A 72089-nucleotide genomic window follows, 5' to 3' on the forward strand; every position below is an offset into this window, starting at 1 on the left:
AATGGATGATTAAGAGGTGCACCGGCATGAGAAAACATTTGAAACAATGAAAGGAATATGATCAACACCGAAAACTTGAATTGAATCCACCGGAGAAGAAAAAGAATGGAGAATATTGAACTTGTAGCTTACTTAGCATCTTCATGAGAATCACCGGATAAGAACATTGACGGAAAAGAGTGGAGAGACTTCACAAGAATAAAATGGATATTTGATTAAGAAATCTGAGTCCTTGACGAAACAAGGGTGGAAGGGTGGGAAAACAAAGGCAACTTGGGGACAGATGAAACGAACAACATTGAGAAAAATCGAGAGGTGATCTTGTGGATGTTGAAAAGACCGGGTCCACTTGAAGAGAAACACGCCAGTTGAAAAGGATTGACATGACAATCTCGATTGTCATGAAGGATGAGTATTGACATAGTAGTATGAGAACACCTCTTAGGAAAGGTATGGAATCAACACTTGACTTCGAAGCAACTCGAATACCACAACTAAAAACAAAAACAAAGGATTGGTTTGCAGAATAAGCCGGAACAGACATATGATAGAGATTTCGTCCGAAGTTTTCGTGGTGGGGCCCACACGGGCTCGATCATACAGCACCATCATGTACAAGGCAGTGCACATGACATATGAAGCGTCCCCGAGTCAGCATAGCCAAGGACTCTTTAAGACACAACGAGACCACTGTAAAACCAACCGTGGATGGGCGGACCACTAGACGTCGAACCCCAATCTCATATCATGCATCTGCCGGAAAGATATCCTAGGAGCTACTTGAATTCCCACTTATAAACTCCTGAAACTTTCTGGTTATGCAATCAGGTGTTGGGGATACAGGGGAAGCATAATATCTCACCCAAAACTAGCAAATCCTACATCCAGTTGTATCCATCCTTCAACACATAACCAAGAAACCTTCGGAAATCGTGTACCTCAACCTTCAAAAAGCATCCATTATACGAGTTATGGCAATACTCTCGAACTCCCACCCCAGTACTGGGTGGCGTCGAGGTTATCTCACCAACAACTGCATAAAAGAGATTTTCAATGTAGGCGAACTCAGGTATTCCAGAACTGCAACGATAAAATTGTGACGACAACACCTCGGAGCTCAACTCCCCGGGACACTGCCACAACCCCTAAATGTCAGGAGGCACCAAGAACAATGTTCTCGTCACAAAACCATCGAAACGATTCCAAGATACCCGCGTGATCCTAAAAAAAATTAGTGAAATTTGAGAAGAGAAGAGTCAAAACTCTACGTCAGGAGACCTCACCAGAGCGACGAAGGGACTGAGGAGTAAAAAGAATCCTACTCTCCGATGTATATAATCCTATAAGACTCAAAACATTTTTCTAGACTCAACAACGCCAGCGATTCGATCAAGCAGGGGGCTCCTAAGTCGGGGAAGGCTCTGCTTACCAACTTGTAACACCCATGATGCGGCTATATCTCCCACGTGTCGGAGCACGACTTAGAGGGATAATCGCATAGTAGGCATGTCGCAAGAGGGGTAATCTTTACACATCCCATGTACTTAATAAGAAGGGATAAAGAGTTGGCTTACAATTGCCACTTCACACAATACCTAAATATAGCATTACATCATCCAGAATACAAACAAAGTCCGACTACGAACAAAAATAAAGAAAGACCACCCCTATTCCTAGGTCCCCGATCGCCCCAACTGGGCTCCACTACTGATCAAAAGGAAACGAAACAACCCAACGAACACAATCTTCATCGAGCTCCCACTTGAGCTCAGCTGCGTCATCTGCACTGGTATCAACGGCACCTACAACTGGTTTTGGAAGTAATTTATGAGTCACGGGGACTCAGCAATCTCACACCCTCGCGATCAAGATTGTTTAAGCTTAATGGGTAGGAAAAGGTAGTGAGGTGGAGCTGCAGCAAGCACTAGCATATATGGTGGCTAACTTACGGAAATGAGAGCAAGAAGAGAAGCCAAGCACGGTCGATAAGCTATCATGATCAAGAAGTGATCCTGAAACTACTTACGTTCAAGCATAACACAAGACCGTGTTCTCTTCCCGGACTCCGCCGAAAAGAGACCATCACGGCTACACACGCGGTTGATTCATTTTAATTAAGTTAAGTGTCAAGTTCTCTACAACCGGATATTAAAAAATTCCCATCTGCCCATAACCGCGGGCACGGCTTTGGAAAGTTCAAAACCCTACAGGGGTGTCCCGACTTAGCCCATCACAAGCTCTCACGGTCAACGAAGGATATTCCTTCTCCCAGGAAGACCCGATCAGACTCGGAATCCCGGTTACAAGACATTTCGACAATGGTAAAACAAGACCAGCAAAGCCGCCCGAATGTGCCGACAAATCCCGATAGGAGCTGCACATATCTCGTTCTCAGGGCACACCGAATGAGACATCCTACGAGTAAAAACCAAACCTCAAGTTTCCCCGAGGTGGCCCCGCAGTCTACTCGGTTCGGACCAACAATTAGAGAAGCACTGGCTCGGGGGGTTAAAATAAGATGACCCTCGGGTTAATTACTCCCAAGGGAAAAGTTTAGGTTGTTAGGAAAATGTAAAACCAAGGTTGGGCCTTGCTGGAGGAGTTTTATTCAAGGCGAACTGTCAAGGGGTCCCCATAACACCCAACCGTGCAAGGGACACAAAATCAAGGAACATAACACCGGTATGACGGAAACTAGGGCGGCAAGAGTGGAACAAAACACCACCATAAGGCCGAGCCTTCCACCCTTTACCAAGTATATAGATGCATTAATTAAATAAAATATATTGTGATATCCCAAACATATCCATGTTCCAACATGGAACAAACTTCAGCTTCACCTACAACTAGCAACACTGTAAGAGGGGCTGAGCAAAGCAGTAACATAGCCAAACAACGGTTTGTTAGGAAAGGTGGGTTAGAGGCTTGACATGGCAATATGGGAGGCATGATATAACAAGTGGTAGGTATCGCTGCATAGCCATAGAGCGAGCAACTAGCAAGCAAAGATAGAAGTGATTTCGAGGGTATGGTCATCTTGCCTGAGATCCCGCAAGGAAGAAGAACGAGTCCATGAAGAAGACAAACGGTCGTAGTCGAACGGATCCTCACAAACGCGACGTTAACGGAACCAACTCGAAGAAGCACACCGGAAAGAAGCAAGCAACATGGTAAACAACCACCACATAAACATGGCATGATGCACAACCTAGTATGATGCATGTCCGGTTTAAAAGAGGGCATGGCATGGCAAAGTGCACAAGCAATTCTACAAATTAAGTGGAGCTCAATATGCAACGAGTTGCATATTGACGAAACACCACAACAAGTTATTTAGTTCGATCTTGTTTATGTACTCAACAATATTAAACATTGTTTAGCATGGCAAGGGGTGAAGCAAAGTAAAACTACCTATCTAGGCAAGTTTAAATGCGGCCGAAACAACAAACAACAAGTTCGGAAAAATCCTCATGTGCATATTTTAGGTTTAGTATTGTTCTGCCCTAAACCATATTTTAGAGTTGTTAAACATGCAAGGTGAGTGCACCATGATAAACTAGGCATTTTTCTACCCCATTTACATATAAAGTTTATTAAGTTTGGAGCTACGGTTATTAAGTTATGAAATAAATCATTTTACATGGCATAGGAGCAAATTAATGCAAATAGCAGTTTAAGCAATTTAAACATAGATGAAAGTTGCAAATTATGAAACTAGACGAAATTCTAGTCATGTTATACATATAACTTATTTTAACCCAGTGCACGGATGATGAGTTATTAAACGCATGAAGCTAGGGGGTTTTCTGTAAATCTGCCATTCTCTGGATAAAAAGGAAAATCGCTGAAAGGAAAAAAACAGAAGCGGGCCAAAACTGCTGGGCCCAAGGTGCACAGGAGAGGGGGGGCTCACCCATGGGTCGTGGCCTGGCTCGAAGGAGAGGCTGGGCTGCAGCTGGGAGGGCCCACGCGGTCGCTGGAGCTAGGCCAGGGTGAGGGCGCGGTCAACGAACGGCTGGACCGGGCGAGCTCCTCTCGCTTGATCTGGAACAACGGGGAGGCACTGAAACGGTGGCGTTCATCTGCTCGTCGGAAGCAGAGCAGCTGCGGCACTGGACGGGAAGGCAGCAACGGGGTCCGGCGAGGCAGGGGACCCCGGCGGGACGCAGGGATGGAGCGGACGCACGTGGGTCAACGCAGACGGGCCGAGCGGGCGCTGCTCCTGGCGGCGCGCCATGGCTCCTGTCTTGTGAAGGTTCAAAGGGAGATAACTACGTAAGGGGAAGAAAACAGAGGGGGGGAGGAGAAATAAGGGGGGGCGGCGAGGATGGCCGGGAACGAGGCAAAGCTCCGGCGCGGTCGTGACGTCTCCGACGGCACAAGGCTGAAGATGGCGGGGCGCGGCGGCGAGGTTGCAACGAGGCTGCTCAGGCACGAAGGAGCAGAGAGCGTGAAGGGGTCCTCCGTTGGCTAGCGGGCAGAGCTTTGGTGGCCGGCGACGAGGGACTCCGCGGTGGGGAGCTGCAACTTCGGAGGCTCCATGGAGGTTGGAGTCCGGCCTGAGCAGGACTCCCGCGAGCAGGCGCGAGAGACGGAAAGCTCGGGAAGGAGAGCGCTCGTCTCCTTGCGCGGGCACACGAGGCAGGGTCTCTGGCGGATCCAACGCTCCGCGTGGGGGGGGGGCTCGGTTGTCGGCGCGGGAAGGCACTGGAGGGTGGCTGGAGCCGGGATCGGAGATGACGGCGCCATGGGCGGAGAAGCTCGGGCAAGAGCAGGGAATCGAGCCCTTGGCTCTCTCCTGCGGGAGCATAGGCGCTCGTGCGGGCATGGAGCTCGGGGTGAGCTGCGGGAGGAGGAGGCCGGGAACGAGAGGAGTGGTGGCCGTTGCAATCTGATTAGGTGGAGAAGGATCGGGAGGGATCCCGAGGGGAAGATTTGGTTGGCGATGGGACAAGCTCCCGAGGAACATGGGTGGCGGCGGCGAGAGGATTAGATGGATCGATGGGACAGGGCTAGGGTTAGACTGCTACTTATAGTATTGGATTTTTGGTTAAGGCTATTTGGAACCTCCAATTAAAATCAAACAGTCGAGAACAAATAGGCTAGGAAAGACTAAATAAGAAACGAAGATATTAGGGGGATGTTTGGGGATGATCCGGACTCATCGGTCACGACAGCCCGGTACAGGTTCGGAGCAGCTTTCGGACGCGCGAGGGGGTCTGAGAACTGTGCGGAGGAGGTATGACAAAAGACCACGGAGGCAAGGGGGGGGGTTGATGGGCTCAGAAAAAAAAGAGAAGAGGGGGAGAGGCCCGGCAGCAGTTTCGAAGACCGAAACGTCCGACGATAGACCGGCTATAGTGTCGCTATAGATATCCGTTGGAGCATCAAACGAACTCCGAATGTGATGAAACTTGGCAGGCTGCCTACTGACAACAAAACGACACCGCACGCCAACTTTCATCCCATTCCGAGAATATTTTCCGGACACTTATAATATTTCGGAGGTGTCGCGGGCGTGTGCAAGTGTGTCTGGGCTCAGAACGAACAATGGAAAGAACAAGGAGACCGGGACGGATGCAAGTTTTGAAAACATGATGATGCAATGCACATGATGACATGGCAAGAAGCGACACGCAAGCAAATGACAAGGCAAACAACAACGAATAACTGGAAGACACCTGGCGCAACGGTCTCGGGGCGTCACACATAGTTTAGCATCTATCGCATTTGATGTTGTTAAATCCTATGTGCGTATCTTCTCATCTTGGAAATATTATACTGAAGATGAAGGAAAATGCCAGTTGCAGGTGTTTGTCCAGGAGTTATGTGTAAGTAATGTTATTCATGGCATTTACTTTGCTTTGTCCCATACATTCTACCTCCATGATGGTTATAATACAACAAATTTCCCATTTTTCTCTATAGAGAAGGACCAAGGAAACTCAGGATGAGGTAACCTGTGCTAATACCTCTGCTATCTTCAAGAATGCTTAGTGACAGTAGCGGAATTACCTGAAGAAAACGTACTTCACTGGCAAAGAAACTCATCAAATTCCCTTATGTTCTCCTGAGACACATTTACTGGACGATGACTGGGAACGCCTTGTTCTGTACTGGCCCCGAACCAAGAATGTGGTAAGGATTATGAGCTCATTTTCTATTTTAAGTACTATATTCTTGCGTCTTACTGTAGTCTCTTCTTGTAGAACAAGTGCTTAAACCTGAAGAACAATTGTTCTAATTTAAGATTCCATTGCTATCATGCACACTACTTTGCTCTTGTATCACTGTATTTACTCATACAAACTTATTTTTAAATTGAAGGATCCAATTGAAACTCCAATGGCACAACAGGTATGTTCAGCATGTTTCTTTGACAGGTTTGCTCTTATTAGTAACTCTGTTGATTTCAATTGTGTATACAGTTGACTTCTCATATCATGCACATTACTATCATCACAACAAAGCCAATAGTGTTGTTGTACATGTAGACCTGTGGTACCCATCTGAAATCTTGTTGTGTCGTGTAGTTTCCCACGCTTTGTATTCTTTCACTGCTGCTTTGTCTTGAACTGATATGATTTGAACCGTGTCTCTATTTTGATTTGGCAAGACAATGCAGTGACCATAGGGCATAGATATATGTTTGGTTGATGCTTTTATTATGTACTACTTGGTAATAGAAGACTTGGTAGTTTAATCCTGTCCACCTTACTAATGAACTGGTTCACCGAAATGAGTTTCATATACTAGTACATGCTAAACATGTTATGTGTCTGCTTGTTTCTTCTTTTAGAATGCTGACAGAATATTGGAGAAGAGTGCCTTATTAAGCAATGGTAAAGGAAGTAATGCAGATAAGGTTCAGGATAGTGAGACATCCTTGTTGGTCTCCAACAAAGCTGATAAAATAGCTAAGGAAGACTATCCTGAAGACAGTGAGACAACCCCAAAGTCCTGTCTTGGTTTAGTGTTCGAGTTACTGGCCACTACCGCTTGCACAAGCTATACAAACTCACTGTCTGAATCAGTTCGGTTTCTTGAGTCTTAACTACAAGCTGAAAGACAACGATCAACTGTGCTGCGACAAGAAGCGGAAGGACTGTGGAAGTCCCTGGAGCATTCAGATGCATACTTTCTGGTGCAACAACAAGCGTTGGAAGATTTGAGCGCCAAACAGGACAAAGCTAATAAGATTGCTAAGCTTATCGCCAGCATGGTGGATACCCAGGATAATGTTTCTTGAGCTCTTTTGAAGTTGTTTCAGTTATGGACTTGTTTTGCTGCCGTGTTTATTTGCACTGGTGGCCAATTTAGATGGCCAGTGTATGTAATATGCTGCTTTGTTCCCTATATTTTCACTAGTGGCGAACTTTGATGCCCAGTAGATGTAATATGTGTAATAGCCATAATAGCCTAGCGTTAGTTCCTTGCTTATTTATTTCCTTATTGTCTTGTTTAGTTGTTTGCTTGTAATCACTATAGTTCTTTTTCCGCATTTTCTAGTGGCCACAATAAACTAGGCCACAATAACCACGGCAACACACGGACTGTTGTGACCATGGTCCTACTACCTGCGTAGTGACCATGGCCCTCCACGGGCTGTACGGTCCATGGGCCTTCCATGGGCCATAGGATCCATGGGCCTTCTATGGACCGTAGGATCCATGGTCCTTCTACGGGCCGTATAATCGTTTCCCCGAACATGAGCCGTACCATTCATGGACCAATGACGGACCGCAAAATGGGCCGTAAACGGGCTAGAGTGGAAATCGCCTGTTTTATGGCCCGACCATAACGGGCTGTTAATAGGCCGTAATTGATGATGCTACGGAAACAACCCAACATGTTAACGGGCCACAAGCAGGACGACTATAACCACAGGCAGAATTTGGCCCACAAGCTGAACAGGCCAGTAACGGACCGTAAGTAATCGAATTCTGGAAATGAGCCCAAGAATAAATGGGCCCTTAGAAGGCCGAAAGCTAACATGGGCTGGAAACGGCAGACGGACTAATGGGCCGTTAGTGGGTATAAAGCGATAGACTGTTCATTACGGCCAGTTTCACCACGGACCATTAATGGGCCAAGATTTACAAAGGGCCTCATATGGGCAAAAAGACGTCATGGGCCAGACATGGGCCGGAAGTTACAACGGGCTGGAATCATACTGGATGGCCTAGATGACGCTACTGGGCCTAATTCGGGTAAGCCGTAGCGGGTCGTGACCTAGCGGGCTGTATATGGGCTATATGCTAACATGCCGTTAACAGGCTTTCCGTGGGCCTGCCCGCTACCTCTTTGACCAAGTCAAACGGACCAGCCTTTTCACCGGAATGTGCCTCTATTGGGCCGTGCCATGTGTCGACGTATCATAGGCGCCTCCTGTCCAGTGAGTGGATGACATCTGTCCTAGCGGTGAGCCAACGCGTGTTTCCTCCGGCCAATGAGAATTTTACACGTGGAAAATCCCCATTGGTCTGAGCTGTTAACGGGTTATCGGATCCAAAACCGGACCCGATAGCTTAACGGCGACCCTTTACGGTGGATGCCACGTGTCGGATCATCATGGAAGTGGACACATCCATGATGATAATTTTGGTAATGTCACGGAACACTTCTACGACAGCACATGTATGACTATCTTGATTCTGTCATAAAATCGTCATGGATGTACATGCATGACAGAAAACGTGACCTACTGTGACAAACACGTATCATCATGGAAGTGTATTTTTTGTAGTGGCTGGATCTTTTCTACCATGAATTACAATGTTTAGTCGCTGCTTGAACTTTGGAGGTGCTCTGCATTTATGTTTTGCGATCTCAGAAAGGGCTAGCGATATACCACTGTTATCATATTATATCATGGTTGTTTTGACAAAGTGTTGGCATTTGAGGCACCTTATTATTGCTAGCTAGTTGATTATGCCATTGATATGAGTTAATATAATTTTTAAGAGTTATTGCTGATATGGTTAGTCATGATATTTGCCGAAAACCTAGGTGCTACTTAAGCTTATTTATGTAAACAAGAACAAAAGAGTTCGTAAAAGTTTTTCTTTTTCACTTTCAGTTTGTCAACTGAATTGCTTGAGGACAAGCAAAGGTTTAAGCTTGGGGGAGTTGATACGTCTCCGTCATATCTACTTTTCCTAATGCTTTTGCTCTTGTTTTGGACTCTAATTTGCATGATTTGAATGAAACTAACCCGGACTGACGTTGTTTTCAGCAGAACTACCATGGTCTTGTTTTTGTGCAGAAATAAAAATTCTCGGAAAGGAACAAAACTTTTTGGAGAATTATTTTATAATAAAATAAAAATATTGGAGCCAGGAACCACTAGAGGGGGCCCCTGGCTGGGCACACGACACCAGGGCGCCCCCCTCTGGCGCCTTGGTGGGTTGTGCCCACCTGGTGGCCCCGCAGACCCTAATTCCGACGCTATAAAATCCTATTTTTGGAGAAAAAATCAAGGAGGAAGTTTTATCATGTTTCACGGTCGGAGTAGCCGCCACCTCTTGTTCTTCATCGGGACGCCAGATCTAGAGTCCGTTCGGGGCTCCGGAGAGGGGGATCTTCGACCTTCGTCATCACCAACCCTCCTTCATCACCAATCCCATGATGCTCCCCACCGGGAGTGAGTAATTCCTTCGTAGGCTCGCTGGTCGGTGAGGAGTTGGATGAGATTCATCATGTAATCGAGTTAGTTTTGTTAGGGCTTGATCCCTAGTATCCACTATGTTCTCAGATTGATGTTGTTATGACTTTGCCATGCTTAATGCTTGTCACTTTGGGCCTGGGTGCCATGATTTCAGATCTGAACCGTTTATGCTTTCACCATTATATCTATGTTCTAGATCCGATCTTGCAAGTCATATTCACCTATTACGTGTTATGATCCATAAACCCCAATGTGACAATAATTTGGATACTTTTTGATGATGACCGTAGTTTGAGAAGTTCAGGTATTCACTATGTGTTAATGCTTTGTCATGGTTCTCTACTAAAAGGAGGCCTTAATATCTCGCAGTTTCCTTATGGACCCCACTGCCATGGGAGGGTTGGACAAAAGATGTCATACAAGTTCTTTCCATAAGCACGTATGACTATTTACAGAATACATGCCTACATTATATTTATGAACTGGAGCTAGTTTTGTATCGCCCTAGGTTATTACTGTTATATGATGAATATCATCCAACGAATCTACCGATCTAATGCCTACGAATTTTCCACATATTGTTCTTGCTAAGTTCCTACTGCTACTGTTACTGTTACACTTGCTACAAAACTATTGCTACCACTGTTACCATTACTACTGTCATTACCACTGCTATCAAAACTATCAGGTTACTGTGCTACTGATCACTTTGCTGCAGATATTTAAATCTTCGGGTGTGGTTGAATTGACAACTCAGCTGCTAATACCTACAAATATTCTTTGGCTCCCCTTGTGTCTAATCTATAAATTTGGGTTGAATACTCTACCCTCAAAAACTGTTGCGATCCCCTATACTTGTGGGTTATCAGTTAGATAACTGGTGGGGGCGGCTGGGCTGCCTCGGCCCATTGTGGCCTAAGGCCTGGGGGAGGCAGGTTTTTTTGGTTTGTTATTCTTTTTAAAACTTTCTTTTTTTCTTTTTTTCTCCTCCTTTTGACTTTAGTTAAGTAGCAAATGAATCTCGATGAACATGAAACTTGGTACATAAATATTCGGTCATATAATTGAGCTGCACACAATGTTTCAAGTCATTTTGAAAAGGATAAATATTCGTTTACTTTTAAATGGTTAATTTAAATGTTGTATGTTCCTGTTTTAATTATCTTAGAGGCATATAAACGTTCCCAAAATGTTATTTGATGTTTGTTAGTTAGTTAGTGAATATTTACAACCTTTTTAACATTTTTAATTCACTATTCTATGAAATTATAATTTGACTTGTTATGTGAATTTGAATTTGAACTCAGTTTGAAACAAGTGAGGTTTAGCAAAATTTTAATTATGATGACCTGGCATCATTAGTAAGGGTTTACTTTAGCTTAACTATTGGGGTGTCACATCCCTGCATGTGTACATCTCTTGTGAAAAGAAATGTTTTTCATGGCTAGCTAGCATGCATGCCAGTGGTTGCACGCCTAAAATTAATAGCTATGAATGGTACCAGGGTTAAAGCTAGCTATGCACATCTCACTCCAACATAGTCAAGTACTATGGCATGACTTGTTACATCCAAATAGTATTGCATATAGCTATTCATTTCTCTGTTTAATATTGTTGTCATCTGCAAGATGCATGAAATAATAGGCTGATGTGATTTTGCAACATGCTTAGGTTGGGGCACAGATTTAACCAAGGAGGAACAACATCAAGGCAAGACTTTGTATGGCATTCTTCTTTCTAAACTAAAATCTTGAGATACTTTAGTCAATATTATTGAACGATATCTCTAGTATTTATGCCACATGATAATAATAGGTGATTAATTATCAATTGGTACTACCACGATAACTGTCGATGTTGTTTATCAATGAGATCATTCGTAGATGATTATTGGGAATAGCATGCGTGGAGATCATCGAGGTGGGTTAGCACACGACAAGATTTAGATAGCTTTGGGCCCTGGGAAACATCATCTGGTAATAGCCCTATGTGTTGTTTGTGGCTAGGTCTTATTCTGTATGCTCATGAGGGAGTCGCCGTTGTTGAGTCGACTCTCCTCTAGATGTGTCTAGCCATAGAGATTTTAGAGCTTCTTCTCTCTGTCGTCTTGCAGCACCTTGCCCCTCCTTATATAAGTTGAAGGGGCTGGCTTACATGTAGAGTCCTATTAGGGTGCAAACTAGTCTCACCTTTATTACAAGCCGGATATTAATCCGGGTCTTTATTCGAATGGTCCAAAGCCATCCTGCTGGGCCACCCCCATGTTTGGGCCATGTTCGACCCCCGTGAGGCCACCCGTGTCCCATATCCATGACAATAAAAGTTGATGAATTTGATAGATTGATGAATTGGTACAATCAAGAAGTACCTCAGGCATTTTTCTGGAGAAAATATGGGATGGAAGATAGAAGAACTGCACTTATTGGTTGTGACAAAGTCTGTCAGCCAAAAAATAAAGGGGGATTAGGAGTGCTTGATATTGCTACACACAACAAATGCCTTCTCATGAAGCACTTGCATAAATTCTTCAACCAACAGGATATCCCTTGGGTAAAACTCATCTAGGAGACATATTATCCAAATAAAGTGGCCACAAATGCTCCTCGTGGTAGTTCTTTCTGGTGGAAGAATATTGCTACGCTGATTCCTAAATTCAAACAATTGGCACTGTTAGAAATGGTATCTGATGATATAATCTTACTCTCGCAAGATAATTGGGCTACTGGGGTTCTCAAGGACAAATCCCCTGAGTTATTTTCGTTCAGTTGGAATGAGCAACTAACTCTCAAGGATCTTGTTGCAAATGTGGATGTGTCTGAACATTTGCACACCCCACTATCAGTCCAAGCTTATCAGCAATCCAACTTCTAGTGGACTATGTGCAAAATGTAATGGTGACCAATACTGTGGACAAATGGTACTATCCTTGGCAAGAAACAGGATTATATTCCATTAAACTATATCAACATCTTCAAAATCAACTGCCTGCATTACCATTATATGGGAAGATTAGGAAAAGTGCAACAATGCTCAGATATAAGATATTTGTTTGGTTGATGACCTATGACAGAGTAGATGCCATTAATTTGCTTCTACGGATAATTTTTTTACCCAGCTACCAATGTGTTCTCTGTAACACAAACTATGAGGAAACAATCATGCATCTGTTCTGGGACTGCCATTTTGCTTTGGAATGCCATGATTCAATCTGTACTCGAAGAAGAAGAGACATCAATGTCACTGACGAAATGCTACTCATGGCTGACCTCCTCCCACATCATTTTGCCATGAATATTATCATCATGGGGTGCTGGCACATCTGGATGCAAAGAAATTCTTGGATATTCAAAGGAATCACTCCATCTATTATTTCTTGGTGAGCCATGCTAAGGAATGACCTCCAGCTAGTGCTTTTCAGAGCTAAAATCCAAGCACGGGGAAGTCTTCGAGCTCTCGATTCAGACACATCTGTTTGATTTAGATTTATTGTTTGTTATGAATTTCCCTAGAACTGGTGTTGGTTGAGTGCCTTTTTCTTTGTACTTTATTTGTAAATATTGATTCATAAATGAAAATACCGTAGAGCAATTGTTCTACGGTCTTCGGTTCAAAAAATTTGATGGATTGATCAAAAGTTAACGTTGAATAATTAAAAAACATACACCGTCGTGATCATGGTATGTATGGTATATCAAGCCCAGAGTGGTCAATACCTAAAAGAATGGTACACGACTAGTTTTGTCGATATTAACGTGAGATGGAAAATGCCTTAGACAAGTAGGGACTCAACATCATGATTCTCAAAGATAGGTATTACCATTGGTGGAGATTACGATGGTTGATAATATACCTCCACGGAGATTATTTGATAGGCTTGCATTAGATGGTTAATTTCTTTTGCTCCTGTGAGGTAACAGAGGCTACATTGTCTCTACCTTATTGTGATTAATTTGTAACCTATTATATTCTTCTGAGTATGTACCAACATAGTCACTATTATTTTCTCTCCTCTTTGAGATGCGTAGTGTGTGTGGGAAGTGGGCATTGTGAGGAGTCAAAGGAACATGAAGAATAAATCAACACCTAGGCCATGGTGTTAGATGAAGAGTCTTTGTTTAACCCTTGAATGAAGTAAGATAATAATTTGAAGGAGTGCCTTCTGTGCATGTAGCAGGCCTCACTAGTCGAATGGTTTGTCCCTGGTTATTTGATGGTGTAAGCTACTCTGTAAGAAATATCATGGAACTAAAAGTATCCTTTGTACACTTGCATTTCCCGAACTTTCGGGTCATGACACATACAATCAGGCACATACACACCCACGTTCGCATGCCTTGGTTAATTAGTCATATATAGCATTTGTACCTGGACTAGCTTTGGCCTACTATTTTTAAGTGGGATGCTCTAGTATCTAAGGCTATACGCGGATTGTTCTAGTCATAGAAACAATAATTGCCTGAAACTAAATAAATTTTCAGGTGCCTAAAGGATAGCAAAAGCATTATTTTTTTTGTTCTTCCTGTGCCTTGTCCATCCTCCTCCTCCTTCGCCCCACCCCATTTTTCCCCTTCAAACCCTCTCTTACTTTAGAGTGGTTGGATCAACCCTGCAAAAAAGGTTTGTTGGATCAACCCTACAAAAAATGGGTGGTTGGATCAAGTTAAGTGCCACCTTCACCTCACTTTGGCCTTCTTCGTCCTCTTGTGCCTAAACTTCCAAATTGATTAATGAATTTGGCATCGATCTAGGTTTAGATTCTTCTTCGAATTCTCCTAGTCCGCATCCATTCTCTTTGCCCGCATCTAATAGGACAACACAACTTTTCAAATTCCTCTCTTGGCCTCCATCCTCCAAGCTTATGTTTTGGGTGAGGCCAGCCTCGCTTAGACTCATCAACCATCCTTTAAGATGTGGCAAATGCACACGCCATTATTCGTGAGACATTCTAGGTCAACATTTGATAGTTCCCTTGAAGCTCTTCTATAGTCGGTTGTCTCATCTGGTGGCCTGGGAGTGCGCATGCTCCCCCACCCGCCATCTTTTTCTACTTGCCTAGGTTGTTCCACTACCAAAAATCTTACCTTCGAGCACTCCTTTTACAAATTGTCTGGGTTGTGGCTTAATTTTACTCATGCTTACTACCATCCTTCCGCCTCCAAGGCGAATGCATTATCGGCTTGTGGATCATACGCTCCTTTAGCCTCTCCAACTAACTCTCAGGCCTAAACCACTGGGTCCTCAACTTTAACCATGACGATCCCTAGCATCACATTTCCCTTGATGGCAAGGAAGCTACTACTCTCACCAACCATGTATGTGTCTCGGCTTTGCAATGCTCGAGCCAAGATCATAATAGTTGCGTCGTAGTGACCTCTTCTTCGCCAAAGCAACTTAGGATAGCCACCAATAATCAAGTAATTTCCCATGAGAAGTTAGTGCCCAATGCACAGGAAGAAATTTTGGATTTTATCTCAATAGGTACTCAGGAATGAGTTGAAATCTTGATCCTACTCATGTTTACACAGAATGTGAGAGAAGATGGTTGTTGTTAGTGTCACATGTTATTACTTGGTAACTCCTTTTTTGTGGGGAATTTGGTAGTCTTGAACTCTAAGATATTCGTCGAAAGATTCGCAAGTGAGATCTAGCCCTTGAAGCCCTTGTGGAGATAAATTTGACAAAAATATATTGTTGATTGGCTATACCACAGAGGGCCTATGAGATAAAATTTTCAAATATTGGATGCATGGGGACCTTTTGTAAGCATAAATTAAAATGACTTGATGTTCATACAAGCGATAATAGACGCATCATTTGCTTGCTTGAACTTAGAGGCGCAAATATTGACAACAATTTTTCACACGTCATTAGGCGTTCTGACAAGTGCTAGGCGGATATTAAGCAGACCTTGGAGGGGTTGTTTTGAAGGTATAAATTAGCAAAAATCACTCGAGTCATGCATGGCAACAATATATGGTATGTTCGGACGGCATCCTAGACCTGCCCTGCTAAAATTTTGGCGTTGATCAATAAGCTTGACGTGTGCTTGGAGCGCAACCAAACATTTGGTTGCCCGCATGGAAAAAGTTCATGACAGTGAATTCTTTTGCCCACAAATTGGCATGCTCAATTTTAGTCCGACTACAGTGCCCAACATCCAAACAACTTCATAGTTAGAATATCGTGGAGACACCATTTGTCCATTTTCCAAGGTCGATGTTACATGAATGTGCACGCACAATTCTCTTTTTTTACGCATGTACATGCACAAATCACATTACTCACAAGAATTAGGTGATAGTTTTCTATACTTTTATTTTGTGCCTAGGATAAAACAACATTTTCCCTAACAAAAATGTAAAACCAAAATAATAATCATGGACCTGCGGCGAGTGTGGATCCATTTGAATTACTTAAACATGATGTTCAGCTTTTTGTTTGAATTTCCAAGACGAGTGCCCCCGCTGTAACATTATTGACCCCTCTCAACAATTTTTATGGGCCCACCCGTCATAACACACACAAGTGAGTTTCCTGTTGAAGCTTTCAAGCAAGGAACTTTCAACGGGGTAAATGGACCTTATTGTATAGATTAATGGTTTGATCTGTACATATTTTGTAACTGGCAATTTCTCGATGATACCACATTTTTATACTTATTGTATCTACATGCACTAGAAACTAGCCAATGGGCTTCAAAGTAGTTTTTGTAGTATAGAGTAAGCTATATCCTCTTTTTATACGTCCATATTTATACTCGTCCTTGTATGTTCTTCTTATGTCTTACTTCCTCACATCAAAAATCAACTTTGATCATAAATTAGAGCAATCAAATATGAATTATATGTGATAAATATTATACCATTGAATTTGTATTCGAAAGAATTTTTTAATGGTATACTTTTTAATTTACAAATAAAATATTATTGGCCTAATTTATGGGCAAAGCTGCATTTGGGGATGCGTGCACGCCTTATCTAAGGAGTAGCAATGATGATGTAGACTTTGACCAATAGTAATGCCAATCTTAATCCTCATTATTTTAACAACTGTTAATACACATATGATTAGACCAACTACTATATAGGTAACACTTTTTTGCATTAAGAGGGTGTCATGGCATTTGGGGATGCGTGCACGCCTTATCTAAGGAGTAGCAATGACGATGTAGACTTTGACCAATAGTAATGCCAATCTTAATCCTCATTATTTTAACAACTATCAATATACATATGATTAGACCAACTACTATATAGGTAACACTTTTTTTCGCATTAAGAGGGTGTCATGGCATCCATGAGACATGACATAACGTCGATGCATAAGGTCATCGGAAAAAACAAATCCTTGACCGATCATCTTAACTTTGCTTTTTTTAGGGAATTCTTAACTTTGCTTTTTTTTCAATGTTTGGGATATCGCTTATCGGGAACTTATCGGTCGACCCATGGTAAGGGGTAAATCAGTCAGTTTATCGGCATATCGGCCGATTTATTGGCATATCGGATAATTTATCGGCCGATTTATCTTATCGGTCAGACAACGGTAAGCGATAAATCGATCGATTTATCGGAATATCGGAAGATATCTTGAACAATACTTTTTTTAGAAGAATTCTTAACTTTGCTGGAAGAGGCATTTTTTTTAGTAACAACTGGAAGAGGCAAATAATAATAATCTTTGAGGCAAATCCTAAACGGCGCCCGCTGCGCCCGTTTCTTCAGGTTTCGCAAACGGGCGCACACCCCTCCGCCTCGCTGGGCCGGCCCGTTCTACTTTTTTTTTGTTAAAACGTAAAAACTGAGCGTTGGTGTGAGTCAAACCATGGTCGCCAGGTTTGGCCAACCAACTGGCCACACCGACCATATGTGTTTGCTAACTGTTTTTTTTCCTTCATTTGTTCTTTCGTTTTCCTTTTTTCTAGCAACAGTTCTCCACGCTTTCTTCTTCTCCTTTTTAATTTTTCTCGAAACAGTTTTTGTTTGGTTCTTTTTTCTTTTAACTAAATGCGTGAATATTTTTTAAAATTCATGAAGTATTTTTCAAAAGAAATAAACTTTTTATGTTTTTTGTTTTCAAAAATGCATGAACGTATTTTATAATATTTGATGAACTTTTTCAAATTTGATAAACATTTTTCAAATTTGATGAACTTTTTTCGAAGTTGATGAACTATTTTTCAAATTTGATGAACTTTTTTCAAACTCGATGAACTGTTTTTATAATTTGATGAACTTTTTTCAAAATCGATGAACTTTTTGGTAACTTGATGAACTTTTTCATTTTTATGAACTTTTTTCATGATTTTCTTTCAAATTCGACCACCGATATTTTTTTCCGAAAAAGTTCGTGAACATTTTAAAAAAACGATGAACTCCTTTTCAAATTCATGAACTGTTACGCAAATTAGTGTACTTTTTAATTTTTAATGACTTTTTGTATTTGTGAACTTTTTTTAATACATTAACCTTTTTGTATTTGTGCTTCTTACTTTAATACGTGAACTTTTTTTGAATTTGTGAACTTTAAATTTTTTTACACATTTTTTTCAAAAATGTTTTGAAATAATTCAAAAATCAAAACGCTACAGTAAATGATAACCTTTTTTTTTTGAAACCAGTAAACGATATAACTCTCCTCTTAAATTTTTTGTCCTGTAATTAGTGGCAGGTACCTAGTTGGCGTGGTGTCTAGCCGTGCTCGAACATTTTAGTCGCAACGCGAGTTCAATCCATCAGATCGCTACTTGTTGTGTTATTTTTTTTGAACGCCGATAAGTGTCACACGTGTAGGCGTTAGGATGTCCGTCCATACATTTTGTGTGGTGTATAAGAGGAACAGTACACACACCTACGTGTGGGCAAAACAATTAGCACTCACAAGTCTTTTTTTTTCCTTTTCGGTCCCTCTCACACACGTGCGTGTGGGCGAAATTGATAACACCCACACGCCTGTATATCAGGCCTCGTACCTCCTGATCCCGCACGCCACGCGTGACGGTCACCGCGCGCCTGCAGTTGCCATGGTCCAGACCCTCGTCCATGTTCGTTTAATTGCAGTTGCCATGTCGCTGAACTACGGTTGCCATATCGGACAACTGCAGTTGCCATGGTTGCTCAACTACAGTTGCCATGTAAGGTCTGATCTAATGTAATTGCCATGATTTCATAACTTTAGGAGTTGCCAAATACTAACACTAGGCAGTTGAGAGAGTTGCCATGTGCTCACAAGCATGCTAGGGCAGTTGCCATGTAAAAAGGAAGAGTTGCCATCTGCTTACGTGCACGTTAGGGCAGTTGCCATGTACATGCACATTAGGGCAGTTGCCATGTACCATGCAAAAACATATGGCAACTCGATAAAAGAGAGTTGCCATCTGCTTACATGCACACTAGGCAGTTGTCGTGTATCCTGCAAAACACATGACAAACTCAGGTAAAAAAAGAGAGTTGTCACCTGATTATAAAAGCACACTAGGAACAGTTACCATGTGCGGTACAAAAACACATGACAACTAGCAACTTGGGTGTGGGAGAGAAAAAGGGCGTGTGGGCAAAATGTCAAATGCCCACACACTACCCCTTGTGTGTGCGTGCAAAGTGGCGTGTAGGCGAACTGCTGAACGCCCACACATCAGCCTTTCCTGTGTGGTGAAACGGCCGTGTGGGCGACCGGCTGAACGCCCATACCAGACCAGTTCTACGTGGCACTAGAAACATGCCAAGATTTATGCGCTCACGAACGGACGTGGATCCACGCGTGTGGGTGAGATGCAAATGCCCACACGTATGAACGTTAACATTTCCATTTTTTTGCGCTGCCTGGGGCGAGCCAACGAAGTGTTGCTGGGCCGGCCTAAGTACCACCACCTTCGAGCGCCAGTAATCAAAACCGGCGCTGAGTGCGCGGTTAGGAGCTCCCGATCCACTCAACTTTTTTTTTGAGGGATTCTCCTCAACTTTGCTGAAAGAAGCTAAAAAGAGGATGCATCTTCTAATAAATTCGGCCCGAAAGCCCACTGGGCAATTCCATGCCGCAGCTAACTAAGCCCACGCCGAGCAAAACCCTTACCCGTCGGGCCTTTATAATCCAAACCCTAGCGCAACCGACTCCTTCACCTCGCAGACATCCCCGAGCAGAAGCGCAGCCGACGCCGCTGACCCTCGCGACGCCGCCACTTCTCCTCGGGGCGCAACCATGGTGACCTCCACGAAGAAGACGGTAACACCCCCCCTTCCCCGCCCTCCACCCTATCCTCTCCCCATGTTCATGTCGACCTGCCGCGGTCCTCTTCCGTAGTCTTTCCTGATCCCGCCATTCCTTTTCCCCGTTCCTCATGGTGCTTTGTTCTTTCTGTCTTGCTGATTTCCGGTGTATTTGTTGTGATGGCGCAGAAGAAGTCCGGGGACAACATCAACAACAAGCTGCAGCTTGTCATGAAGAGCGGCAAGTACACGCTCGGCTACAAGACCGTCCTCAGGACCCTCAGGAACTCCAAGGGTAAGAACCCATCCTCCCTAGCCTAATTTCCACCGCGCTCAGTATTGCATGTGTTTTATGGTTCCTAGTTTGTGCGAATTGTGTACTACTGTATATGCTAGTGGAAGATACATAATATGGTGTTTAGATCCTGAGTTTTAGGCAGGAAACGCTTGAGTTACTGTTGGTGTGACCGTCTGAGCTTTGATTTTGGATAAATAGATGTTGAAATGTGTTCTTGTGCATCGCAAAAACTGATTACTGGTGGATCTCATTGCTGCTGTGCATGAGTCGATGCCATAGCGATCAGCTTCACGCTCGCTCTTCTAATAATATATGGGCTCACTGCTGTGGTCCAGTAGCTGACGGTGGTGTACATTGCATTGTGATTGGGCATTTCTTATGTTTATTAGAGAGTTGACTGGTAATGCCTGTTATCAAACATTTTAAGTACTTGATTACTTGTTAGCATTCTGTTCTGTTTTGTGTTGTACTCCAATTAGGTGCTTGAAATTTCGTTAGTACCTCCAAAATTATCTCATGCTTTTAAGTTGTGCAACTATTATGTAGATTGTGTTGATATATTTTATATTTATTTTTCTTTAGATTTTATATGCTGTGCCTATGTTGGTTTGAACTAGATAAGGATGATCCTTCACCTAGATGATAACCAATTAACTAGCTCAGCCTAAACTATGATCTGCAAGTTTCTCGATGTACGCGTACTACTTTGGTGGACATGATGATCCTTTCCCCAGATGATCGACAATGAACATGCTGAGTGCTATAATTTCTCTTAGGAGAAACCAAGCCAGGACTCTGATCTGCCCAGTAGTACAGATTTTTGTTCTTCATTGCTTGCTACTGTTTTGTTGGTTGTTATCTTTGTTTGGCACCATTAGGCGTTTGAAACTGATTACTAGTGGATCTATTCATATGGCCATCGAGTATGAGTCATAGTAATTCTCAAAATTCTGCAAATGGATGTAAGTTTTCTCTGTGCTAGATTTGCTATGCATTCTATTTGTTTTCAATGAGCCATTCGATTTGGAGGATGTGATGATCCTTTCCCCAGATGATCGACAATGAACATGCTGAGCACTATTATTTCTCTTCAGAGAAACCAAGCCAATGCTCTGGTCCTCCTAGCCATTGCACATGCCTGTATTCATATGGCCATTGCGGATAATTCTATGCCTTAATAATTCTCCCGATATATCACTGTTTATTAGTAGGAGATTTCTTCTGTTTGGCGTAACAGCAATTTCACGTTGTTTCTTTTGTAATTTGATGATGGTTGACAGTCTGATATCAAATAATGTGGTTGCATCCTATTTACAGCAAAGCTTGTGATCCTTGCTAACAACTGCCCTCCGCTCCGCAAGTCTGAGATTGAGTACTATGCTATGTTGGCGAAGATCACTGTCCACCACTACCATGGAAGTAAGTTTGTATTCCTTTTTAATCCAACTTTTGTCTAGTGGTGAGTTCTGTGAGATGATGTTCACTTCTTCCCATGACACTGCGAAACCCTTCCTACTTGGCTCACAGTCCTGTCTATTACTTTTTGTCATGGAAGTATTAGCCATAAGTGCAGTAGTAAGCTAATCAATAGTTTGAAATAGTGCATATAAGATGGTAAAGCAGTCATAATCATGTCAAACTTTTTTATTGTCTCAATAATACACTGTTCAAAAGTAACAGTCGCCAATGTTTGGTTTCCAGACAATGTTGATTTGGGAACTGCGTGTGGTAAATACTTCCGAGTCTGCTGCCTGAGTATCATCGACCCTGGTATCTACCACCGCATTTCTCATTGTTTTACCTGGTTCATACTTTGATATACAGCAACTGGGTTTTTGATCATGCTCTGTTCCTTGTGTTTAATCTTCAGGCGATTCCGACATCATCAACGCAACACCAGCTGGCCAGTAAACCTGTGTATGCCATTTTCAGTGTCTCGTCTGATGTGTCATCTGAGGTGTTCTAGAGTGTAGTTCTTGCTGGACTTGATTTGGTCTTGTGTACATCATTTATCAGTCAATCAAGTTTGATGGAACTATGGTTTTGGATCAAAAGGTTTTGTTCCTCCTGGCTTGTTTGATTGCTCTTCGTTGTGCAAGCATGGTTTTGGTCAGCAAGCATGGTTTTTCCGTGATCAGTAGTTTTCTGCGTGTGCTATCATGCTCTAAATTTGATGGAAAGAGTGGCCTGGATGTGCAGAGTAGGGTGCTTTTAGCTTAGGGATAAGTGTGATCTGTAGTTTAGTTTTTCACTGTCTTAGCGTGCCTTTCATCATCTAATCAGATGAGACATGAGTTCATGTGTATACACGGAGACGAGCCTAGTGATTTCATAATCTGATCGTAAATGGGCTTTGTGTACGAGAACGGGCTTAACCCTGGCAAGAACGTAGATGGTTTAAGATCTCGCAAGAGTCAAAGAAAGCCAAGGGGGAAAGGGTAACGCATGCCCTCGTTAACTTGCATCCCGTCTTTAGAGAAAGTGACGGTAACGCATGCTACTACCGATTTTCTCGTGTCACCGTCTTATCCCAAGGAAAAGAAAAGTAGGTTCGTTTTGGAGTACGTTGATGCGTTCCACGTCTCTCTTCCGAATTTCCGCCTGCTCCACACGGCTCCATACTGACTCGTTGAAGAACAAACCAAAAGATGCATCGCGGCGCAGCCAATGGAGGCGACAACTTTGGCTGGCCACCAACCCCGTCCTACCACTTACCAACTCGACTTGCACATGCTTTTTTGCCCTGCAAATCTTTAGACGCCTATAGATCCTGAACACTCGAGATTTGAACATGACAAATTGAATGTTTTTTGTGGTAATTTGTATTAGTCAACTCTCGCTAGTTTAGTTGGTAAGCATAGCAAAACCGTTCTTAGTTAGATTTTTGCCAGAAAATTACGTGCATGCCTACTAAACTTGTCATCCTCGCGTCAACTAAAATTATCATAAATACGTTCAGTTTAACATGGTCATAAAATTAACGTTCTTAGTTTGATTTTTAAAACACTATCCACAATTATTTTTATCTGAAACGTTGGGGTGGGAATCAAGAGGCAACGAAAAGAAGCATCCAGATGCAATGAAATAAAGAAGAGTCTTATACCTGCCGCGCTACCCAGCTACATTTGATACTACTACATCTTTTTTGATTTGATGAAGCTATCGATAATACTACATCTAAATGACTCAATCGAAAATACTCATCTCTCTGTAAAATCAATTACATAAGACTTGGATGTGTAACACTATTCATCAAATTTGTACTTATCGTTGCCGAAAATATCTTGAGAAACTTGGTACTACTACCATATAATGGCTAAAGATTAATGATGCCATCATACCAGTTAGTGGGTCGCAGCGAAGTGCGGCCATGCTTAGGTCGTGACGTTTCGTCGGATGATAATAAGGTACGTGCAGCAACTGTTGCAATTATTTTGCGCGAGCTTTGATTCCAGCCAAAATTATTGTAGCAGCTGTTGGGTGGTCGCTTCAGAGTTCACAACGGAATCTTTACTCAGGATTTGTTTTTCCGTAGCAAAAAAGCCACTAAGATTCTCGGTGATTCTCTAGTCGGGAAGTTGAGATTCCATGGATCTGTAGAGGCCAACTGGGATACTGAAATAAGTACTACTCCCTCTGTACCGAAATAGTTGTCGCTGGAGTAGCTGAAGTTCAGCTACTCCAGCGACAACTATTTCGGCAGCTACTCCAGCGACAACTATTTCGATACAGAGGGAGTAGTTGCAAGCATTTTGTTCCGTAGGAATCTTTCTCTTCCGATGAAAATTCCTGTGTTTGAATGCCGTGCCGTGCCATTTTGGGCAATGGAAATAGATGGACACTCAAGTCAAGTCTCAAGTAAAAACAGACTCACGTTTGAAGTCAGTCAAGCAGTCAATATTCCACCGTGGAGTGAGTTGAGTCGTGTGGTCACTACTACGCAACATCGCCGGTTATTCGACGAATTTGCACGGTTTCTATCAAAGAAATTATTATCAACTTGACATGAAACAATCGTTCAACTTTACGTTTTTCATCTCTAGTACTAAATGGTTTTGTTGATCTGTGGAGGGTCTTTTTGTTTTTCATGTAAAATAAATTGCTTCTTCATCTGGAAGCTCTCATATATGTTTTATTGATCTAATTCTAAATCGCATTCAACAGATCATGTGAAGAGTCAGCAACTATCTGAATCTAGGTTAGCACTAGATGCTTTCCCCACTTAAAAAATGATTCGTTGCTTCACCAATCGCCCAAACACATTTTTTAGTCCTAACACTCCGGCCACATCAAGAACTGAGATTTGTCAGGAATTACATATTGATACTGAAGCATTGTCTGACAAGTATCTGGAGCTACCGGCAATGATGGGGGCTGATAGAAGCGACTGTTTCAAACATTTTTATGAAAGAATCAAAGAGAGATTGAAGGGATGGATGGAAAAGCAATTATCTACAGGGGGTAAAGAGATTCTTATTAAGGCGGTGGCCCAAGCTATCCCGGTGTTTACTATGTCAGTGTTTAGCCTACCTAAAGGGGTCTGTAAAGACATCACCGATTTGATTGCCCAATTCTGGTGGGGTGATGACGAGGACCACAAAAGAATGCATTGATACACTTGGTGGAAGCTTTGTTACCCCAAAAATGAAGGAGGGATGGGCTTTAGGGATCTCCACTCCTTTAATCTTGCTATGCTATCGAAACAATGCTGGCGTCTCATAACCAATCCAGAGTCTCTTTGTGCGAGGGTACTAAAAGCGAAATATTTTCCTAATTGTAGTCTGCTCCATGCTACATTGAAAAATGGATCCTCCTTCACTTGGCAAAGTATCATGAAAGGATTGGAAACTTTCACATTGGGATACATTTGAAGGATTGGAAACGGTGAGAAGGTGAATATATGGACTGATCCATGGATCCCAGGGAGCCCGGATAGGAAGGTTATTTCAGGTCGTGGTCATACTCTGCTCAATTCTGTTAGTGACTTAATCGATCCTATATCAGGGACATGGGATGAAGTACTGCTTCGAACAATTCTGAATCTGGTGGATGTTAGGCGAATTATGCAAATACCGCTGAGTCACAATGCATTTGACGATTTTATTGCGTGGCATCCTGACCGCAGAGGGATATTCACAGCACGATCAGCATACAAAATACAGTGGTATCGGACTTTTTGGACACACACAAACATGGCTGAACGCCCAAGGCAATCCCAAGCTCCGGAAGTGTGGACTAGACTCTCGAAACTAAATATACCACGTAAAGTTTCGATATTTTGTTGGCGTGCTCTTCATGGAATCATCCCTCTAAAATCCATACTAATGAACAGGCATGTGGGATCCGATGGTGCTTGTTCGGTTTGTCATGGAGCTGCTGAGGATATAAAACATCTTCTTTTTGAATGTTTGACGGCCAGAGAACTTTGGAGAGGCCTGGGCATATTGGAAATTCTTGACGAAGCTGCAACGGTGGATCGCTCCGGTTCGGTAATATTGGAGCATTTACTGTTGGCAGAGGATAAGCCAGTTCCGATGAAGCCGAACTTGGATATTAAACAAATTCTTGCTGTTGGTAGTTGGCACCTTTGGTGGACTCGTCGCCAACACACTCATGATGGAGCAACACCCCCGCCAATGAGATGGCCTATGTCTGTTCTAGCAATTGCGGACAATTTTCATCAAGCAAATGAGAAGAATAGGGTGACAAATGAACAAAGATGGTTGAAACTCGGTCCAAAATTTGTTAAGTTAAATGTAGATGCCTCCTTCTATGCGGATGAGGGTGCTGGAGCATCGGCGGCAATCCTTAGAGATGAGAAGGGTAACTTTTTGGCAGCTCAGTGCAAATATATTCTGTATGCATCTGATGTAGTTACCTCGGAAGCTATGGCGATGAGAGATGGATTGATCTTTGCAAGCTCATTAGGATTCAACAGGGTGGAGGCAGAGTCAGACTCTTCAATTGTTATTGACTATTGCTCGGGACAGACAAAATGGTGGGACTCGGCTGCAGCAGTATTTGCAGAATGCATTGACGTGTCTTTGTCAATTGGGAAGGTTATCTTTAAACATTGTGCTCGTTCTTCGAATCAAGCGGCGCATGTGCTAGCTAGTTACTGTTTTTGTAATAAGATTTGTAGTTCATGGACTGATGAGCCCCCGGCTTGTCTGGTTTCCAAACTCGTAGATGATGTAATTCCTATTTGAAATTAATAAAGCTAGCCATGATGGCCTTCCCTAAAAAAAATCGCCCAAACACATGGTTAACCAGCAAGGACTCTCAACTAGCTGACCAGATATTTTTCTTTCTTAGCTTTGATGGTTTGATGATTGATTGCTACTTGAGATTTTGACTTCCAAGTAACAAACGTCACATTAAACCCATTAAAAGCATATCCAGCCGCGTCCCCAACAGCCTCCCCTCCTCCCAGGCGATTTTTTAACGCGGGCGGACGAAAATCGCCCCAGTCGCGCCTCCAGGATCTCATTTAGCACCGGTTTGGGCCGAAATAACAGTCGGCTCACCCGAGATGAACCCAAGCGTCCGGGGGTCGCCTGGGGGCGTCGGCAGAAGCGAAAAGGGGTGTGGGCCCACTTTGTTGGCGAGAGGAGGGCCTTTTCCCGTCGTTTCCTCCCGCTTTCCCCCCTCGGCTTCCCTCTCATTATCCATTCCTCCTGCCAATCTCCTCCTCCCCTCCCAGCCAGCCACCATGCCATCGAAGAAGTACGTGGTCCCCCGTGCCGTGACGGATGCCACCGCCCCCACCGTCGCCCAGCTGAAGGAGAGGAAGCAGAGGGCGCCGCCGTCCAAGCCCCCGGGCATGTCTAACGCCGACTGGAGGGCGGAAGTTCAGCACCGGGAGGCTGTCACCGCCGACCGGTGGAACAGGGCCAACGCCAAGAAGGCCCGGGACAGCGCGGCGCTCGTGGCTGCAGCGGTGGCGGAGCAGGCGAAGAGCTCGACCGAACAAGTCGAGGCGGCTCGCGCGAGGATGATGAATCCACCCGGCGGCCACGGCCCGTACGTGTCCTGGAGCCAGCAAAGCGTCGGGTCTCCGGCCGGCTTCTCGTCGTCGCCACAGCCCTGGGGCTGCACGCCGTCGCCGGGCTATGCCGACGGTGACGCGCACGGCGGGTTCAACCCCAACATCACCTTCCCTCATGGTCACCCACCCCAACGCACGCCCTCGCCCGCTTTTGCCGGCGTGTAGTACCCTCCGTACACCTACTCGCCGCTGGCCTACACAGCCTCCCCGACGCCCCTCACCACCGTGGCACGCTGCTCTACTCACAAGCCTTCTCGTCGCATCTCGGTGACACCGACGCGACAGAGGCCGACATGGACGACATCATCACGACCGGCTCGGCCGCCGCCGCCTCCCTCGGGTTCACCACACAAGACAACACAATGAACCTCAAGGGGACATGGACGGCGAGCTCGACTACGGCGAGAAGGAGCCAGAGGAGGAGGAGGAGGAGGAGGAGCTGGCGACTGCTCCGGCGAGGAAAGGGAAGAAGAAGGGGGCCAGGACCGGCGAACCACGCATCAAGTGGGCGTTCAAGGAGGACAAGTGCCTCGCCGAAGCGTGGAAAGTCGTATGCCTCGACCTAATCATCGGCACGAACTAGAGCATCGACACGTATTGGAACCGCATCAAGGCCGAGTTCGACGAGCGCAAGCTCGTCGACCCCTACTTCAAAGGCGTGCACATGCAGCGCGGGGTCGAAGGCAATGGCAAACCATTGGGGGCTCTGTTGGGGAACATAGTAATTTCAAAAAAATCCCTATGCACACGCAAGATCATGGTGATGCATAACAACTAGAGGGAAGAGTATCACCCACGTACCCTCGTAGACCGTAAGCGGAAGCGTTATGAGAATGCGGTTGATGTAGTCGAACGTCTTCATGATCCGACTGATACAAGTACCGAATGCACGGCACCTCCGAGTTCAGCACACGTTCAGCTTGATGACGTCTCATGAACTCCGATCCAGCAGAGCTTCATGGGAGAGTTCCGTCAGCACGACGGAGTGATGACGGTGATGATGTTGCTACCGACGCAGGGCTTCGTCTAAGCACCGCTATGATATGATCGAGGTGGATTATGGTGGAGGGGGGCACTGCACACGGCTAAGGGATCAATGATCAACTTGTGTGTCTTTGGGTGCCCCCCTGCCCCCGTATATAAAGGAGCAAGGGGGGAGGCTGGCTGGCCCCTGTAAGGCGCGCCAGGAGGAGAAGTCCTCCTCCTAGTAGGAGTAGGACTCCCCTTTCCTACTCCTATTAGGAGGAGGAAATGAAGGGGGAAGGGGAGAAGGAAGAAGAGGGAGGAAAGGAGGAAAGGGGGGCCGGCCCCCTAGTCCAATTCGGTTTGGGATAGGGGGGCGTGTGCCCTGCCTCCTCTCTTCCACCACTTGGCCCATAAGGCCCAATACTTCTTCCCCGTATTCCCGTAACTCCCCGGTACTTCGAAAAATACCTGAATCACTCAGAACCTTTCCGATGTCCGAATATAGTCGTCCAATATATAGATCTCTACGTCTCGACCATTTCGAGACTCCTCGTCATGTCCCTGATCTCATCCGGGACTCCGAACTACCTTCGGTACATCAAATCTCATAAACTCATAATACTGATCGTCACCGAACGTTAAGCGTGTGGACCCTACGGGTTCGAGAACTATGTAGACATGACCGAGACACGTCTCCGGTCAATAACCAATAGCGGAACCTGGATGCTCATATTGGTTCCTACATATTCTACAAAGATCTTTGTCAATCAAACCGCATAACAACATACGTTGTTCCCTTTGTCATCGGTATGTTACTTGCCCGAGATTCGATCGTCGGTATCTCAATACCTAGTTCAATCTCGTTACCGGCAAGTCTCTTTACTCATTCCCGTAATACATCATCTCGCAACTAACTCATTAGTTACAATGCTTGCAAGGCTTATAGTGATGTGCATTACCGAGAGGGCCTAGAGATACCTCTCCGACAATCGGAGTGACAAATCCTAATCTCGATCTATGCCAACTCAACAAGTACCATCGGAGACACCTGTAGAGGACCTTTATAATCACCCAGTTATGTTGTGACGTTTGGTAGCACACAAAGTGTTCCTCCTGTATTCGGGAGTTGCACAATCTCATAGTCATTGGAACATGTATAAGTCATGAAGAAAGCAATAGCAAAAAACTAAACGATCATCATGCTAAGCTAACGGATGCGTTAATCAAATGACAACTCATGTCTATGGTTAGGAAACATAACCATCATTGATTCAACGAGCTAGTCAAGTAGAGGCAAACTAGTGACACTCTGTTTGTCTATGTATTCACACATATATCATGTTTCCGGTTAATACAATTCTAACATGAATAATAAACATTTATCAATAAATAAGAAAATAAATAATAACTTTATTATTGCCTCTAGGGCATATTTCCTTCAGTCTCCCACTGGCACTAGAGTCAATAATCTAATTCACATCTTTATGTGATTATTTCACATCTCCATGTGACTAATACCCAAAGGGTTTACTAGAGTCAATAATCTAGTTCACATCGCTATGTGATTAACACCCAAAGAGTGATCATGTTTTGCTTGTGAGAGAAGTTTAGTCTACGGGTCTGCAACATTCAGATCCGTATGTATTTCGCAAATTTCTATGTCTGCAATGCTCTGCATGGAGCTACTCTAGCTAATTGCTCCCATTTTCAATATGTATCCAGATCAAGACTTAAAGTCACCTACATCGATGTAAAAAGCTTGCAGTGACGTAACTCTTTACGGTGAACTCTTTTATCACCTCCATAACCGAGAAATATTTCCTTAGTCCTCTAAGGATAATTTTGACCACTGTCCAGTGATCTACTCCTAGATCACTATTGTACCCTCTTGCCAAACTTATGATGAGGTACAAAATAGGTCTGGTACACAACATGGCATACTTTATAGAACCTATGACTGAGGCATAGGGAATGACTTTTCATTCTCTTTCTATTTTTTGCCGTGGTCGGGTTTTGAGTCTTTACTCAACTTCACACCTTGCAACACAGGCAAGAACTTCTTATTTGACTGTTCCATTTTGAACTATTTCAAAATCTTGTCAAGGTATGTACTCATTGAAAATATATCAAGCGTCTTGATCTATCTCTATAGATATTGATGCTCAATATGTAAGTAGCTTCACCAAGGTCTTTCTTTGAAAAACTCCTTTCAAACACTCCTTTATGCTTTCCAAAAAATTCTACATTATTTCCGATCAACAATATGTCATTCATATATACTTATCAGAAATGTTGTAGTGCTCCCACTCACTTTCTGGTAAATACATGCTTCACCGCAAGTCTGTATAAAACCATATGCTTTGATATCAAAGCATATATTCCAACTCCGAGATGCTTGCACCAGACCATAAATGGATCGCTGGAGGTTGCACACTTTGTTAGCACTTTTTGGATCGACAAAACCTTCTGGTTGCATCATATACAACTCTTCTTTAAGATATCCATGAAGGAATACAGTTTTGACATCCATTTGCTAGATTTCATAAAATGCGGCAACTACTAACATGATTCGGACAGACTTTTAAGCATCAATACGAGTGAGAAAATCTCATCATAGTCAACACCTTGAACTTGTCGAAAACATTTTTGCGACAATTCGAGCTTTGTAGATAGTAACACTACTATTAGCGTCCGTCTTCCTCTTGAAGATCCATTCATTCTTAATGACTCACCGGTCATCGGGCAAGTCAATCAAAGTCCACACTTTGTTCTTATACATGGATCCCATCTCAGATTTCATGGCCTCAAGCCATTTTGCGGAATCTAGGCTCATCATCGCTTCCTCATAGTTCATAGGTTCGTCATGGTCAAGTAACATGACATCCATAACAGGATTACCGTACCACTCTGGTGCGGATCTCACTCTGGTTGACCTACGAGGTTCGGTAGTAACTTGATCTGAAGTTACATGATCATCATCATTAGCTTCCTCACTAATTGGTGTAGTAGTCACACGAACAGATTTCTGTGATGAACTACTTTCCAATAAGGGAGAAGGTACATGTCGGTGTCAAAACCGGCGGATCTTGGGTAGGGGGTCCCGAACTGTGTGTCTAAGGCGGATGGTAACAGGAGGCAGGGAACACGATGTTTTACCCAGGTTCGGGCCCTCTTGATGGAGATAAAACCCTACGTCCTGCTTGATTTATTCTTGATGATATGAGTATTACAAGAGTTGATCTACCACAAGATCGGAGAGGCTAAACCCTAGAAGCTAGCCTATGGTATGATTGTATGTTGTCATACGGACTAAAACCCTCCGGTTTATATAGACACCAGAGGGGGCTAGGGTTACACAAGGTCGGTTACAAAGGAGGAGATATACATATCCGTATTGCCTTGCTTGCCTTCCACGCCAAGTAGAGTCCCATCCGGACACGAGACGAAGTCTTCAATCTTGTAACTTCATAGTCCAACAGTCCGGCCAAAGGATATAATCCGGCTATCCAGATACCCCCTAATCCAGGACTCCCTCAGTAGCCCCCGAACCAGGTGAGGGAGTCCTGGATTAGGGGGTGTCCGGATGGCCGGACTATACCTTCAGCCGGACTCCTGGACTATGAAGATACAAGATTGAAGACTTCGTCCCGTGTCCGGAAGGGACTTTCCTTGGCGTGGAAGGCAAGCTTGGCGATACGGATATGCAGATCTCCTACCATTGTAACCGACTTTGTGTAACCCTAACCCTCTCTGGTGTCTATATAAACCGGAGGGTTTTAGTCCGTAGGACAACATACACAACAACAATCATACCATAGGCTAGCTTCTAGGGTTTAGCCTCTCCGATCTCGTGGTAGATCTACTCTTGTACTACCCATATCATCAATATTAATCAAGCAGGACGTAGGGTTTTACCTCCATCGAGAGGGCCTGAACCTGGGTAAAACTTCGTGTCCCTTGCCTCCTGTTACCATCTGGCCTAGACGCACAGTTCGGGACCCCCTACCCGAGATCCGCCGGTTTTGACACCGACACCAGGCTTCAATGACGATGAGTCCGGCGCACAGTGTTGTCTTCGGCATTGCAAGGCGGGTTCTTCTCCATCTTCCGAATGTTTGTAAAGCAGTGTCCGGTCCCATAAATGTTTGGACCTCTTGGCTTCTGTGCCCAATAAGGGCTATCTCCCATGCATCGAATGAATACGAGGCACCAGGGCGTTTTTACATTCACACCCCTAGCCAGATAAATAAATTGTCTATTAAAGGGACGGGGATCCTTAGATCCAATCCATACCATCCTCCCCCAGCGAGAGTCCATCAGAGCGCGTTTCGGAAAGATCCATTCCAGCATGACCGACCTCCACAGCTCCTCCTCCTGCCCCCGTAGCCCTAAGCCCGGTGATTGGGAGAGGTGTTCAGTCCCGCACAGTCAATTAGTCAAACCGCGGACTATGGGATTTCTCCCTCCGGCGTATATGGTGCCCATTCGAGCCGGGCTTGCCACCTACAATGGCGGGGAGCAAGCGGAGAGCTTTTCCTGTCCCTCTATGGGGGAACGGGTCTGCCTTGTTCCCTATTTATTAAGGGGACTCGGATTTCCAATTCATCCGTTCTTCCGCGGGCTCCTGGAGTTCTAGGGCCTCCAATTACATAATTTCACCCCTACCTCCATCCTACATATCACCGGCTATGTTGCTCTCTGCGAGTTGTTCCCGGGCTGCGAGGCTCACTTCGAGCTATGGAAAAGGCTATTTTGCCTCCTCCCTCGCACACAGAGGGGGTCACTTTATCAAGTGGGCGGAGCCGAAATATGGCGCATCGCCGATACCGGATACCTGTCCGATACCCCGAAGAAGTCGTCCGAAGACTGGCCTTCAGAATGGTTTTATATGGAAGACGTTCCCCTTCCAGACCCTGTTCGGCGGGGTCTTCCTGAGTTCAACAATGCTCCTCTGAAGAAACGCCGAAGTTGGCGCCCACGGAGCCCCCAGGTGGAAGACAATGGAGAAGTCCTCTATCTGATGAACCGGATTAAAGCACTGGCTCGATTAGGATTGACAGTAATCGAAGTTATGTCGATTTGCATAATGCGGGGAGTGCAACCACTTAAATATCGTGGGTACCCCTTGTGGTGTTTTAACGGGGCGGATGATGCCACCCGCTGCGGGCATAAGGGTCCTGACAATGCTGCCGCTTTAGCGAAAATTCTGTCCGAATTGTTCAAGGGTGAGGAAGAGGAGTTCACCCGCATCAAGCCATGGGATGGATTCTCCATGTACAATCCTCCATGCTGGGTAAGTTATATCTCCCTACTCCCGTTTTCCCCGCATTCTTTGTCGTAAGTATTCACCTTGCCACTTTGCGGCAGGAACTGCGAAAAGCCATAAAGGAGGTCAGCAGCCCTTCTCCACAACCAGAGGAACCTGACCGGGCCCTCGACTCCGGTTTTGAAGAAGATCCGGTTATATTCATGGAGCTGATAGACCGGCAGTTCTATCAGTTAAGCTGCGATGATGCCATGGTGGCCATTACGGCCGACTATCCCGGATTGTTCCCTGCATCGCACGTAAGAAAAACCAAAAATCCCAACTCCAAAAACTAGGATCCCCTTTTAGACACTTCACCCACCAAATACACATGGAATTTTTACAGGGAAGGCATTCGGGACGCCCTGCCGAACCCGCAGCAACTCGCCAACAAGAGGCACCGAGGTCGGGTAGGCTAAAAAGGAAGGCGGTCAGGACGGAGACGTCGGCGCAAAGGTATGACAAAAACCCCGCTCCGTGGTTGTCGTCTTTCTCGAAATATAATGACGCCCGTGTTTCTTTAACAGAAAAAATGCTCGCCAGAATATGTCCGGCGATGTTACTAATCACGCTTCCACCAGTCGGGCGCCAGGACCGGACATAGAGGCGGAAGCCGATATGGGGCAGGCGCCGGATAACCCCCCTACAAAGGATGCAGATAGATTATCCGCTACAAACTCAGAAGTGGAAAGCGCCATGAATCATAGGCGCCGCCGGGCCGTACTCCGTGACGCTTGTTTCTCACCAGAGGCATTTGATGCCTTCAATTCTGGAGAGGCGTACCTCCGAGTTGCTCAAGATGGTCTAGCCAGAGCCACGGATCAGTATGTAAAGGATGTACGGGTAAGTAAATATGACGATTTATATGTATCAGTAGCCCCTGAGACTTGAAACAGTTAGCAAAACTGATTTAAGGATCATCTTTATTGTGCAGGTTCTTACAGAGAAGAATACTAGGCTGTCACAGGAGCTAGAGGAATGCAAGACCCAACTGCGGGCCGCTGTTGCCGCATTACAGGAACCGAAAAAGTCACCCGCTGGTAACATTTACTTTAAAGAATGATGGTTACCATATAGTGTGCGGCGTGGCTGCAGATCTAACAATAGATGTTGCAGATGAATCCGGAGGACCAGCATGTTATGCGACAGCTAGAGGCTGGCAAACGCGTGCTGACTGAGGTTAGGCGGGACAAAAACAATCTCCAAGACGCCAATATCAAGCTGAGCGTGGAACTAAAAGACGTTCGAGCCCAGCCTGCAGACTCCGAGAAGGAGAATAAGCGGCTTCAGCGCGACATTTTCAGTAAGTGCTTGAACGAATCCTTTTAAAGGAGTTTGGCGAAGAAGCCGACTAACAGCGTTATGTCTATAGGTATGCTGACGGGTCGTCCCGTGGAGGAAATGCCCGGGTCTGCGGGTGATCTTCTATCCGAGCTCTCACATCTGCACGAACAAGTTCGGCATGTGATGCAAGGTGTTGCCCAGGCCTTGTGGCCATCCGTCTCCCCGCCAGAGGGCATTGCAGAGCTTACGGAGAAGCTCAAGGGAGCACGGCGGCGCTTCCAGTTATGGAAGATATCGGCCTGCCGGCAGGGTGCCAGAGAAGCATGGGCAATGGTGAAGATGCGGTATACCAAGGCAGACCCAAATCACATGGCTGAGGTCGGACCTGTGGGTCCCGACGGAAAAGAGATCCCCGTTAGCTTAGTTTATGGGCAAGTAGAATTAGCCGCAAAGTATTTCCAACAGGATTGTAAGCTAGACCGCCTGTTGGATGGTATGGAAGAGGAATTTAGTTAGTCTACATGACTACGTAATTAAAATGACATGTATAATGCCTTCTAGCCGGATTGTAGATCATTTGTCTTGGCGGACCTTTTCGCTTCAACCTCGGGACCCGATAGTTCGGAGTGTATCCGAATACCCGCTCAGTTATAGAAGAACCGGGGTATGCGTGGAGACCAGGCGTAGGGGTCATTAGTGCTTGAACAGACAAGTGCCCAACTAGTTATGTTATATTACATGGGTAGTAAGAAACATCTTCTAGGGAGAATAGTTCCATTAAGGGTTCTTTTCCCTGGGTAAGCATGCCCTAAAGTGCATGTCCGGACTGCGATAGGAAACGCAGGAAAAACATCTGGGGGCAGATATGTACAATAAATAAAAATCATCTTTTGTTCACCAATCGAATATTCCCTTAAGAACCCTAGCTTTCGGCTTCACCCAGTCTGAGGTACACATCCGGCTGACCCGGCAGTAACAATCGCAGAGGTGCTCCCCTTATGCCCTAGATGAATTAACGGGAACGTAGGGCATAAATACAAGAGCCAGACAACCCAGCTTGGCCAAAATTTAAGTCATATCGATGCATATAATGGCGAAAAAGGTACATGCGGAAGCATGACACATGTGCGGGGCCTGAGGCCCAGATAAATAATTAAGCTTATGTGAAAGAAGCCCCCAGGTATGATGAGTGCGGCTAGCGCATCTATAATGTGCAAGTGAGGCACAAGTTGGCCCTTGAAGGCCTAGAGAAAGAATAAAAGAAAGGAAGAAAGAAAAACAAGACAGATAATGTATATGCAAAAAATGGACAAAGGGAGGGGACGAACATAGAGTCCGGCGCTAGGCGTAGAATCTTCGGAGCCTGGCCGCGTTCCATGGGTTCAGCTCGAGTCGACTAGTCGATGCATCCCGCAGTCGGTACGCTCCACCGGTTAGAACTTGGTCAATAATGAAGGGACCCTCCCATTTGGGCTCGAGCTTGTTCTTTTTCTTATCCGGCAGGCGTAGAACTAGTTCGCCAACGTTATAAGTTTTGGCCCGTACTTCTCTGCTTTGGTATCTGCGAGCCTGTTGCTGATAAAATGCGAAACGGGCTTTGGCTATGTCGCGCTCCTCCTCCAGGGTGTCCAGACTGTCCTGTCGATCGAGCTCGGCTTCTCTTTCTTCGTACATGCGCACTCGAGGTGATTCATGAATTATGTCACAGGGCAAGACTACCTCTGCGCCGTACACCATAAAGAAGGGTGTATATCCGGTACTACGATTCGGCATGGTCCGCAGCCCCCAGAGTACGGAGTCGAGCTCCTCTACCCAGTGCGTGTTAGACTCTGTTAAGGAACACACTAAGCTGGGTTTAATGCCGCTCATTATAAGACCGTTTGCTCGCTCGACTTGGCCTTTGGTTTGTGGGTGATAGACTGAAGCATAATCGAGCTTGATGCCCATTTTGCTGCACCAGAGTTTTACCTCATCGGCTGTGAAGTTTGTGCCGTTGTCAGTGATGATGCTATGGGGGACGCCATAACGGTGTACGACCCCAGATATGAAGTCTACCATTGGTCCAGATTCAGCTGTTTTAACAGGTTTGGCCTCTATCCATTTGGTGAATTTATCCACCATGACCAGTAAGTATTTTTTCTTGTGGGTTCCTCCTTTAAGGGGTCCAACCATGTCAAGCCCCCAGACTGTGAAGGGCTATGTAATGGGGATTGTTTGGAGGGCGGTGGGTGGCATGTGGCTTTGATTTGCAAAGAGCTGGCAACCGACGCAATGTTGGACCAAGTCATGTGCATCTGCCTGGGCCGTTGGCTAATAGAATCCTGTACGGAAGGCCTTGCTTACAAGAGCCCGGGCTGCAGCGTGGTGACCGCCGAGTCCAGCGTGGATTTCTGCCAAAAGGTTCCGCCCTTCCTCTTCGGAGATGCACCTTCGAAGGACTCCGGTAGTGCTTTTTTTATACAATTCTCCCTCGTGGACCCTGTAGGCCTTAGATCGCCGCACTATGCAACGTGCCTCATTTTGGTCCTCCAGAAGTTCCTGCCTAGTTAGGTAGGCCAGGAATGGTTCTGTCCACGGGGCTATGATGGCCATTATTACGTGGGCTGAAGGTGTTATTTCGGTGGCGGAGCCTCTGATTGTGTCAGAGTGTTCGGTATCGGGCATTTTGGCCGGGTCCAGACTATTGTTACCGGTGTCCCCTTCCCATACTACGGATGGCTTGAACAGCCTTTCCAGAAATATGTTGGGGGGGACCGCATCGCGTTTTGCGCCGATGCGGGCGAGGATATCCGCCGCTTGATTGTTTTCCCGAGCCACATGGTGAAATTCGAGCCCCTCAAACCGAGCTGACATTTTTAGGACGGCGTTTCGGTAGGCCGCCATTTTCGGATCCTTGGCGTCAAAGTCTCCATTTATTTGGGATATTGCAAGGTTTGAATCCCCACGCACCTCCAGGCGTTGAATGCCCATGGAGACTGCCATCCAAAGACCATGCAACAGAGCTTCGTATTCGGCTGCGTTGTTGGAGTCTGTATACAATATTTGCAGTACATATTGAACGGTATCTCCGGTTGGGGATGTCAGGATGACGCCAGCCCCTAGACCAGGCAGCATTTTAGAACCGTCGAAGTGCATGATCCAATTGGAGTATGCGCCGTACTCTTTAGGGAGTTCGGCCTCCGTCCATTCGGCGACAAAGTCGGCCAATACTTGCGATTTAATGGCTCGTCGAGGTTTGTATGTTATGTCGAACGGGAGGAGCTAAATGGCCCATTTAGCAATCTGGCCCGTAGCATCACGGTTGTTTATAATATCATTAAGTGGCACTTCCGAGGCTACTGTAATCGAACACTCTTGAAAGTACTATCGCAGCTTCCGGGATGCCATGAATACCGCATAGGCTATCTTTTGATAATGTGGGTACCGTGATTTGCATGGAGTGAGGACAGTGGATACATAGTATACCGGCTTTTTAAGAGGGAATTTATGTCCGTCAGCTTCTCATTCGACGATGAGCATTGCGCTTACAACTTGATGAGTTGCCGCAATGTACAACAACATTGGTTCGCCGATGTTTGGTGCGGCCAGGATCGGGTTGGTTGCCAAAATGGCCTTTATTTCTTCCAATCCGGCTGTGGCAGCGTCCGTCCACTCAAAGTGTTCGGTGCGCCGGAGGAGGCGATAAAGGGGTAAAGCCTTTTCTCCTAAGCGGGAGATAAAGCGGCTTAGAGCCGCCACACATCTAGTTAACTTCTAGATTTGTTTGAGGTCTGTTGGGGTAGCCAACTGTGACAAAGCTTGGATTTTGGCCGGATTAGCTTCAATACCTCTACTGGAGACAATGAAACCCAGGAGCTTTCCGGCTGGTACGCGGAAAACGCATTTTTCCGGATTGAGCTTGATGTCGTATGTTCGGAGGTTGTCGAATGTGAGCCCCAAGTCGTCTATCAAAGAGTCGACGTATTTGGTTTTGACGACCACATCATCTACGTATGCCTCTACTGTTTTGCCGATTTGTTTCTCCAGACATGTCTGAATCATGTGCTGATATGTTGCGCCGGAGTTTTTGAGCCCAAAAGGCATTGTGTTGAAACAGAAGGGACCGTATGGTGTGATGAATGCCGTTGCGGCTTGGTCGGACTCCACCACCTTGATTTTGTGGTAACCGGAGTATGCGTCGAGGAAACACAATGAATCGTGTCCTACGGTAGCATCGATAATTTGATCGATGCGGGAGAGGGGGAAGGGATCCTTTGGGCAAGCTTTATTGAGGTCCTTGAAATCGACACAAAGGCGCCAGGATTTATCCTTCTTTGGTACCATCACCAGGTTTGCTAGCCAGTCCGGGTGTCTTATTTCTCTGATGAATCCGGCCTCCAATAACTTGGCTAGTTCCTCTCCCATGGCCTGTCTCTTAGGTTCGGAGAAACGCGGAAAAGCTTGCTTGACCGGCTTGAATCCCTTTAGGATATTGAGGCTATGCTCGGCCAGCCTGCGGGGGATTCCTGGCATGTCTGAGGGGTGCCAGGCGAATATGTCACAATTCTCGCGCAGGAACTCTCGTAGTGCGGCGTCCACGTGAAGGAAATATGCCCTAGAGGCAATAATAAAGTTATTATTTATTTCCTTATACCATGATAAATGTTTATTATTCATGCTAGAATTGTATTAACCGGAAACATAATACATGTGTGAATACATAGACAAACAGAGTGTCACTAGTATGCCTCTACTTGACTAGCTCGTTAATCAAAGATGGTTATGTTTCCTAACCATGAACAAAAAGTTGTTATTTGATTAACGAGGTCACATCATTAGTTGAATGATCTGATTGACATGACCCATTCCATTAGCTTAGCATCCGATCGTTTAGTATGTTGCTATTGCTTTCTTCATGACTTATACATGTTCCTATGACTATGAGATTATGCAACTCCCGTTTGTCGGAGGAACACTTTGGGTGCTACCAAACGTCACAACGTAACTGGGTGATTATAAAGGAGCATTACAGGTGTCTCCAAAGGTACATGTTGGGTTGGCGTATTTCGAGATTAGGATTTGTCACTCCGATTGTCGGAGAGGTATCTCTGGGCCCTCTCGGTAATGCACATCACATAAGCCTTGCAAGCATTACAACTAATATGTTAGTTGTGAGATGATGTATTACGGAACGAGTAAAGAGACTTGCCGGTAACGAGATTGAACTAGGTATTGGATACCGACGATCGAATCCCGGACAAGTAACATACCGATGACAAAGGGAACAACATATGTTGTTATGCGGTCTGACCGATAAAGATCTTCGTAGAATATGTAGGAGCCAATATGGGCATCCAGGTCCCGCTATTGGTTATTGACCGGAGATGTGTCTCGGTCATGTCTACATTGTTCTTGAACCGTAGGGTCCGCACGCTTAAAGTTACGATGACAGTTATTATGAGTTTATGCATTTTGATGTACCGAAGTTAGTTCGGAGTCCTGGATGTGATCACGGACATGACGAGGAGTCTCGAAATGGTCGAGACATAAAGATTGATATATTGGATGACTATATTCGGACACCGGAAGGGTTCCGGAGAAGTATCAGATAAAACCGGAGCACCGGGGGGTTACCGGAACCCCCCAGGGGGTTAATGGGCCTCATGGGCCTAAAGTGGAGAAGAGGAAGGGGCTGCCTGGGCAGGCCACGCGCCCCTATCCCCCTAGTCCGAATTGGACAAGGAGGGAGGGGCGGCGCCCCCCTTTCCTTCTCTCCCCCCTCTCTCCTACTTGGACAAGGAAACGGGAGGGGAGTCCTACTCCTGGTAGGAGTAGGACTCCTCCTGCGCCCTCCTCTAGGCGGCCGCACCCCTCCCCCTTGCTCCTTTATATACGGGGGCAGGGGGGCACCTCTAGACACACAAGTTGATCCTCGTGATCGTTCCTTAGCCGTGTGCGGTGCCCCCTGCCACCATATTCCACCTCGGTCATATCGTTGTAGTGCTTAGGCGAAGCCCTGCATCGGTAGAACATCATCATCGTCACCACGCCGTTGTGCTGACGGAACTCATCCCCGAAGCTTTGCTGGATCGGAGCCCGGGGAGCGTCATCGAGCTGTACGTGTGCTAAGAACTCGGAGGTGCCAGAGTAACGGTGCTTGGATCGGTCGGATCGGGAAGAAGACGTACAACTACTTCCTCTACGTTGTGTCAACGCTTCCGTTGCGATCTACAAGGGTACGTAGATCATACTCTCCCCTCTCATTGCTATGCATCACCATGATCTTGCGTGTGCGTAGGAAAATTTTGAAATTACTACGTTCCCCAACAGTGGCATCCGAGCCTAGGTTTTATGGTGTTATGTTATATGCACGAGTAGAACACAAGTGAGTTGTGGGCGATATAAGTCATACTGCCTACCAGCATGTCATACTTTGGTTCGGCGGTATTGTTGGACGAGACGACCCGGACCGACATTACGCGTACGCTTACGCGAGACCGGTTCTCCCGACGTGCTTTGCACATAGGTGGCTTGCGGGCGACAGTCTCTCCAACTTTAGTTGAACCGAGTGTGGCTACGCCCGGTCCTTGCGAAGGTTAAAACGGAGTCAAATTGACAAACTATCGTTGTGGTTTTGATGCGTAGGTGAGATTGGTTCTTACTTAAGCCCGTAGCAGCCACGTAAAACTTGCAACAACAAAGTAGAGGACGTCTAACTTGTTTTTGCAGGGCATGTTGTGATGTGATATGGTCAAGGCATGATGCTAAATTTTATTGTATGAGATGATCATGTTTTGTAACCGAGTTATCGGCAACTGGCAGGAGCCATATGGTTGTCGCTTTATTGTATGCAATGCAATCACGATGTAATGCTTTACTTTATCACTAAGCGGTAGCGATAGTCGTGGAAGCATAAGATTGGCGAGACGACAACGATGCTACGATGGAGATCAAGGTGTCGCGCCGATGACGATGGTGATCATGACGGTGCTTCGGAGATGGAGATCACAGGCACAAGATGATGATGGCCATATCATATCACTTATATTGATTGCATGTGATGTTTATCTTTTATGCATCTTATCTTGCTTTGATTGACGGTAGCATTATAAGATGATCTCTCACTAAATTATCAAGAAGTGTTCTCCCCGAGTATGCACCGTTGCCAAAGTTCGTCGTGCCCAGACACCACGTGATGATCGGGTGTGATAAGCTCTACGTCCATCTACAATGGGTGCAAGCCAGTTTTGCACACGCAGAATACTCGGGTTATACTTGACGAGCCTAGCATATGCAGATATGGCCTCGGAACATGGAGACCGAAAGGTCGAGCGTGAATCATATAGTAGATATGATCAACATAGCGATGTTCACCAATGAAACTACTCCATCTCACGTGATGATCGGACATGGTTTAGTTGATTTGGATCACGTGATCACTTAGAGGATTAGAGGGATGTCTATCTAAGTGGGAGTTCTTAAATAATATGATTAAATTGAACTTAAATTTATCATGAACTTAGTCCCTGATAGTATCTTGCTTGTTTATGTTGATTGTAGATAGATGTCTCTGTTGGAAATATGCCCTAGAGGCAATAATAAAAGCATTATTATTATATTTCCTTGTTCATGATAATTGTCTTTATTCATGCTATAATTGTGTTATCCGGAAATCGTAATGCATGTGTGAATAACAGACACCAACATGTCCCTAGTGAGCCTCTAGTTGACTAGCTCGTTGATCAACAGATAGTCATGGTTTCCTGACTATGGACACTGGATGTCATTGATAACGAGATCACATCATTGGGAGAATGATGTGATGGACGAGACCCAATCCTAAACATAGCACAAGATCGTATAGTTCGTTTGCTAGAGTTTTGCAATGTCAAAGTATCTTTTCCTTAGACCATGAGATCGTGTAACTCCCGGATACCGTAGGAGTGCTTTGGGTATGCCAAACGTCACAACGTAACTGGGTGACTATAAAGGTAGACTACGGGTATCTCCGAAAGTGTCTGTTGGGTGACATGGATCAAGACTGGGATTTGTCACTCCGTATGACGGAGAGGTATCACTGGGCCCACTCGGTAATGCATCATCATAATGAGCTCAGAGTGACCAAGTGTCTGGTCACGGGATCATGCATTACGGTACGAGTAAAGTGACTTGCCGGTAACGAGATTGAACGAGGTATTGGGATACCGACGATCGAATCTCGGGCAAGTAACATATCGATAGACAAAGGGAATAGCATACGGGGTTGATTGAATCCTCGACATCGTGGTTCATCCGATGAGATCATCGTGGAGCATGTGGGAGCCAACATGGGTATCCAGATCCCGCTGTTGGTTATTGACCGGAGAGTCGTCTCGGTCATGTCTGCTTGTCTCCCGAACCCGTAGGGTCTACACACTTAAGGTTCAGTTACGCTAGGGTTGTAGGGATATGTATATGCAGTAACCCGAATGTTGTTCGGAGTCCCGGATGAGATCCCGGACGTCACGAGGAGTTCCGGAATGGTCCGGAGGTAAAGATTTATATATGGGAAGTCATGTTTCGGGCATCGGGACAAGTTTCGGGGTTATCGGTATTGTACCGGGACCACCGGAGGGGTCCCGGGGGCCCACCGGGTGGGGCCACCCATCCCCGGGGGCCACATGGGCTGTAGGGGGTGCGCCTTGGCCTACATGGGCCAAGGGCACCAGCCCCACTAGGCCCATGCGCCTAGGGTTTCCAAAGGGGAAGAGTCCTAGGAGGGTAAGGCACCTCCTAGGTGCCTTGGGGGGGAGGGAAACCCCCCTAGGCCGCCGCACCCCCTAGGAGATTGGATCTCCTGGGGCCGGCCACCCCCCCTTGGCACCCCTATATATAGTGGGGGAGAGGAGGGACTTCATACCTTGAGTCCTTGGCCTTTGGTTGCCTCCTTCTCCCTCCCCAACACCTCCTCAACCTCCATAGTGCTTAGCGAAGCTCTGCCGGAGTACTGCAGCTCCATCAACACCACGCCGTCGTGCTGCTGCTGGTGCGATCTCCCTCAACCTCTCCTCCCTCCCTTGCTGGATCAAGAAGGAGGAGACGTGGCTGTTCCGTACGTGTGTTGAACGCGGAGGTGCCGTCCGTTCGGTGCTAGGATCTCCGGTGATTCGAATCACGTCGTGTTCGACTACATCATCCCCGTTCTTTGAACGCTTCCGCTCGCGATCTACAAGGTATGTAGATGCATCCTATGACTCGTTGCTAGATGAACTCCTAGATGATCTTGGTGAAACGAGTAGGAAAATTTTTGTTTTCTGCAACGTTACCCAACAGTCTCGTGTTGTTGTTCCATTGAATTTTAATGTGTTCCTTGAGAAAGCAAAGTTGGAAGATGATGGTAGCAATTACACGGACTGGGTCCGTAACTTGAAGATTATCCTCATTGCTGCACAGAAGAATTACGTCCTGGAAGCACCGCTGGGTGCCAGGCCTGCTGCTGGAGCAACACCAGATGTTATGAACGTCTAGCAGAGCAAAGCTGATGACTACTCGATAGTTCAGTGTGCCATGCTTTACGGCTTAGAATCGGGACTTCAACGACGTTTTGAACGTCATGGAGCATATGAGATGTTTCAGGAGTTGAAGTTAATATTTCAAGCAAATGCCCAAATTGAGAGATATGAAGTCTCCAATAAGTTCTACAGCTGCAAGATGGAGGAGAACAGTTCTGTCAGTGAGCATATACTCAAAATGTCTGGGTATAATAATCACTTGATTCAATTGGGAGTTAATCTTCCAGATGATTGCGTCATTGACAGAATTCTCCAATCACTGCCACCAAGCTACAAGAGCTTCGTGATGAACTATAATATGCAAGGGATGAACAAGACTATTCCCGAGCTCTTCGCAATGCTGAAAGCTGCGGAGGTAGAAATCAAGAAGGAGCATCAAGTGTTGATGGTCAACAAGACCACTGGTTTCAAGAAAAGGGGAAAAGGGAAGAAGAAGGGGAACTTCAAGAAGAACGGCAAACAAGTTGCTGCTCAAGAGAAGAAACCCAAGTCTGGACCTAAGCCTGAAACTGAGTGCTTCTACTGCAAGCAGACTGGTCACTGGAAGCGGAACTGCCCCAAGTATTTGGCGGATAAGAAGGATGGCAAGGTGAACAAAGGTATATGTGATATACATGTTATTGATGTGTACCTTACTAGAGCTCGCAGTAGCACCTGGGTATTTGATACTGGTTCTGTTGCTAATATTTGCAACTCGAAACAGGGACTACGGATTAAACGAACACTAGCAAAGGACGAGGTGACGATGCGCGTGGGAAACGGTTCCAAAGTCGATGTGATCGCGGTCGGCACGCGACCTCTACATCTACCTTCGGGATTAGTATTAGACCTAAATAATTGTTATTTGGTGCCAGCGTTGAGCATGAACATTATATCTGGATCTTGTTTGATGCGAGACGGTTATTCATTTAAATCAGAGAATAATGGTTGTTCTATTTATATGAGTAATATCTTTTATGGTCATGCACCCTTGAAGAGTGGTCTATTCTTGTTGAATCTCGATAGTAGTAACACACATATTCATAATGTTGAAGCCAAAAGATGCAGAGTTGACAATGATGGTGCAACTTATTTGTGGCACTGCCGTTTGGGTCATATCGGTGTAAAGCGCATGAAGAAACTCCATACAGATGGACTTTTGGAACCACTTGATTATGAATCACTTGGTACTTGCGAACCATGCCTCATGGGCAAGATGACTAAAACGCCGTTCTCCGGTACTATGGAGAGAGCAACATATTTGTTGGAAATCATACATACAGATGTATGTGGTCCGATGAATATTGAGGCTCGTGGCGGATATCGTTATTTTCTCACCTTCACAGATGATTTAAGCAGATATGGGTATATCTACTTAATGAAACATAAGTCTGAAACATTTGAAAAGTTCAAAGAATTTCAGAGTGAAGTTGAAAATCATCGTAACAAGAAAATAAAGTTTCTACGATCTGATCGTGGAGGAGAATATTTGAGTTACGAGTTTGGTGTACATTTGAAAAATTGTGGAATAGTTTCGCAACTCACGCCACCCGGAACACCCACAGCGTAATGGTGTGTCCGAACGTCGTAATCGTACTTTATTAGATATGGTGCGATCTATGATGTCTCTTACAGATTTACCGCTATCGTTTTGGGGTTATGCTTTAGAGACGGCCGCATTCACGTTAAATAGGGCACCATCAAAATCCGTTGAGACGACGCCTTATGAACTATGGTTTGGCAATAAACCAAAGTTGTCGTTTCTTAAAGTTTGGGGCTGCGATGCTTATGTGAAAAAGCTTCAACCTGATAAGCTCGAACCCAAATAGGAGAAATGTGTCTTCATAGGATACCCAAAGGAGACTGTTGGGTACACCTTCTATCACAGATCCGAAGGCAAGACATTCGTTGCTAAGAATGGATCCTTTCTAGAGAAGGAGTTTCTCTCGAAAGAAGTGAGTGGGAGGAAAGTAGAACTTGACGAGGTAACTGTACCTGCTCCCTTATTGGAAAGTAGTACATCACAGAAAACTGTTTCAGTGACACCTACACCAGTCAGTGAGGAAGCTAATGATGATGATCATGAAACTTTAGATCAAGATACTACTGAACCTCGTAGATCAACCAGAGTGAGATCCGCACCAGAGTGGTACGGTAATCCTGTTCTGGAAGTCATGCTACTAGATCATGATGAATCTACGAACTATGAAGAAGCGATGGTGAGGCCAGATTCCGCAAAATGGCTTGAAGCCATGAAATCTGAGATAGGATCCATGTATGAGAACAAAGTATGGACTTTGGTTGACTTGCCCAATGATCGGCAAGCAATTGAGAATAAATGGATCTTCAAGAAGAAGACTGACACTGACGGTAATATTACTGTCTATAAAGCTCGACTTGTCGCAAAAGGTTTTCGACAAGTTCAAGGGATTGACTACAATGAGACCTTCTCACCCGTAGCGATGCTTAAGTCTGTCCGAATCATGTTAGCAATTGCCGCATTTTATGATTATGAAATTTGGCAGATGGATGTCAAAACTGCATTCCTGAATGGATTTCTGGAAGAAGAATTGTATATGATGCAACCAGAAGGTTTTGTCGATCCAAAGGGAGCTAACAAAGTATGCAAGCTCCAGCGATCCATTTATGGACTGGTGCAAGCCTCTCGGAGTTGGAATAAACGCTTTGATAGTGTGATCAAAGCATTTGGTTTTATACAGACTTTTGGAGAAGCCTGTATTTACAAGAAAGTGAGTGGGAGCTCTGTAGCATTTCTGATATTATATGTAGATGACATATTACTGATTGGAAATGATATAGAATTTCTGGATAGCATAAAGGGATACTTGAATAAGAGTTTTTCAATGAAAGACCTCGGTGAAGCTGCTTATATATTAGGCACTAAAATCTATAGAGATAGATCAAGACGCCTAATTGGACTTTCACAAAGCACATACCTTGACAAAGTTTTGAAAAAGTTCAAAATGGATCAAGCAAAGCAAGGGTTCTTGCCTGTGTTACAAGGTGTGAAATTGAGTAAGACTCAAAGCCCGACCACTGCAGAAGATAGAGAGAAAATGAAAGATGTTCCCTATGCTTCAGCCATAGGCTCTATCATGTATGAAATGCTGTGTACCAGACCTGATGTGTGCCTTGCTATAAGTTTAGCAGGGAGGTACCAAAGTAATCCAGGAATGGATCACTGGACAGCGGTCAAGAACATCCTGAAATACCTGAAAAGGACTAAGGATATGTTTCTCATGTATGGAGGTGACAAAGAGCTCATCATAAAAGGTTACGTTGATGCAAGCTTTGACACTGATCCGGATGATTCTAAATCGCAAACCGGATACGTGTTTACATTAAACGGTGGAGCTGTCAGTTGGTGCAGTTCTAAACAAAGCGTCGTAGCGGGATCTACATGTGAAGCGGAGTACATAGCTGCTTCGGAAGTAGCGAATGAAGGAGTCTGGATGAAGGAGTTCATATCCGATCTAGGTGTCATACCTAGTGCATCGGGTCCAATGAAAATCTTTTGTGACAATACTGATGCAATTGCCTTGGCAAAGGAATCCAGATTTCACAAGAGAACCAAGCACATCAAAAGACGCTTCAATTCCATCCGGGATCTAGTCCAGGTGGGAGACATAGAGATTTGCAAGATACATACGGATCTGAATGTTGCAGACCCGTTGACTAAGCCTCTTCCACGAGCAAAACATGATCAGCACCAAGGCTCCATGGGTGTTAGAATCATTACGGTGTAATCTAGATTATTGACTCTAGTGCAAGTGGGAGACTGAAGGAAATATGCCCTAGAGGCAATAATAAAGTTATTATTTATTTCCTTATATCATGATAAATGTTTATTATTCATGCTAGAATTGTATTAACCGGAAACATAATACATGTGTGAATACATAGACAAACAGAGTGTCACTAGTATGCCTCTACTTGACTAGCTCGTTAATCAAAGATGGTTATGTTTCCTAACCATGAACAAAAAGTTGTTATTTGATTAACGAGGTCACATCATTAGTTGAATGATCTGATTGACATGACCCATTCCATTAGCTTAGCATCCGATCGTTTAGTATGTTGCTATTGCTTTCTTCATGAGTTATACATGTTCCTATGACTATGAGATTATGCAACTCCCGTTTGCCGGAGGAACACTTTGGGTGCTACCAAACGTTACAACGTAACTGAGTGATTATAAAGGAGCATTACAGGTGTCTCCGAAGGTACATGTTGGGTTGGCGTATTTTGAGATTAGGATTTGTCACTCCGATTGTCGGAGAGGTATCTCTGGGCCCTCTCGGTAATGCACATCACATAAGCCTTGCAAGCATTACAACTAATATGTTAGTTGTGAGATGATGTATTATGGAACGAGTAAAGAGACTTGCCGGTAACGATATTTAACTAGGTATTGGATACCGACGATCAAATCCCGGGCAAGTAACATACCGATGACAAAGGGAACAACGTATGTTGTTATGCGGTCTGACCGATAAAGATCTTCGTAGAATATGTAGGAGCCAATATGGGCATCCAGGTCCCGCTATTGGTTATTGACCGGAGATGTGTCTCGGTCATGTCTACATTGTTCTCGAACCATAGGGTCCGCACGCTTAAAGTTACGATGACAGTTATTATGAGTTTATGCATTTTGATTTACCGAAGTTAGTTCGGAGTCCCGGATGTGATCACGGACATGACGAGGAGTCTCGAAATGGTCGAGACATAAAGATTGATATATTGGATGACTATATTCGGACACCGAAAGGGTTCCGGAGAAGTATCGGATAAAACCGGAGCACCGGGGGGTTACCGGAACCCCCCGGGGGGTTAATGGGCCTCATGGGCCTAAAGTGGAGAAGAGGAAGGGGCTGCCTGGGCAGGCCGCGCGCCCCCTCTCCCCCTAGTCCGAATTGGACAAGGAGGGAGGGGCGGCGCCCCCCCTTTCCTTCTCTCCCCCCTCTCTCCTACTTGGACAAGGAAACGGGAGGGGAGTCCTACTCTCGGTAGGAGTAGGACTCCTCCTGCGCCCTCCTCTAGGCCGGCCGCACCCCTCCCCCTTGCTCCTTTATATACGGGGGCAGGGGGGCACCTCTAGACACACAAGTTGATCCTCGTGATCATTCCTTAGCCGTGTGCGGTGCCCCCTGCCACCATATTCCACCTCGGTCATATCGTTGTAGTGCTTAGGTGAAGCCCTGCGTCGGTAGAACATCATCATCGTCACCACGCCGTTGTGCTGACGGAACTCATCCCCGAAGCTTTGCTGGATCGGAGCCTGGGGAGCGTCATCGAGCTGTACGTGTGCTAAGAACTCGGAGGTGCCGGAGTAACGGTGCTTGGATCAGTCGGATCGGGAAGAAGACATACGACTACTTCCTCTACGTTGTGTCAACGCTTCCGTTGCGATCTACAAGGGTACGTAGATCATACTCTCCCCTCTCGTTGCTATGCATCACCATGATCTTGCGTGTGCGTAGGAAAATTTTGAAATTACTACGTTCCCCAACACCACGGCGGGGTTTAACTGTACCCCGATGGAGGATGTTTTTGTAGGGTCCGTTGGGTGGACTTGGAATTTGACTATTTCATCCGCTGGTTTAAAGGAGGTGGACTTGGATCTCTTATCGAGTACCACGTCATCCCTGTCCACTGTGGAGCGTAGCATGGTTAATTCCTCGGTCGAGAGGGCTTCGGATAATGCCTCGAGGGCCAGTGCGGCTGTTCTGTTTTCGGCGCGGAGTGCCGTGTCCGGATCACTGGCGAGGGTGATGATTCTGTTGGGCCCGGGCATTTTGAGCTTCATGTACCCATAATGGGGTACGGCTTGGAAGATCGTGAATGCCTCACGTCCTAAAAGGGCGTGGTATCCACTGCTAAACGGGGCCACTTGAAATGTAATTTCTTTGGACCTATAATTCTCTGGCGTACCGAATACCACATCTAGTGTGATTTTCCCAGTGCATCGTGCCTCCCGACTAGGTATGATTCCCCTGAAGGTTGTGCTACTTTGCTCAATGCGGTTCCAGTCTATTTCCATTTTTGAAGAGTTTCCTCATAGATGAGGTTTAATCCGCTGCCGCCGTCCATGAGTACTTTGGTGAGTCAAAAGCCGTCCACAATTGGACTGAGGACCAATGCGGCTGGTGCTCGGGCTGTTCGGAATTTAGGTTCATCACTGGCATTGAAGGTAATAGCCGTGTCACTCCATGGATTTATTGCTGCTACGTGGCAGATTTCGGCCATGCTGCGGAGTGTTCGCTTGCACCTATTATTTGATGCAAAGGTCTCAAAGACTGTTAACACCGTATTGTTATCCACGGGATGGTGCTTTGTGGCATTTGGGATAAGAAGATCCTCACCACTTTTGGCCACCTGCCGGAGTATCCAACATGCTCTAAGGCTGTGCGTTGGTATTGTATCCGCTGTACTATGAATTTTGCAGGGTCCATTAAGCCATCCCTCCAGTACGGTTCCATGCCCTGTAGAGGTTTTTTTTCTTTGCAACTAGCTCGGGTGTCTTACGATAGTGCACCCTTTTACTTCGGACTGGGTGTGTATTCGGAGCCGGATTATCCCAAAATTTTGTTTCGGTTTTCCAGGCATTTTGCATTGCACAGTACTTTCGTACTATGGACGCCAAGTCAGCGAAGCGTGATATGTCACAACGACTTAAGGTGTTAAGGATTCCCTTGTCCATGCAATTATTGCAGAAAAGTGAGACTCCATCTTCCTCGCGACAGTCCTTAACCTTGTTCATCACAAGGAGGAATCTGGCCCAATAATGATGTACTGCTTCATAGGGCTCTTGCCTGATGTGGGAAAGATCGTTTATGTCTGGGTGGGTGGGTGGATTTGAGTCCGAACCCCTACTTGATCTGAGACCCAGGGGCCGAGGAGTTTCCAATCTTGGAAGTTCGGGTTCCGGAGTGTTACCCGATAAGTCTGGCCCGCTGCCTGATTCTAGGTTCAGGGCTTGGGTGATGTTCTCCCGTAAGCGGGTATCCGGCTTGGAGAGCTCAGGAATCCGGATATAGTTAGTCCTCAAAATAGAGGAAGAGTTGCCACATTGTTCCTCCACCACCGCAACATGATGGGTGACGGATGGAGAGTTAATCTCCCTTTGATCGGGTTTAAGCCCAATCCGATCATAGTCCGTAGCGACTCCCACGGCGGCGATGCGATCCAAGAGTTCGTTTAGGGAAGAGAGCTCCATTGGATCCATCTGCTCGGCAACTTCCGAGCCGACGTGGAGGCTGTTTTTGATGACCCGAGAAGTCATCATCGGTGCAGCGGCCGAACAGGCAGTCATGACGAAATTGCCTAGCCGGAGAGCTTGGCCGACAGCCAGAGCTCCCCCGGCGGTAATGTTGCTTTTAACAACGAGACGAGGCATCCTTCCTTATGGCGACGTCACAGAGGAACTCTCAATGAAAGCACCAATGTTGGTGTCAAAACCAGTGGATCTCGGGTAGGGGGTCCCGAACTGTGCGTCTAAGGCGGATGGTAACAGGAGGTAGGGAACACGATGTTTTACCCAGGTTCGGGCCCTCTTGATGGAGGTAAAACCCTACGTCCTGCTTGATTTATTCTTGATGGTATGAGTATTACAAGAGTTGATCTACCACGAGATCGGAGAGGCTAAACCCTAGAAGCTAGCCTATGGTATCATTGTATGTTGTCCTACGGACTAAAACCCTCCGGTTTATATAGACACCGGAGGGGGCTAGGGTTACACAAGGTCGGTTACAAAGGAGGATATATACATATCCGTATTGCCTAGCTTGCCTTCCACGCCAAGTAGAGTCCCATCCGGACACAAGACAAAGTCTTCAATCTTGTATCTTCATAGTCCAATAGTCCGGCCAAAGGATATAATCCGGCTGTCCGGATACCCCCTAATCCAGGACTCCCTCAGTACAATTACCTCATCAAGTTCTACTTTCCTCCCACTCACTTCTTTCGAGAGAAACTCCTTCTCTAGAAAGGATCCATTCTTAGCAACAAATATCTTGCCTTCAGATCTGTGATAGAAGGTGCACCCAATATTTCTTTTGGGTATCCTATGAAGACACACTTCTCCGATTTGGGTTCGAGCTTATCAGTTCGAAACTTTTTCACATAAGCATCGCAACCCCAAACTTTAAGAAATGACAACTTTGGTTTCTTGACCACAGTTCATATGGCGTCGTCTCACGGATTTAGATGGTGCCCTATTTAACGTGAATGCAGCTGTCTCTAATGCATAACCCCAAAACGATAGTGGTAAATCGATAAGAGACATCATAGATTGCACCATATCTAATAAAGTACGGTTACAATGTTCGGACACACCATTACGCTGTGGTGTTCCAGGTGGCGTGAGTTGCGAAACTATTCTTCATTGTTTCAAATGAAGACCAAACTCGTAACTCAAATATTCTCCTCCATGATCAGATCATAGAAACTTTATTTTCTTGTTACGATGATTTTCCACTTCACTCTGAAATTATTTGAACTTTTCAAATGTTTCAGATTTATGTTTCATCAAGAAGATATATCCATATATTACTTAAATCATCTATGAAGGTCAGAAAATAACGATACCTGCCGCGAGCCTCAACACTCATCGGACTGCATACATCAGTATGTATTATTTCCAACAAGTCTGTTGCTCGCTCCATTGTTCCGGAGAACGGAGTCTTAGTCATCTTGCCCATGAGGCATGATCCGCAAGTATCAACTAATTCATAATCAAGTGATTCCAAAAGCCCATCAACATGAATTTTCTTCACGCGCTTTACACCAATATGACCTAAATGGCAGTGCCACAAATAAGTTGCACTATCATTATTAACTTTGCATCTTTTTTGCTTCAATATTATGAATATGTGTATCACTACGATCGAGATTCAATAAACCATTCACCTTGGGTGTATGACCATTGAAGGTTTTATTCATGTAAACAGAACAACAATTATTCTCTGACTTTAAATGAATAACCGTATTGCAATAAACATGATCAAATCATATTCATGCTTAACGCAAACACCAAATAACATTTATTTAGGTTCAACACTAATCCTGAAAGTATAGGGAGTGTGCGATGATGATCATATCAATCTTGGAACCACTTCCCACACACATCGTCACTTCACCCTTAACTAGTCTTTGTTCATTCCGCAACTCCCGTTTCGAGTTACTAATCTTAGCAATTGAACTAGTATCAAATACTGAGGGGTTGCTATAAACACTAGTAAAGTACACATCAATAACATGTATATCAAATATACCTTTGTTCACTTTGCCATCCTTCTTATCCGCCAAATACTTGGGGCAGTTCTGCTTCTAGTGACCAGTCCCTTTGTAGTAGAAGCACTTAGTCTCAGGCTTAGGTGTAGATTTGGGCTTCTTCACTTGAGCAGCAACTTGCTTGCCGTTCTTTTTAAAGTTCCCCTTCTTCCCTTTGCCCTTTTCTTGAAACTAGTGGTCTTGTCAACCATCAACACTTGATGCTTTTCTTGATTTCTACCTTCGTCGATTTCAGCATCACGAAGAGCTTGGGAATCGTTTCCGTTATCCCTTGCATATTATAGTTCATCATGAAGTTCCAGTAACTTGGTGATAGTGACTAGAGAATTCTGTCAATCAGTATCTTATCTGGAAGATTAACTCCCACTTGATTCAAGTGATTGTAGCACTCAGACATTCTGAGCACATGCTCACTAGCTGAGCTATTCTCCTCCATTTTGTAGGCAAAATACTTGTCAAAGGTCTCATACCTTTTGACATGGGCATGAGTCTGAAATACTAATTTCAACTCTTGGAACATCTTATATGCTCCGTGGAGTTCAAAACATTTTGAAGTCCCGGTTCTAAGCCATAAAGCATGGCGCACTAAACTATCAAGTAATCATCATACCGAGCTTTGCCAAACGTTCATAACGTCTGCATATGCTCCTGCAATAGGTCCGTCACCTAGCGGTGCATCAAGGACACAATTCTTCTGTGCAGCAATGAGGATAATCCTCAGATCACGGATCCAATCCGCATCATTGCTACTAACATCTTTCAATTTATTTTTCTCTAGGAACATATCGAAAATAAACGGGGAAGCTATGGGCGAGCTATTGATGTACAACATAGATATGCAAATACTACCAGGACTAAGTTCATGATAAATTTAAGTTCAATTAATCATATACTTAAGAACTCCCACTTAGATAGACATCCCTCTAATCATCTAAGTGATCACGTGATCCAAATCAACTAAACCATAACCGATCATCACGTGAAATGGAGTAGTTTTCAATGGTGAACATCACTATGTTGATCATATCTACTATATGATTCACGCTCGACCTTTCGGTCTCAGTGTTTTGAGGCCATATCTGTATATGCTAGGCTCGTCAAGTTTAGCCCGAGTATTCTGCGTGTGCAAAACTGGCTTGCAACCGTTATATAATAACGTTGAGCTTATCACACCAGATCATCATGTAGTGTCTCGGCACGACAAACTTTTGCAACGGTGCATACTCAGGGAGAACACTTGTACCTTGAAATTTTTAGTGAGAGATCATCTTATAATGCTACCGCCGAACTAAGCAAAATAAGATGCATAAAGGATAAACATCACATGCAATCAAAATATGTGACATGATATGGCCATCATCATCTTGTGCCTTTGATCTCCATCTCCAAGGTACCGTCATGATCTCTATCGTCACCGGCATGACACCATGATCTCTCCATCATCTTGATCTCTATCAATGTGTCGTCACATGGTCATCTCGCCAACTATTGCTCTTGCATAGCGATAAAGTAAAGCAATTCTTTGGCGCTTGCATCTTATGCAATAAAGAGACAACCATAAGGCTTCTGCCAGTTGCCGATAACTTCAACAAAACATCATCATCTCATACAACAACTTATATCTCATCACGTCTTGACCATATCACATCACAACAAGCCCTGCAAAAACAAGTTAGACGTCCTCTACTTTGTTGTTGCAAGTTTTACGTGGCTGCTAGGGGCTGAGCAAGAACCGTTCTTACCCACGCATCAAAACCACAACGATAGTTCGTCAAGTTAGTGTTGTTTTAACCTTCAACAAGGACCGGGCGTAGTCACACTCGGTTCAACTAAAGTTGGAGAAACTGACACCCGCCAGCCACCTGTGTGCAAAGCACGTCGGTAGAACCAGTCTCGAGTAATGTCGGTCCGGACCGCTTCGTCCAACAATATCGCCGAACCAAAGTATGACATGCTGGTAAGCAGTATGACTTGTATCGCCCACAACTCACTTGTGTGTTCTACTCGTGCATATAACATCTACGCATAAACCTGGCTCGGATGCCACTGTTGGGGAACGTAGTAATTTCAAAAAAATTCTTACGCACACGCAAGATCATGGTGATGCATAACAACGAGAGAGAAGAGTATCTTCCACGTACCCTCGTAGACCATAAGCAGAAGCGTTATGAGAACGCGGTTGATGTAGTCGAACGTCTTCATGATCCGACCGATCGAAGTATCAAACGCACGACACCTTCGAGTTCAGCACACGTTCAGCTCGATGACGTCCCATGAACTCCGATCCAGCAGAGCTTCACGGGAGAGTTCCGTCAGCATGACAGTGTGATGACGGTGATGATGTTGCTACCGACGCAGGGCTTCGCCTAAGCACCGCTACGATATGATCGAGGTGGATTATGGTGGAGGGGGGCACCGCACACGGCTAAGGGATCAATGATCAACTTGTGTGTCTTTGGGTGCCCCCTGCCCCCGTATATAAAGGAGCAAGGGGGGTGGCCGGCCGACCCCTGTAGGGCATGCCGGGAGAAGGAGTCCTCCTCCTAGTAGGAGTAGGACTCCCCTTTCCTACTCCTACTAGGAGGAGGAAAGGAAGGGGGAAGGGGAGAAGGAAGGAGAGGGAGGAAAGGGGGGGCGCCCCCCTAGTCCAATTCGGTTTGTGCTAGGGGGGCCACGCGCCCTGCCTCCTCTCTTCCACCACTTGGCCCATAAGGCCCGATACTTCTTCCTCGTATTCCTGTAACTCCCCGGTACTCCGAAAAATACCCGAATCACTCGGAGCCTTTCCGGTATCCGAATATAGTCGTCCAATATATCGATCTTTACATCTCGACCATTTCGAGACTCCTCGTCATGTCCCCGATCTCATCCGGGACTCTGAACTACCTTCGGTACATCAAATCACATAAACTCATAATATCGATCGTCACCGAACGTTAAGACGTTCGGACCCTATGGTTTCGAGAACTATGTAGACATGACCGAGACACGTCTCCGGTCAATAACCAATAGCGGAACCTGGATGCTCATATTAGTTCCTACATATTCTACGAAAATCTTTATCGGTCAAACCGCATACCAATATATGATGTTCCCTTTGTCATCGGTATGTTACTTGCCCGAGATTCGATCGTCGGTATCTCAATACCTAGTTCAATCTCGTTACTGGCAAGTCTCTTTACTCGTTCCCGTAATACATCATCCCGCAACTAACTCATTAGTTACAATACTTGCAAGGCTTATAGCGACGTGCATTACCGAGAGGGCCCAAAGATACCTCTCCGACAATCGGAGTGACAAATCCTAATCTCGATCTATGCCAACTCAACAAGTATCATCGGAGACACCTGTAGAGCACCTTTATAATCACCCAGTTACGTTGTGACGTTTGGTAGCACACAAAGTGTTCCTTCGGTATTCGGGAGTTGCATAATCTCATAGTCATAGGAACATGTATAAGTCATAAAGAAAGCAACAACAAAAACTAAACGATCATCATGCTAAGCTAACGGATGGGTCAAGTCAATCACATCATTCTCTAATGATGTAATCCCGTTAATCAAATGACAACTCATGTCTATGGTTAGGAACATAATCATCATTGATTCAACGAGCTAGTCAAGTAGAGGCAAACTAGTGACACTCTGTTTGTCTATGTATTCACACATGTATTGTGTTTCTGGTTAATATAATTCTAGCATGATTAATAAACATTTATCATGAAATTAGGAAAATAAATAATAACTTTAGTATTGCCTCTAGAGCATATTTCCTTCGGGCTCATCCAAACGGCGTGCAACAAATGGCATGAGATCGTCGAGGAGATCACGGCTTGGCCGGAGAGCGGCGCCAAGATCGAGGATCGGGTATGCCATGTCGGGCTCTCCCTTTTCGTTTCGGCTTGTGCACGCCCGCCGACTGTTGTTTCTCGGCGCAGCTGATGCGGATGTTCGCCATGTTTCACCAGGACAGTAGCGACCAAGACTTCAAGTACCTCCACGTCTTCAAGCGGATCGAGAAGTGGGCGGATGTCCGGCGCACCCTCGCCAAGGCCAAGGAGATGTACAAGCCTGACGCGCTGATGCCGGGCGCCCGACAGCAACAAAGGGGCCAAGAAGGGGAAACACACCGAGTCGGCTACCGCACGCGTGCACGAGTCCATCGAGCATTGCCTTGACGACGCCAAGACCCGGGCCGCCCAGCGGGAGGAGAAGACCGAGGCGCGGTGGTCGGCGTTGATGACGAACATCGCCGTCAAGTTCGACCTGCTCTGGACCAATGTTGTCGCGAAGAAGAGGAACACTGACCTGGCTTTCCTGATGGGCGGGGTGGACATGTCGGTGATGGACGAGCAGGTCAAGGCGTGGTACATGACGGAGCGCGGCCTCATCCTGAACCAGATGTCGTCGACGGCGCCACCAACTCCCACGCCGACGCCAATGCCGCCGCCAAGCCTGAGCGATGATGCCTCCACGACGCCCAGTAGCACAGAAGCCACGCCGACGCCTCCCTGCACAGAAGAAGCCGCGCCGATGCCGCCCAGCCCGCGCACGCCGACTCATGCGACGCCAGAGGCCGACACCGCCGTTTGATGCGCCGAGTCCTTTCTTTTTTTTGCGCGCCGAACTGTGGCAACATGATCGCCGAACTACGTTGATCACCGGACTTGTGGCGTTTTATGGGGGCGGGAAATGGACCTGGTTGAATTTGTGATGCCTTGGGGGCGGCGCCTGGGGGCGTGGCTGGGACCTAGACCGCCCCCAGGGCCTAAAAATCGCCGGGCGGGCGCCCGAAAGAGCGCCGGCCTTTGCGCTGGGGGGGGGGGCGAACGAGTGGAGATGCTCTAAGCTACGCGTGAAGGGCGGCCAACCAGCTATGCCACGTGGCGCAAGCTGGTTGGCCGCGGTGAGAAATCTGTTGGAATTTTTTAAAATGTATTTTTCTTTTTAGATGGAGGCGAGGACCTCAGGTATTTTTTAAATGGAGGGTTATGCAAAGTGGCACTCGCTGGTAGGCTGCAGAGATATTCTTTTTCTTTTTTACTTCTTTTTTAGATGAAGGTGATGTTTTTTTTTCTAAGATGTTTTTTAGACAGAGGCGAGGACTCTATGTATATTTTCTAAATGAAAACGTGCGCATAGCTTCCTCTCAAACGGCGTCGCAGGGTGACACCCCAACTACTAGTTAAAAAAAAACTCCTACATTAGCAACACTTAAAACCAAATTCTAATGCTACTCACTCTATCCTTATTTACATAGCGCTCTCGTATATTTGCATTGTCGTCATAAACTCGTGAAAGATGATGACCTGCCTCTCCTTTTTGTTTTGCGAGAAAACTTCGGAGCTATTCATCATGCCATGGCAGTGATGAATTCATAGAAGGAGCACCAACCTTAGCAAGCAGATCTAATGAGTAAGTAGAAGCTAGCCACCACTGTGCTATGTGCATATATCATATCTACATGACTTATGGCGAGCTGGTTCAGCAATTTTTTTTAAACGAGGCAAAAGATTTGCCATTTTCATTGAATAAGAAGAAAAGAATTGCCAGGTTAATTGATGGAAAACCGGGCTAAAACCGATACAACTCAACCCACATGACATGGGCACCACCGGCCAACCTGGCCACCGACATGGGACACAAAGCTGCAAAGAAGAAAGGCATTCGCCGAGAAGTCACAAACGTCATCGTCATCACCGGTTGCCTCGAACGAGCGACTCCGACTTCATCATAGAGCTCCAACCTCGAAGCCAACCTGCAAACAACTGTATAGAAGCCACGACGGCACATGCCACCGGATGGCCACACGCGCAAGCAACTGACAGCTCCGATTTTGATGACGAGCCTCACCAGGGAAATATGCAAGACTTGCGCCGATCGTGCCCACAGAAGAGCACCTCGGACACGCCGGGAAGAACCGACTACCGAAGTCCACGCCGCGACCCGAGCTCCTCTCAACGACATCATCGTTGCCAAACAGAAACCAGCGCCCCGCCTCAGCAAACCACGCGACGAAGATGCCGCCATCCACGGCGAAGATGCTGCAAACCACCAGTCTCCCAGTCGTAGCCGGCTCCGAGACAATGCCCCCAAAGAGGAGAAAGACGCGAAAACGCCTTCATCGTCCGACCCAGCGGATCTGAGGTTTCCCTCCGGAGTCAAAGCCGTGGGGAGGAGGAGCACACCTCCATGATGACGCTTCCAAGAAAGATCACGGCACCCGAGGGCGCCGCCGTCACCGGCTCCGAAGAAGACCGGAGCAAAGATTTCTTCTGAAGATGCGCCGACCACCTACCACCATCGACCGCCGCCCACCAGCCACCACCTGCTGAGGCCGACCTCATTCAGGCCACGGGATCCCACGATCCACCGCAACATGACACACACCACCCCCTGGCCGAAGCCGCCATCCACCACCGCAGCACCACCGTGGCCACCACCACCGCAGCAACCCACGCCGCATCGCGAAGCGCAGCACCCAGATCGATGCACCACGCACCAGATCCAATCGGAGCTGCACAGGCGAAGCAGCAGAGCAGACGAGCAGGATCCCCCTCCGCAACACACCTCGCACTCCAGAGAAGCACACCCGCCACACACAACCGGTCACCGCGCCCGACGCGCACATGCAGCCACCACGCCCGGCTGGTCTCCGCGCCCCACGCGCACAGCCGGATCCGAGCCGCCGCCGCGCGAGCGCGCGCCGTCCACGCCCTGGCCACATCAGGAGCTCGGACCGAGGCCGCCGCCCCGGCGCCCCACACCGTCCGCACCAACCGCCGCCCGCAGGATCCCAGATCGGATCGGGACCGCACGAGGCCGACGACCGTGACCGCGCGCACCGCGACGGCGCGCCCACCGCCGCGACCAGACGCCGCGCCACATGCCGGAGACCGCCTCCGCCGCGAGCAGCGACGCCGCCACGAGGCCAAGCGCCGGACAGCCGCGACCCGCACGCGAGCGCCCCTCCTCCCGAGCGAGCAGCAGCTAGAGAGCGCCCCGCCGCCGCCGGCTCCGCGCAGGCTTTGCCTGCCGGAGGCCACCGGCGACGGCGAGGGGGAGAGGAGGCTGGCGTTGGGGAGGCCGCGGGAGGGGCGGTGGTCGCCGCCCGTGCCGCCCCGGGGAGAGAGCGACGCGGGGCCCAGGAGGGTCGCGGACCACAGTCCAGCAATAATCTCTTGCTAGTTCATTACCAGCTGCGGGGATAGATTCATGAAAGAAATAGTGCACCTTTGGACACGCAAGTTAAGGTATCCATTTTGTCTGCGCCACGTTAATTTTCATGGTTATTAAAGCAAATGTTTGGCCCTGTTTGCGAGAGCAAAGATCATTTAGAGGCAGGTCACAGAATTCGCAGCACATATCATAGAAGCTAAAGTTTAGATCCTGGCATTACTTTCTCCAATGAATAACATACAAGGGTACACCAAAGTACAGGGGAAAATTGGAACGAATAACATAAAGTATTGTAGCTAAAATGGATGTTATCCATAGGATAAGATGATATATGTTTTCAGCTAGTTTGGTCAAAATACCAACCGATGAGGTCTTGAGGAGGAAAACACTCGGGAGGCAGTCACACGACAACACCTATATCATGTACAGTTATACTAAAGCAGCGACAATTAATAGAGATCGGAGGGAATATTATACTCCATGTCATGGCTGCAGGAAAAGAAAACCACACACGTCTCATCTGCCATCGTCGATCTCTCGAACGCCGACCAGAGAAAGGGTATCAAATCAATGCTCATCATGGTATTATTGGGAAATTTGGCAGGAGAGAACAACTGCACGTTCAGAGGGATGATCACTGCTGTCCACAACGTTGTGGCCGCGATCAGGAGATCTATGGATCTTTGGCGTCTGGCGTCCTTGAGCCCACTTTTGGGGATCCATCGTGAAATGTCGCCCTAGTATTCAGCTTTTAGGTTTCTTATTTTTTCTCTTATTTTATCCTTGATCCTTTGGATCAACCCTTGTTTTGTCTGCTCCATGCTTGATACGGAATCGAAGCCAGCGATTGCTGGATCTTTCAAAAATAATAATATTATACCCCAGATTAGTTTAGAGGAGATCACTTGCGTGACTGCACAAATTACTAGGCAAAATACAAGGCGGCAAGATATTTGACTTAGCTATTGATTACTGCGAGTGAATTAAGAATTTCCTTGCCACCAATAGTGGAAAGATCAGAAGGAGTAATTTAAACAGCAAGTCAAGGGTGACGCAGGACACACGTTGCACTTACCCCCTCCCACAGACATAAGAAGTTTAGCCGACTTCTTTTTGTCTCTTCTTTTGCGACGAAAATTTTAGCGAGACCTTCTCAGGGTGATCAATCAATCAGGCCCCAATATTCCATTCAGCAAGTGATGACAAGCAGGGCCAAGAAAAATTCTGCAGTATGATATCAGCAATGTGGAGCTGCTTTCACCTTTCTCAAGACCCTGCAGTCACCGGTGGTGGTTAGCGTCGGCAAGTTGCAAATGGACATCTGAATTCCTAAGCAACCATCGACTTCAGAGGCAGCAGGAGACAAGGACGATTTCAGCACAGGCGTACTACTAGCTTTATTCCATCCAATTGAATAGAAAACATCAGATTACACAAAACTTGTCCAATAGAAACATTCAAGATTCCCTCGCCCTTCTTTTTCCTCCCCTACATTATAGACATAAAAGGTTATTCATAAAGGGCCAGCACTACGCCGAGAAGTGCTGAAAAATGTGTGGGGGGTGTGAGGGTGCAACAACCATCTGCTATGCAGATATTATAGTTTATCGAGGAATTAACAACGATGGGTGAGAAAGTTACAGACGGAAAAACATTATTGAAAAGGAAAGCAAACCACCAAGGCGCTATGCTAATGGCTTTATGGCCTTCATCGAATGGCAGTTGATAGCTCACACCGAGATGCCAACAGTAATACACCTCCCCCCCTCTCCCCTGAAATATTTATTTATCTGGACTGCATACCTTATGTGCTTCCAACTGCAGCACACACAAGTACAGAGGGGTCCTCCTCGAAGAAGCTCATGATACCTCCTCTTGCTTATGCTCGGATAAAAGGCTCATGATGCCTTAGCTTCCAGACTTCGTCTTCCCCGAGGATCGCAGAGGCGCAGCTATAGAGGACAGGCTCTGGCGCTGGCATGCATCGACACCAAGGATAAGATCTACGAGATGGCCATGGCTGGTCCAGCTTGCAGATTTCTCTCGTGTTTTCTGTGTTTTGTAGCATGTCTTATCGTTATGGAGTCTGCTTTGTCTGCCCATTCATGGTGCACCCCACATCCCAACCCGAGGGGAGAAGCGGAGTTTAAGCAGAAGACAGACAAGTTTTGGGAGTACCAGGAGCAGAGCAATACCTGGGTGGAAATAAGCATGCCTTTCAATCTCATGTCCTGTATCAACGGCACCTGCACAAAGGTAGGCTCGATCAAGCAACCAGAAAGCAAACATGGCCGTGCTTCCGTCTCGAGTCAAGAGAAGGATACTGATCCAGTCCTGCCCATAAGGAAAAGAATCTCCCTGGCAAGGATGTCAGAGTCGTCCGTGTGGGTCACAGGGCAGAGCGGATCAATCTATGAGAGGTTCTGGAACGGGGTCATGTGGGTGATTGCTCCTCATGAGCTTCCAACGGCGGCTGGGTATGCAACAGCAACTTTCATCGTCAACACAACCATCCTTGCTCTGTCCGAGGCTGGAATCCTCTACCAGGTAAGCATATCATCTACTAACAGTCAGTAGTTCTTCTAGCTTATTCAGACTTAGGGTTATAATCTTCTACAGCAGCTCATATCACTGAGCTTACTGTCTCTCGCAAAGATCACCCTTGCATCTTTCTTGAACTGTTTGAGATCTTTAATGGAACAGTAGCTTATACTTTTTTCTTTTGAGGAATAGTAGGTGATACTTTATGCCCGAAAGAAAAAAGTATTTCGCCATGAAACTTTGCAGACAAGTACTATATATCCATATGTATATTTGTATTTTTTCAGAAATTTTTATACCTAAAAATTTGATTTTTGATTTTTTTTTGAAAAAAAGGCTCCATGGAGCTCGAGCTCAGTTAGCAATTTCCGTTTTAACAACATAAATAAATCCGGTTTACTTCCATTACTTGTACAGATTGTGTCATTCGAAACAAAACTTGTATGTAGTGACTTTAGTACAACCAGAACTTAACGATGTTGAGAAAAGACAGCGGAGATAGTCATAGAGAGTGAAGGAAAATATACAGGAGAAGTCAAACAGAAATGTATGTAACACAGGAACACTAGTTGCATACCCAATGTTATAACTGGACCAATGAAGGAAATTAACTCCTGCTAGGTAAGGTTAAAATAATGTTCAGAATTTGTGTAATATGTATCCATTAGTAAGCCACCAATGGAATTATGATTAGACTGTCCTGTTTTTTTATCCTTCTAAAAAGACTTCAGGTCATTCTATTTGCATATCTGAAGTATCTGATATATAACATGAAGATGTGATACGATTCAGAATGAACTTATCTATCCTATCCAGCAAAGCATAAATCCTATATCGTCAAGTGAAATAGACTTCTGCATGAATTCAGTTGCAAACAAATTAGTCGCTGTAAGCTTTTCAGTTTTCGGTTTTTCCCCCTTGTAAGACCCCTGCCATCTCGGCGTTTTCTTCTAATACTGCCCATTCAAGAAAAAAAGAAGTTGCTATTATGCTTTCACTCTAATAGTTCTACTCTACATCTTTTCAGCTACAGCTAAATGAACATGCCCAGCCTATCTGGACTGAGATGACATTCAGCTATGAACAACATTTCACAAACCTTGAAGAGAAGACACAAAGTCAAGCTACACACATAAAAAATGGGGTCGTATCACATAATGGAAGGTGAATATCTGCCCTAATGCTTCCTTGTAAGGTTCATCTGCGCATAAAATGCGGGTATCTAGTCAATTTGGAATTACCAACAAACAATGGTTGAAAGAACTTATTCTTTCTCAATCAGGAAACTTTTCCTTTCTATCACGAATGGGTCCCTAATTGAGGTCACAGAACTTCAGCCTCTAAGGTATGAGTCAGCACAACTCAACTTCATCCTCTTGCATGTTTGTAATATCTTGCTCAAAATTCAAACGTAAACCACAGAAAAGAAACCCACCAAAAGCTTTCACATATGACTATTTGTTGTTGCTGACTTAAAATATAGTGGATCAATACACATGTAATTTAATATGTAGATAAATCTGGCGATCATATTTGATCTTGGTATAGATATTTTGATCCTCTTTCCAGGAAGTGGTATTTACACACAAAAATCAGTAGAAAAGGCGAATATTTATAAGTTATTTATGTGCTGGACCCACATTATAATAGTAAAAATAACTCAGGGGGTCGAGTAGATGTTCCTATTATAATATTGTGAGTCACAGGTATAAAGGCCTACTGTTGAGCAGGTTGCAACCTCTTCTATTTATTTCTCTGCTTTGAACTTTAAAATTCTAATACAAGGTTAAATGCGTATATGGGGCCAATGATGTGTGTTCCATCATTAGTTATGTATATCCTGAAATACTATATTCATGGAAAATGTGTTCAAAAGAAATATTAGCTATATTACATACTTTAAGAGATCCATAATTACTTAAAACACGATGGCATGGTAGAATAAAGGGCTGATGATTTTAAGATATTCTTTTCCTGACTAGAAAATGCCAACAGTGTTTTTGAAGTTTTCGCAGAAGGTTTGGTTAACTGAATGAATAAAAATAATTTGCAGAATTTCCTATAACCTATTTATAGAAATCACACTATTTGCAACTTCTTTTATCACTACTACCATGGCTTCAAATGAAATAATGGTTGAATGCTACTGCTGCATAGGTGGAATTGCCATGGGCGTCCCCCAGGAGCAGATGTATCATATATATCTGATGCTGAAAATGCAAGACCAGGGACCTTGTTCACAGTAAGGTATGTTTAGCATGTGCATTTGAGGATATGAGGGGGTGGGTGGGGGTTGGGGGTACCTTTTCAACCTACCCTAGAAGGAAAAGATTTGTTCGGTGAAGTCTCAGTTTGCTCCTATACTGGTCAATGACTGAAACAAAAGGGTTCAAGGAATATCAAACGTATTCCTCCAACTTTCCGTAACATAGTTTCTACCCATATCTCAGTCGTTCCATTAAACATAATTAGGAGGACAAGTTAAACAATAAATATATCAACTTTCTCGTACAAGACAACGCTATACTCATTTATGCTGTTAGTTCAAGATTTGATATACTGTTGATGCACACCAATGCTAACATGGGATAATGCAGTGCAGTTCTACTGGAGACCTATATGAATTTGATAAGGAAACGAAGCCATCATGGAAAAAGCATATATGGAGTGAACAAACAACCAAAAATGTCTCGCTGAGCTCATCTGTTGGGTGTGCTTTGCATGGTCTCTTAGGCTCTAATTCAGTATCACTCTTTCTGATAACCAAGGTATGTAAGAATCTGTATTATCATAAGCAATTTATTGCTGGATTAAAGCTAACAAGGCAACATTACCCATTTGCATATTATGCATTTCAAAGGTGAACTCGCTTTTTATGATTTGGGAACAATATATGGTGTGTTCCTGATAACTATGATGGTTCTAAGTTAACCATAACAGTGCAACAAGTATCATCCACACAGTTGAACAGAAACTAACAACAAGCTTTATCGACTAACTATAGATAATTTGAAAAGAAAAGAACTACAAAAAAAAGTTTGCTAGCTATTGTAGTATGATTTTGTCATGTCTATGACCCTAGGGATTCTGATCCATTAAAATAACATTTATTTTGTGATATATTCAGTTGTTAAAGGTGTTTATAGATTGGCAGGATGGTCTTTTAGTGGAGCGGCGCTTGCATAGAAGAAAGTGGAAGTGGGATAAACATGGAGCACCTAAGGGTCAAAGACTAAGTTCAATTACAGAAGTTCAACAGGATGAATCTAATGATGCGACTTCAATGTTTTTTACAACAACCACAGGAAAAGTATTTGAGTATCAGTTTCCAAAATATACAGGTGGAAACTCCTTCCTTAGACTTTGGACATCTTTATTCTTTTGTGACTGAGGTCATCAAAGCAATGTATATAGCTAGTAGCTTTCATTACTTGCTTGATAAAGCTTTAATAAATTGCTAAGTGGATAAGTGTATCGCTATGATTGGCTATAAGTCTCAGAATTCAAGTTACACTATGCTGGAAAACAAGATGAATTTGAAGGAACTTCACATAGCAGAACAATTTACGTAATTATATTGAATTGTTCCTGGAGTCGAAAGATAAAAATGAACCATAGTTATGAATATGCTAGTTCAAGATAGGATGTCCTTCAAGTAAAGTGAATCAGCAGCAATAAACTCTTCTTTAAGCCCATATGCCGCACTCAGGTCATGATACGATGTTGTATACTATTCTTTTGTCAGCAATAAACATGACATACTCTCAACTTCTCGCCTAGGACCATATCATTGCATGTAATCTTTTCTGAACAAAATACCAATCGATTCAATTCTTACTACAGCAATTCTTTAAGTTCCAAGAAGAAACTAAGTTGACATTGTTTATCTTCTCCATTGGACAAGGTGGGGCTTCAAGCAATAAGATTAGAGGACTATGGGTAAATCACATGTCTCCTGACCATGCAAAAGTAGCAGCAAGTGTTCGAGGTCTACAGATTCAAGTTGGCAGATTGATATTCCAGCTAGATGATGGTAGGCTTGGAGAGCTACATTTACCTGGCATGGGAGGTGGTCATTTTGGTCCAAGTCAACAAAATAGCATAAGAAGGAAAGTGCCAAACAAGTATGAGTGGTCTATCCTAGATACACCAGAAACAGAAGGTTGGAATGCAGAATATTGCACTGAAGAGCATGGCCCTACAAACTGTATTACTGGAGCGATGAATGTAGCTGCAGATACGGAACCAACCAACCTGAGCAATGCCCCACCTAGAAGGCGTAAAGCAGAAGAGAAGCAACACTACCTGCATGGTCATAGTCATGAGAGTGATGAAACTGAATCATACAACATTCTATCACGAAGCATTTATCTTAACTTCCATATGCGGGTGATGCATGCAGATAGATCACTTTTCCTCATAACAGATAACGGATTAACTTTGGAATATCTAAACAGCAATGGTGTCTGGCTATGGCTAAGACATGAACACATTACAGGCATGAAGGGTACACTAGGAAGCTATAATGGCAGCTTGTATCTTGTCGATCTTCATGGGAACTTGCATATTAGAGAAAGAAATGGTGACGAACTCTTATGGATTAATTGCACAGCAATGAGGAAGGGAAGACAGGTTGCAAGTGGGCCTCCATGGGATGGCATCCCTGGGTTATCACGCAGAGTGACAACAGATGATGCACTTTTCTTTGTTAACAAGAGAGGCAGATTGCTACAATTCACGGTAGAAGTCCAAACATGTTTTAATTTCACTAAATGTTTGCCTTATTATGGAAGGGGAGCCTTGTGACCATGAAGTCATGGGTTCGAGTCTTCGAGTCCTGGAAACAGCCTCTTGCAGAAATGTAGGGAAAGGCTTCATACAAAAGACCCAAACTGGTCGGACCCTTTCCCGGACCCCGCGCAAGCGGGAGCTACGTGCACCGGGCTTCCGGGGTTGTCTTATTATACAAAAGATAAAATGTGCATTTTCATACAAGATATTGCATTATCCAAGATTAAACGCATGCACCTTTATGAGCAAAAGCCATTTTTTTGCTATCCCCTGCCTAAAATCCCGCGTATCTCCTCAAAAAAAGAAAAGACGCTGCATGGCAATGACCAATGAGCAATAGTTTTTCTATTTTCCATATGAGAAATTACGAATCTTCTACTCAAGATAATTCCATGTATACGAAGCATGCATTAACCTATAGAGTACATAAGTAGTTAAGAATTCACAGGTAGGAGTATAGCTAGAGAACTGGAACACGTGCACACAAAATTCAGCATCACAAGAAATGCAGCAAACCACTCTTTCTTCATATCCTTTAATGTTCCAGAGGATAGGTAGTTTATAGTAGATTGATCTTTCCGCAATTACTTGGTAGATATGGCCAATGCAATAGTTTTAATACACATATCAGCGATATCTCAAAAGTGTTAAGAATCATGACCGGATTAACTACAGGTGCAATCATGTTTAAAACGTGAGCTTCTAACAAATTTAGGACAAATCGTCATGATAATCGAGAACCAACCACCCTTCTGTTCTTCCCTCCTTCACACTAAAAAGGGGGAAGCTAGTGGTTATCCTTTTTTTTTCCTCAAACAACACCATCATTCAAATGTGCTCTGCTCTCAAAATAGTTTAAGAGTACATATTCACCTGGAAAAATAATAATCCCAAATTACATAATGTTTTGTCCTTAAGCTGCTTGACTAGTCTTGTAAAAATAGAAGTTGTTTTAAACCTTTTCAGGTGGCATTGCGTAAATTCAAGTGGAAGGACTGCCACAGCCCTCCCGATACCAAGGTTGCATTCATCGTGGATCAGGAGGTGTTTAGAAGAAATATCATCTTCGTGGTTGGCCGGAACGATCGGATGTACCAGTATAACAGAATTACAGAGCTATGGCACAGGCACTACCAATCACCTCACCTCGTCCTGTCAAGATCCCCTGGGACAGCGATGAGGCCGTCGCCTCTCTCCCTCACCGGCTCCATCTTCATGATATCCGAGCAGGGGGGCCTCGTGGAGTACCATTTCAGCCCGCATGACGGATGGGAGTGGGTAGAGCACGGGACGCCCCACCGGGACGTGACCCTCGTGGTCGCCCCAGGGTCGTGCTTCGACGGCACCCAGCTGTTCGTCATCGGGTCCGACGGACACGTCTACCTGCGGCACCTGGACGAGCGAACGTGGAGGTGGACGAGCCACGGGCACCCGTCGGAACCATCCAGCACGACGACGGACGTTGCCGGCGGCGGCGAGCAGAGCTGCGCCACGCTGGGCGCCGCGGACGCGCACTACGCGAGCAGCTTCAGGGGGAGCTGCGACGAAAAGGTCAGCCCCGCAAAACAACACCTCGGCACCCTGCAGCTGACTGCGGCGGTGTCATTCTCGTCCTCTTCGCTTGCTACTTAGTAGTAATTGGTACGGGGTCGCTAATGACGCCTACGCAATTGGACGAACAGGTGGCGGCCGTGCGGCCGGTGCCGTTCTCCGAGGACGCGGTGGTCTTCGAGCTGCGCGACGGCCGGGTAAGCAACAAGGCAAGGCTGACGGTCGTGTGTGCAGGTGCAGCAGGGGGGTGAATGAATGCTTACCGGAGCTTTGTTTTTTGTGGCGTGCAGTTGGCGGAGCTGCGGCGTGCGGCGGAGGGTCGCAGCGGGTGGGAGTGGGCGCGGATCATCGGCACGCCCGCCAGCGCCTGCATGACAAGCTACTGGACGGCCGTCGCCACGTAGCCGGCGGCGCCGGTGGGAAGGAAGCGGGCGGAAGCGCGGAGCTGGAACTCTATTTGAACGGCATACGCGCAAGATACGAGTTGAATGCTCAACTAGTTTACCAGTACCTGATTAGTCGTGGCTAACGCAGGACAAGCTAGCTATGTACACCTTGTTAAGAAAAACAGAGCCTACCTATGTACAGTAGTCTATGATCAAGTTTTCTTGTGCATCTCTAGCGGATCCTGTAAACCGGGCCATCTGACAAAATAACCGTTGATTTGCAGGACGAAGACTAATTTGCCACCCGAAACAGATTCAGTACATTCTCTAGATTTGTTTTTAAGGGATCCTCCAAACCATGGCCTTTTTTTTCATATCTACAGGATTTGAACTCATTTTTACACGAACCTGCAAAACATAGAAACGGTTGGCGGGAGGGAAGTTTCAGCTCCCGCCATGGTCTTCCCTGAGCACAACCTCACCGGAGTGCCTCGATGCTGGCCACCACCGGACCCTAGCTGCCGCCGCAGCCCCGCTGTTCGAGCCGCGAGGTGCAGCCCCCAGCTACGCTTAGCTAGCTAGCTTCTGCCGCCGACACCGCTACTGCCTGCTCCTTGTGGCCGCGGCACCCATGTCCCCGCACGGCGCCGCCACGCTGTTGCATAGCGTGTTGGCCATGGCCGCCGAGCCCGTTTGCCCAAGCGCGAAGGGGATGCAACGAGGAAGATGGACCCAATTGTAATTTAGTGGGCGTCTTTTGGGGGGGTTTGTGCAATTTGTCGAGACCATGAAATATTCTTACGGGATCTGTTCTGCCGGAGCAAAAGTCACACTGAAAAAATGTTTTGCGGTATCTTGTAAACCAATTTTTGCGGGATGGTGTATACCGGATCTGCTAGAAATGTTCTTAGGCAGTTGACGCCAAACAGGCAATGCATCTGTTCACGGATAGGGGTAGCAGTCCACGGACATGGATACGAGATCTGATAAAGGTAAGGAGTCAGGTATAAATCTTGGATATGATTGTGTTAAGTATTTTATAAAAACGAATGTTTTACATAAGGTTAGTGCAAGATATGGACTTGACTCTGAGATATTAGCTACTTTCTGTGAAACATTTGCTGCTCATGTTGATCTCCCTAAGGAGAAGTGTTTTAAGTTTCATCCTTCTATTGAAGAAATTTGTGAGGAACCTGTTATAACTAAAACTGAAACTATTGCTTATAGTGCTAATCCAGTTGTACCCACCTTCTATATTGAGAAACCTCATTTTCCTGTTAGGATTAAGAAACATGCTAAAACTACAACTATGATTCATAAGAGTATGTTAAAGCACCTAAATTCTCTGAACAAGTTAAAGTAGAACCTAATATTGCAATGGTTAAAAATCTCTTGATTGATAATATTGATGGACATGCCATTTATTTACATGAGGAAGCAATCAAGATCGCTAAACAAGTTAATACTAAACATGATAAATTAGATAAGAGTAAGCTGGTTGTTGGCATGCATGTTTTTCTATTAAGATATGAGATCATTGCTACCACGGTTTATGTGATATGGGTGCTAGCGTAAGCGCCATTCCATTTACTTTATATCAAGAAATTATGCATGATATTGCACCTATTGAAAAAGAAGATATTGATATTACTATTAAGCTTGAAAACAGAGATACTGTTTCACCTCACCATTTGGGATTGTTAGAGATGTTGAAGTCTTGTATGATAAGATCAAATACCCTACTGATTTTCTAGTTCTTGGATCACCGCAAGATGATTTTTGTCCTATTATATTTGGTTGACCTTTCTTGAATACTGTTAATATTGAAATTTATTGTACTAAAGAGAAGGTTAGTGTTAAGTTTGGTGATGTATCTCATGAATTTAATTTTTCCAAGTTTAATAGACAACCTCATGATAAAGAATTGCCTAGTAAAGATGAAATCATTCATCTTGCTTCTATTATTGTGCCTCCTACTGATCCATTAGAATAATATCTGCTAGACCATGAAAATGATATGCATATGAATGAAACAAATGAGATAGATG

The 72089-nt window shown here is 45.3% G+C and overlaps 2 protein-coding genes, 1 long non-coding RNA gene and 2 other non-coding genes across 5 annotated transcripts; 4 read left to right on the forward strand and 1 right to left on the reverse strand.

Moving 5' to 3' along the window:
• Window positions 1-19755: 19755 nt before the first annotated feature.
• Window positions 19756-22224, forward strand: LOC123061096 (60S ribosomal protein L30). Its single transcript, XM_044484019.1, has 5 exons — window positions 19756-19888; window positions 20062-20167; window positions 21488-21589; window positions 21872-21940; window positions 22041-22224. The coding sequence occupies exons 1-5, from the start codon at window positions 19865-19867 to the stop codon at window positions 22079-22081; spliced, it is 342 nt and encodes a 113-aa protein (XP_044339954.1). The 5' UTR covers window positions 19756-19864; the 3' UTR covers window positions 22082-22224.
• LOC123063826 (small nucleolar RNA Z103) lies at window positions 20880-20974 on the forward strand. The gene has a single exon (XR_006430582.1). It is a non-coding gene; the product is annotated as a small nucleolar RNA Z103 (small nucleolar RNA).
• On the forward strand, window positions 21197-21291 carry LOC123063825 (small nucleolar RNA Z103). The gene has a single exon (XR_006430581.1). It is a non-coding gene; the product is annotated as a small nucleolar RNA Z103 (small nucleolar RNA).
• A 39920-nt stretch (window positions 22225-62144) lies between the features above and the next one.
• Window positions 62145-70111, reverse strand: LOC123061098 (uncharacterized). The gene is made up of 2 exons (XR_006428480.1): window positions 69919-70111; window positions 62145-62260 (listed from the first exon to the last, which is right to left on the reverse strand). It is a non-coding gene; the product is annotated as an uncharacterized lncRNA (long non-coding RNA).
• On the forward strand, window positions 62555-70384 carry LOC123061097 (uncharacterized). The gene is made up of 10 exons (XM_044484020.1): window positions 62555-63319; window positions 64341-64477; window positions 64596-64658; window positions 65471-65560; window positions 65916-66081; window positions 66468-66654; window positions 67218-68053; window positions 69071-69655; window positions 69787-69852; window positions 69946-70384. The coding sequence occupies exons 1-10, from the start codon at window positions 62783-62785 to the stop codon at window positions 70057-70059; spliced, it is 2781 nt and encodes a 926-aa protein (XP_044339955.1). The 5' UTR covers window positions 62555-62782; the 3' UTR covers window positions 70060-70384.
• Window positions 70385-72089: the final 1705 nt, after the last annotated feature.

The sequence above is a fragment of the Triticum aestivum genome, chromosome 3A, assembly GCF_018294505.1.
Source record: "Triticum aestivum cultivar Chinese Spring chromosome 3A, IWGSC CS RefSeq v2.1, whole genome shotgun sequence".
Classification (NCBI taxonomy): Eukaryota; Viridiplantae; Streptophyta; class Magnoliopsida; order Poales; family Poaceae; genus Triticum; species Triticum aestivum.

Excerpts from the sequence above, each read along its gene's own strand:
- LOC123061097 (XM_044484020.1), top strand. The coding sequence starts at position 62,783 with ATGGCCATGGCTGGTCCAGCTTGCAGATTTCTCTCGTGTTTTCTGTGT. Across the intron at positions 64,478-64,595 it reads GTCGTATCACATAATGGAAG|GAAACTTTTCCTTTCTATCA; the intron begins GTGAATATCTGC and ends TTTCTCAATCAG. Across the intron at positions 69,656-69,786 it reads GGGGGAGCTGCGACGAAAAG|GTGGCGGCCGTGCGGCCGGT; the intron begins GTCAGCCCCGCA and ends TTGGACGAACAG.
- LOC123061096 (XM_044484019.1), top strand. The coding sequence starts at position 19,865 with ATGGTGACCTCCACGAAGAAGACG. Across the intron at positions 19,889-20,061 it reads TGACCTCCACGAAGAAGACG|AAGAAGTCCGGGGACAACAT; the intron begins GTAACACCCCCC and ends GTGATGGCGCAG. Across the intron at positions 20,168-21,487 it reads GACCCTCAGGAACTCCAAGG|CAAAGCTTGTGATCCTTGCT; the intron begins GTAAGAACCCAT and ends TCCTATTTACAG.